At 44.0% G+C, this 71,581-nt stretch overlaps 2 protein-coding genes across 2 annotated transcripts in view; both read right to left on the bottom strand.

Moving 5' to 3' along the window:
• The window catches only part of CPB2 (carboxypeptidase B2), a 19,004-nt gene extending 7,694 nt beyond the window's left edge, over positions 1 to 11,310 (bottom strand). The window contains exons 1-7 of the mRNA XM_050909202.1: positions 11,240 to 11,310; positions 7,006 to 7,081; positions 4,126 to 4,250; positions 3,922 to 4,030; positions 3,291 to 3,392; positions 2,639 to 2,743; positions 1 to 54 (exon numbers count right to left, since the gene is read on the bottom strand). The exon at positions 1 to 54 is cut by the window's left edge and continues 63 nt beyond it. Of these exons, the coding sequence (XP_050765159.1) occupies positions 1 to 54; positions 2,639 to 2,743; positions 3,291 to 3,392; positions 3,922 to 4,030; positions 4,126 to 4,250; positions 7,006 to 7,081; positions 11,240 to 11,310 (642 nt within the window). The remainder of the gene's footprint in view (positions 55 to 2,638; positions 2,744 to 3,290; positions 3,393 to 3,921; positions 4,031 to 4,125; positions 4,251 to 7,005; positions 7,082 to 11,239) is intronic.
• A 12,830-nt stretch (positions 11,311 to 24,140) lies between these two features.
• On the bottom strand, positions 24,141 to 58,369 carry LCP1 (lymphocyte cytosolic protein 1). The gene is made up of 16 exons (XM_050896663.1): positions 58,333 to 58,369; positions 48,045 to 48,135; positions 45,467 to 45,618; positions 44,566 to 44,695; positions 43,134 to 43,266; positions 42,480 to 42,561; positions 39,745 to 39,910; positions 36,415 to 36,557; positions 34,244 to 34,339; positions 33,520 to 33,715; positions 30,508 to 30,586; positions 30,195 to 30,309; positions 29,219 to 29,352; positions 28,079 to 28,202; positions 27,059 to 27,183; positions 24,141 to 25,613 (listed from the first exon to the last, which is right to left on the bottom strand). The coding sequence occupies exons 2-16, from the start codon at positions 48,109 to 48,111 to the stop codon at positions 25,481 to 25,483; spliced, it is 1,875 nt and encodes a 624-aa protein (XP_050752620.1). The 5' UTR covers positions 48,112 to 48,135; positions 58,333 to 58,369; the 3' UTR covers positions 24,141 to 25,480.
• Between the last annotated feature and the right edge of the window lie 13,212 nt (positions 58,370 to 71,581).

Here is a 71,581-nt window from a genome sequence, read left to right as displayed (position 1 = left end):
AAAGTGCTCCAGAAGCGTTGTCATGGCCTGATCTCTCTCACGCACATGGATTGCCTATAAAGCACAGGGGAAAGTTATTAAAAGCATTCTTAATAGTGGCTTTCTTACCTCCCTAGAAAGGCACCCGATGGCGTATATAAAATAATTGTGCAATTATCAGACCAGTCTACCTCCTGATAGAGGCGCATCACATCACAGAAATTGCTAAATAGCAAAGTAGCTCTTTGGTTAGAAGTGCCAGGAAGACGGTAGGAGTCGAACTGATAGATACACTGCAGTGCTTTAATGTTAATGGGTGGTCATGAGATAGAGTTGAAGCCTATTAATAGAAAAGTTTGAGCTTTTGCTGCTTGTGTAAATGATGGGAACCCTCCCTCCCACCCAAAATACCACAAAGGTAGCATAAAATAAAGCAAGCCCAAAAATACCAAGTAACATTTCAAATGGCTGCTGTACATAACGTTATTTCTTCTGGTTGCATTGTGAGTTCAATGCACTTGTATGCCAAGAGCCAGTAAGATCTACATTGCTAATTTTGCCTCACAGCCTATTTTGAAGGCTTTAGTGATACCTAACCTGGTTGTTGGTCCACGACACAGGGATAAATTTTAACCTAGATAAGTGGTTTTGTTACTATTAGAATAGACTAAGTCCTTAATCATATCTTTTTTTTCTTTATGCCTTACTTAAACCACTTTCTTTCATTTTAAATCCTTCCTAGTTTTCCTCAGGCAATGGACTTTCTCTGACTAAATGAGAAATGTCAATCTTTCTACAATCTTAACGACAAAATTAAATGATAAAGAGTGGACCCATTATAAAGAACACCTAGGATTTGCTAGAGAGAGCTAGTGATTTTAATGTGAGTGTGCAGATGTGTATTAATGTCAGATTTTAAAATGTTACTTCGTGAAGTGATATAGAAATAAAATTGGAATTTAAAACACGTAAATTAGATCAAGGGGATGGAGAACCTAAATTTTCAGCTTGTTACTTATGAAAAATGCTGCAGGGACATGTCACTGGCAAAGTGACAGCACAGCTGGTAATTATTTGGAGCAGCATGAAAAGGGCAAATGCATTTCTCTCCAAGGGAACCTTGAAGGCTGGGATTATCAGTGGGTCACAAGGTACATTTAGCTCTATCTGTCCCTAACTCCTGCAATCTCCTTTCAAATGTTATAGTCATTGAGGTTTTATAGTTGTGATTGAGGACAGAAATAAACATGTCTTATTATTATCATCGTTGTTATTTAGTTCCATCACAGCCAAACCATAATTCGTGTTTCAAGGACTCATCTATGTTGTTTCTCTGGCTACAGTACTGGTGATTGTGAAGTCTCAATCTCATCTAGCTTATTTTTACTGTGAACTTTGCTTTTGTGAAAAGGTAACAATAAATAATATCTCATTATTATTTAACTGAGGACATTAATTGAGCAAGCTGGGTAACATTGTCTGGGCCAGAAAGGTCTTAGGAGCCTTTTCCTGGTCCATACGAAGGATTGGGCCAGCAGCGCAGCTTAATGAATGGAGCAGAGATGCCTTAAATTCAAAAAGACCAAGACAACATATGTTAAGATCCAGGTGCAAACCATGGATGTTGTATCTTTTGGTGTACCTTTGTTCACTATCCTGAGCAGTGTAGATATTAAAGATATTAAAGATCTAAAGATCGGATGTGACCATTGGTTTGCGGCTGCACATCGAGACTGGTGGGGCTAAGCCCATACCACAGTCTCATCCCATCAGTGATTTACTGGTTTCCATAAACTGGTACTATGTGTGTTGCTGGCAGTTGTTGCTCATGTTCTGTAGGTCTGAAATGAGGGTGTCTCTAGCAGGGATGGTACCTTCAGAAGAAGGTGGCTTGTGTGGCCTCATTCTCTGAATGAGGCAGATCCAAAAAGAAGCAGGAGAACAATTAGAAAATGCAGAGGCAGGAGGCGGAGGAGCAGTAGCAGCAGACACAGCAGCAGGTGACACAACACAGTAAGTGCTAAGTAGAGATTGCTGGTGTGCATGCTGGTGTGGAGCTATGCCATGCCTGGAGCAGGCAAGTGTGGGGTACCTATTGCTCTAGAAGGCATGTCGGGAAGAGCCAAGGGTTGTAGGACAGCTTGAACTCACTCTGGGTGTCCTCTGATCTACTCCAGGCAGTGCCAGCTGGAGTAGTATGGGCATGAGCCACCATGTGCCTCATGACCCAGAGCCAAGATCATTCCTTGGATCCATGTGGCGCTGTAGACATAGCCCTAGATTAGCAGATACTTGCTTTTCCTGGCATGCCTTCTCCATCCCTGACCATTCGTAATTGTAAACATCTGTGTCGAATTTGCTGCACATACTTTGAAGTTTCTTTCATACTTGAGAATACATCTGAGCTCTTTTGCATTTGATCCATATGACTTTCTGTCTCCCTCACACACCCCCCCTCTATCTAATGACACACACATACATGCACACACACTCACTGGTACGTATGCAGCTTAGACACAAATCTCATGTGTTGGTGTTGTGGAAGTAAATGCATTAAGACTTCATGGAGCTTAGAGCGCAATTGGACAGAGAAGGTAAATGGCATCAAGATTTTTTGCTTTGCTTTGAAAACGGTAATGAGATGTGATTATCTACTCACATGGCCTATGAACCACAGGCAAAAAGCAGGAGAAATCCATTCTCTAGCGTGGATACCGCAGTCAATCCATATGGCACTTTTGGATTTTTCCTGGCTTTTAGAAAGCTGCCAAAAGAGAAATTGTATTAAAATGTCACCGTTGTAAAGTGTACCACATAAAAGTGGCAGTGAAAAGGGTAACCAAGATGGAAGAAGAAGCATCTGTCTTGTAGGGAGAGCTTAGACTGATCCTGGGCCAGGATACGGCTGTCAGTTACATTTGCATACAGTCAGAGAGCCATATGAAGGCTGCTTGGAGCAAGCTTCTAACATAGACACCAAGGCTACAGCAAGACCTGAAGTCAAGTGAGTGGATCACCAGCTATGTAGGGCAACAAACTAGGCTGGCTTCATAGTCAACAGAGGAGGGTATCCACCATGCCAGTATTTCATGCCTTTGGATGATGGCCTAGATGTGATAACTTCTTTGTGACCCAACAATGTGGTCAAATGCCTTTGCAAAGGTAATGTACCTTACTAGAAGAACTTAGCAAACTTCTAAAAAACACAAAAATATGCATATAAATACAGATTTAAGAGAGTGTTCTGGCCAAATCCCATCACTTGCTTACATTAGTACTTGGAAAGTTTTTGCAGTAAGTCACAGCTGTACCTTCAGAACATAAAGTGGTCGTTTTTCATATGATGATCCAATATATATTTTCTGGAGGAGGTCAGAATGGACTTTCACTACTTCTTCCATCCAGTGATATATCTGCAAGGATGAAGTTGGTAAACAGATCTTCTCCCTATTGTTTTCCTTCATCCCTGAAAGTGGTCTAGACTTAAATTCAGTCTTCCTCCCAAAATCCTGCCTCTTTAGCTGAGGGGCAAGAAAAACTAGCAATTCAGCCCACTTGCCTGACTCTAATTTCTCTTAAAACAAACAGTAAGATACAGTCACAACACAGTCCAAGTATAGCCCTGAAATTCCTCTTTAGTTTGATTTGGTTAAATTATTATTAATTTCATGTTTTAAATATTTATATGTTGTTTTGTGACTTCATTTTGCTTCTGTGTTGACTGCATTTGAATGGCAGTTTGAGGCCATACATGTATGAGAGATTTTGTCTAGTGCTGCTTTCTTTCTCTATGAAGCATTACAGTAAATACAACTCTCAGTGGTTGAGCAATACAACGGTGATTATTTACCTGTGGATGATTTCTTTCCCTATCTCCGTTCTCAACCATGAGACAAATTTCGCCCGTTGAATCTACAGAGGATTACAACGAAAATATCTTACTTCTTTCATCGAATGGTAGTTTTCATAATATGGTGAAGACCTGCGTGGGTTGACTGTGTCATTGATAGTCTGTTTTTCAATAAGTCCTTGAACATCTGCCATCAAGATTCTGAATAATAAAGAAAGAACACAACCTCCTGTTAAATAAATGACAAACAAATGACTTTACAGAAAAGTTCGTGACAACAAATAAAAGATACATACTTGTGTTGGATGGTCAGTTGCCTTAACTGAGCTTTTATGCTATTTATCCTGGATGCCCTGACATAGAAATGGACTTCTCTGTCCTTCCTGATGTTTTCAACCACAACAGGTTGCCAAAGAATGACCTGCAAAGTTTCCAAAAACATTTTATTTTTTTCACTGAGGAGAGAAAAAATATTCTTACTAACATTTAATAAGTATTTTGAAAATAATCAAAGCATATGTTTTCAATTTAAGAGACCACTTGTAACAAGCAGTTTAATGTTCCCTGTGTTGTGTCATAGCATTCTGCTACTGCTGGAAATGAAACGTGTGTATTTAAGAAATGTTTATAATGACTTCTGCACATAAATTCATAAATCAAGAGCAAAGACAGGAACATAACCTTTTCTGAGATAGTATTTCTAGTATAATAGATATGTTTAGCTGGTTATTATGTTACATGTTTTCAAGTCTGCTAAGTTATTTTCCCTGAGGGTATTTGGAGAATTAATGAAGATCAGACCAGTCTTTGTAGTTATTGTATTTGCTGATGACTTTGATCAGGGAGGAAATAAATGCCAGAAGGGGTTTGAATATAAGTCAAGTTGAAGCAGCAATACAGAGATTAGAAATGGGAGGAAAATAAGAAAATTAGATTCTTCTTGGTAAAATTAAATCTTTTACAATAATAAAATCAGAAGCCAACATACTCAATAAAAGACTGAAACTTTAGAAGAAATAATACCAAAAGATCTAGGAGTGACAGTAAGCAGAAAATTAGGCATGAATTTACAATGTGAAAAAGGTCAACATAATTCTTGGATGCATTTTTTAAGACATACAGCATGGAGTTGCCAAACAATAGGGTTTATTTTTTTCCTTTCTGGTGCAGTTGCACCAGGAATATTATATTCAGCTTAGGGCGCCGTGTTTCCAGGCATGTATCAGCTGTCAACTGTTTACCTCACTCATTTCTCAGAGAGAATGTGTCTGCAAAATCGTACAGAAAACTCATCCATGCTTTTAGTCAAGATTTTGGAACAATAAATGGTAAAACATTTGGCCCCTGGATATATTACTGCAGTGTGCTATACAAATGGCTGAGCTAGTCTCAGTGTAGCCATGTCAGACATTATTGGCAGGGTAGCGACAGCATCACATGGCTCAGCATTGTTTGGAAAACCCATCCAAGAAGCAAACGGGATGCTTAGCTCCCCAGCACCGATTTCCCTGTTACCCTGGCTAGCCTGTTGTCTGCGCTGATGTGCACCAGTTCAGATTTAGTTTCCCTTTGGTGGAGGCATTCTTTGAATCGAGCGTAAGGAAAACTAAGGAACTCTGGATTGACACAGCTGAGGTGGCAGAGGAGCAGTGAATGGGGGTAAATGGGAAACTTTGATAATGCATATGATTATTGGTCTCTTTACCCGTCATCAGCAATGGTCAATACTGCCCCGGGGCAGCTACAAAAGACTCTGTTGTAGGTGCTCCTGCATCTGGGTCTTCTGATGGATGCAACATGCAATGTGTGTGCTGTAAGAGCAAAGCATTTCCTTTGTTTTAGGTTTTTGCTTTCCAACTTTTGCAGGAGTAGCACCTGCAATTAGCCTGATAATTATTCTTGTAAGATACTAATTTTCAGTTGCTTCTTTTTTGCTAGATTGTAACCATTAAAATTTGTTGTGAGGTACTGTTTGTGTCTTCCCTTTCCCTTTCCCTTTCCCTTTCCCTTCTCCTTTCTCTTTCCCTTTCCCTTTCCCTTTCCCTTTCCTTTTACTTTTCCCTTGTCCTTTCCCTTTCCCTTTCCTATTGCCTTTCCTTCTCCTATTCCCTTTCCCTTTTCTTCTTATAACTTGCCCAATTTATAGCCATGGAAAAAAAATGGCCAGTTTATAACCGTTGAAAAATGTTTAGTTTGCATTTTCACATAAGTGACTTGGTAGAAATCACCTCCTGCTCTCTCTGCACTGAATGTACTGCAGTTGTTCTTCATGACTTCTTGGGGCTCCTGTGTACAAGAAAGTGAAGAATGACAGTGGTGAGGAAAAGACAGAGGAGGGGGGATTTATTTTGGTACCGCAAAGGAGATGGATATGTGAGTTGACTTGTGGAGGTGGAAAAGAGCAAGGAAGGTTATCAAGGTCTGTGAGAACTGAAGGGGAGGATCAGAAGATGCTAGTAGGGACAGCAGAAGACTAGTAGGATTTTGGGGTGGACATAAAATGAATAGGAGCCAAGAAAGATGGAAAGACTGGGCATAGGCACCATTAAAAGCTCTCAGTCATCTGAGACACAGATGTGTCATCCTGTAAATTATGTTGGTTGAGGGAATGGTTACACCTTTGTTGCAGAGTGTTGGCTTCAAACTGGGAGGGTATGGTTGGGCAAATGCTTTTGAAAGGAAGAGATGCCTCATTTTAATTAAATATTCTTTAATGAAAGATAGAAGTAATTTAAAAAAAAGTATTGCTTAAGAGATTTTTATCTTCTAAGTGCTGCTTTAAGGAAAATACCACAAAAATCCAGTCCTGATCTTCAAAGCTGTGCAAGTCATATAGGTCAAGATTGCATTGGTCTAAAGTGCTGAGGTTCCCTAGCAAATGTGTTTCAACTTACTGTGTGTTGGTACTTTGCCAATTTTACAGTGTCTTAATACACAAAATCAATTGCAGAAATCTAAGCTCTGATATAATGCACTACTATAACATTATGAAGGAAGGGTCTTCTCATGTAAATGAGAAGGTAGCTGAGCAATGAAAACCAAGCATTTGCCGAGTTGCTGTATAAGAACAAATGAAGGAAAGTGGGCTAAATCTTTCTCGGGGGGGAGAAGCAGTATTAGTGCACTTGGGGGAAGAATTTGGCCTAGAGACCAGAGAGACAGAGGGATCTGTTTACCTCGGTGGTGTTCAGTAAATCCTGAAGGGCTTCAACCTGTTTGTCTGTTTGTGGTAGAGCCCACAAAACTTCATCCCTGAAAAACAAGGGTATTTAGGTAAAGCACAAGTACTTGCAACTACTCTAGGTCACGCAAAAGTAGAGAAGCAGGCTTGGCCTTTCTTGTCTTCCATGGCTTGGCTGCCATGAACTCAAAGAAGATTCAATAGTGAAGATACTGAGCCCCATTCCAGCCTCTGCTTCTGCCAATCAGTAAAATCCATGAAAGAAGTGGTGCAGGGCTTTCGTAGCCAATATCTGCTGCTGGACTCTGAGATTGCTCCTGGGAGCTGGCATCAGCACAACAGCAACCAGCCCCAGCTAATCTGGAGTGCAGCAGCAGCAGTGGAAAACTAGCTTAGTCCAGGAAGACAGTTCTCCTGTTCTCCCCAGAGTTTCTTGGTCTCAGTCACTGTTCAGCAGAGACATGAGCCCTCCCAGCCTGGCAAAAGCCCTCCCAGTTTGGCAAAAGCCAAAAATGATGTTTTGTAGATGCGCAGAGGCTACTACCATCCTCATTCCTACTCCAGTCCAGTTTTTCTGATCTCGTCATTTCTGTCCCTCTGCCAGGTATAGTTTCAGTTGGTCTATACCACTGTCCTTGTCATTTCTGTCCCTCTGACAGGTATGGTTTCAGTTGGTCTATACCACTGTCCTTGTCATTTCTGTCCCTCTGCCAGGTATGGTTTCAGTTGGTCTATACCACTGTCCTCCCCCTCTTTGCCCAGTAACTTATATTTCCCTCTGCTTGAAACCCATGGTCCGGACACGCTGTACACGAGATGGCGCTTCCCAGCTACTCCATGCCTGACCCCACCATCGGTGACAGAAGTGAAATTCACTTTCTGGAAAGAAAAAGTACCACTTTGCATTGTAAATCCAGCCCTGATCTTCAGTGCCCTGCAAGCCATGTAGTTCAAAATTGCATTGGATAGATAATTAAAATAATTTGTGTGTGTAGGAGGAGACTCAGGGGAATGTCAGACCCCTATTTCCATTTTCTGGGCTGGGGTGTCTCTCGGCCCTCTAATCGTGTGGAGTTGGTGGCAGTGCATAAACCAGGCACTGTGGAAGTCCCTGCCAGGCCTGTCTGCAAAGACTGTTCTGAAAAGAAAACAGGCAGGGCTCTCAAAACTAGTGTTTGCAGGCTGCATAACATGATTGTCACAGCTCATTGTTGTGACTGATTTCAAGCAGAGACCTGACAGCATCTGGCAACCAGGTGATTCATCTTTTCTACCTTTAGCCAGGCTCCAAGCAATCACTGTTGTTTCTCATGCAGAACCAACAACATGCCAGTCCTGTTTTTGCCTCCACCATCATTTGACAGAGCATCAAAAAGCAATCAGGGATAGGCAGGGTTGGCAGTTTGCCTATTTCTTTAGGCAAGTGCACTCTAAAGCGTGTGTTTGGGGCTACTTGAAAAGTGAATTTGTCTTCTTGTATCTGAGGAAGTCTTTTCACAGGGGAGACCAGAAAAGGGCAGCTGCATCTGGTTTCATCCTATGGTTCCCACAGCCTGAGAGTACCATAATGAGGAAGCTGGTATGTACTTGTACTGCACCATTTGTTACACGAATATTTCAGCTGAGTGTGGTAAGTACTGGACAGGTGGTAGCTAGCAGCAATTCCCCTATAGCTCTCGTTGGTAGGACCTGAATACACTGAACAAGCTGATCCAAGTTCTGCCCTTGCTCATGTAGTCATGTTTAACATGGGAAGTATTAACAGCTGAAGTTGTGGTTGTTGGGCTTCTCAGTTCCTCTGCTTCAATATGGCATTATACCCTCTTTCATCTGTCTTCTGCCCCACTCCTGGTAGAAAACACCCGGACAAAAGCTCTAATTATTGCCTTTATACCAATCTCAGAAATAACCCTCCACCCCCAGCTTCCTTGCCCTGCCTGCTGCCCTGGTATGGCTGGACATGTTCATCTTGAACACACCTCTTTTCTTCCACTTTCTGTCCTCATGCCCTGCTTCCCTGGTTGCTCTTTGAGTTTGTCCTTAAGAGGATCCCTCTCATTCCCCTCCTCCAACTTTCTGCCAGGGTCCCACTGAACTCTATCACTGTTCCCCATCTCGTTTTCCTCTCCCTTTTATTTCTGGGTAAATAGAGGTCCAGCTGCCATCCCCACACTACAATGCTCAGGTCTTATCCGGTAGCTACGACAGAGTGAGTGGGATGCATTACAGTTCATTTTAGATGGTTTTGGTATCTTCGTCTGAGCTAGTCACTCTCTTAATAAAGAAACAGGCACCTTCAGGATCCGATTAATCTGAGCTAATTTAGATGTGTGTGCTAAACTGGAATGAATTATAACCTAAATACACATAATTTTCTCCACTAGCTGTACAGGAAGATGAAGGGGACTTGTTCCTATGCAGAACTGTGCAGAAAGCCTGTATAGTCAGATGAATCCCATCCAGGTGCCCTGGCCACCATCTCACAGATAGACATAAATCAGTGCCAGTTCTCTGCAGGCATCTCAGTCTCTTCACCTCTCCTCTCCATTGCATTTCTCATTCACTAGGAAGGCCATCAGCATCACATATCACAGAGGCCCACAAAAACAAGGCATCAGCGTGGATGTGCCTCCCCATCCTCATAGCCTGGCTTCATTTAAACCTTGCATGTTCTTTCTGACTAACATCTCCAGAAGAGAGGCCTCCCTACTTGTCTCCAGCTGAACGTCTTACCCTGGCTCTCAGCAGGTAGTGTCACTAGAAGAGTGCTGCCAGCACCTTCTCCTGTCCTCCTGGACCATGTAAACTGTTCATCTGCCTGGAGCACAGATGTCTGCCTGTGGGCTCGCTTTTCTCCCACCTTGCTGGTTCTCCAACAGCCTCCAGCCTTGCCCTTTCCCTACAAGTGAGCTAGGTGTCTTTCCAGTGTCATCAGCTCTTTCACAAGTCTCACAATGTTCGCTATTTTTTTTAGAAGTCCAGATGCAGTAATCATGCTATAACCTTGCAAAGGGAAGCTTTAATACATGACCATGAAATCCTCCAACACTAGCGCTCAAATAAAAGTAAAAAGTCAGATATATCCCCTTTAAAATCTCATTATTTTAGCCATGTTCGTAACCAGGGCTGGGAGGGTTAGACTCGTGCTTTCCAGTGGGAAACACCATATTGTTCTGTAAGGGTCAGATATTCAGTGTTTTATTTAAACATGAAATAAATGAACCTTCAAGTAGCACAGAGCAATATTGCTCCACTGAATTCACCTAAAAACTTGTTGAACAGTCCCCCTACTGTAACCCTCACACCTCTGTAGCAATCCACAACAAAATATGATTGCAACACAAACGGAGATGAAAGATTCTCTTTTTAAGGCATGAATTCATTGGTGTTCACCTGTCACAGGTCTGCCACTGGCGTGTGGTGCGGAGTCGCAGAAGGGCTGTGAGACAGAATTCACTATTATTTGTGTAGGTATTTCAGTCCTGGGAGCAGGTTGTGTCTAATTGTGATTCCTGTAGGTTGCTCAGCTTGCTTAATATCACCACATGAGGGGCTTATCCTTTTAGTTCTACCTATTAAAACATTTCAGGTTTTTAAACCAGCTGTACATGTAGAAAATAAAAGCACTTTGCCTGTCTTCATCTCTGACATATGTTCTCATGTTTTAAGAAAGCATTTGGTTTCAGGGCATTTCTGAAGTTTATCGATAGGTAACAATAAAGCTGCTTCTGAAACATTGTACAAATACCAAATGGTTATTCGAAAATGATTTATGACTGGAAAAACAATCATAAAAGCTGCTTTAGAAAGAAAACAGATTGTTAGCACTTTCTGAAATGGTTTCTCTTTCTACCTCAAGAAGTAATTCATTTAAGATCTTGTTTTAAGGCAAATGAAGCAAATTATTTTTTCCCATTAAGTTTCAGAATGCCCTTTATTGGCATTCAAAAGCACTGAATGAACAGAATTGATTTGCACTTAGACCGAAAAGAATAGTTTTAATATGATTAAAAACATAGGATTTATGGATACAAAGAAGACTTAGAATAATTTCATTTCCTCCACCATCTATATGTTAAATTGAACCACATATCCAATTACAAGAGCAATAAATAAATGTCAGCCTTTACCAAATGTTTTCTTATGCAACTTGGAGTTATTTTGCCTCAATACTTTCCCTGTCCCACTCACCACACACTAAAAGCCCAGTAGCACCAGCAGATATTTACCTTGGAAGAGTGAAGACATGCTTCTCTTGAATCCAGATAAATAGGGTAAAAAAGAGCAGGTAAAACTTCATCTTCACGGCATTCATAATGAAACCAAATGCAATTGGAAAGCCGAGGGTTCAGGACCCACATTATTGATTTCAAAAATATTATTTAAAGAGTGGTTAAAATTTAATACTGTCTCTCACCTCAACCCCAAGCTCCTGGTGGCTAAGTCAATATGACAGATCTCCCTGGGGAGGTCCTGCTCATATTGATGTCGTCCATCTACAAAAGGATAAAGTACATTTTGGACATTTTCATATTGACAAGTCACTTTGTCATCTCAGCCTTTGTGTCATTTCATTGCGGCTACGAACCACAGACATAGGAAAGAACACCAAGTGCAAAGTTTTTGTGATCCTCTAATATTTACGGAGATTCAGCAGCGTGCTCTGCATTCAGCACTGCTATAGCACATCACAGCCAAGCGTGAAGCTGGGTGAGAGGAGTGGGAGTGAGGTTATTAAGTCCAAATGGCAAAATCCTGAGCAGGAAAGCTGCTTTTGCTGGCATTTGCTAGCAGACAAAACAAGGAGCAAGTGGGACGTGATACCTACTTGCTATTGAGGGCTGTTCCTCTAGTTCAGGATGGAGCACATCAACTGGGTGTCCATCTTCCGCAGCTGGCCTCTACCTCTTTGGTTAATATCCAGTCCATCCAAGGATTTCAGATTGCTTGTGCTGCTCCATGTCCTCTTTTCTGTGATGTTCTGACATCCATGTATTTTCCATATGTGCTACTGGGTTAGTTTTTCAAGAAAAAGTGCCGGTGACTCTTCATCTCATTGTTATTAATTTTGCATGCCCCAAGATTTGCCTCCCATATTTCTATCCGCAGTTATCCACACAGGACCTGCTGAAAAGCTGAATGAATTTGGCATGTCCAGAATAGATGATCTCCATCTATGTTTTGTGCTTGAACAGTAAATCCAACTTGGCTAGGACACAGCTTATTATCATGGTCCAAGTCCTCTTCTTCCACGCACCAACATAACAGTTCCAGGCATGGCACTGGTTAAAGAACACCCCAATGGCAGACTTATGCGGAGGAGGACTGCTCATTTATACCTCCAGCATCAGATCCACCCGAATGTTAGCTCTTGGCTGAGCATGCCATATAGGTGCAGAATGAGGGAACCAAACCTGCTGTCTGATATAAAAGGTTTTTCAGGTTTGTGGTCCCCAGAAATACAACATGGTTTTCTTCCAGAGGGAATTACATTTCAGAAGATGACCGTGGAGTGAATCAAGGTACATGCAATGGGGACGCCAGGGAGCCAAGACCTGAGCATGAATGGGGGAACTAAATTATTTGATGCTGTAGAAGTAGCTTAGGGTTATAGCTACACAACTGGGTGAAAAATGCCTGGGAGCAAGCCCTGGAGCTAAGATTAGGTAACATGGACTAGATTGCATCCACCAGCCTCCTCTAAAACAGCTCTGGAGTGGTCTGGATCAGAGCCAGCGCTCCAGTGAGGCAGGCAATCAGGGCTTTGGAGCTCCAATTCAGTCCTGGCGCTTTTTTATTTAGGAGGGCAGACCTGCCCTAGGAAGCCAGAGAGCTAAGTTTTAGATGGCTGAAGTCAGCAGAGGTGAATCACGCTCCTCAGTGAGTGCCCTGGGGTTAATGTCCCTGTGAAAATACACCAACACTGAAAATCCCCAAACTGGAGTTGAGCACAAACTGGTCACCAAAGGGAAAGAAAAAAAAAAGGCTCACGGGAGGCTAAACTGCTGACACCTTACCTAGATTTTGCAGTTCCTATTTTATCTTTTCTAGATGTTGTTCAAACAAATAGGAAGTTCTGGTAAGGTACAGAGGCCGTTCCCGGCAAGGGCAGTGGGCAGCGCTCTGCCACAGGGGTTGATTTTTAAACCAATGGTTCAGATGCTCTTCCCTCACGTAGGCAAAAGGAAGCTGCCAACAGAGGATAAAATCCAGGAGACTAAACTTGGTCATCCAGGCACACTTTCATCTGGAAATGTCTGATGCAGAGATATGAATTTAAAGAAAAATTGGATCTACTGAGCTAGGTGTAACAGAGGAGATACTGAAAAGCAGACGGAGTGGGGTTGCTGGTAACAAAGGAAAGGAAAGGATCATATTTCTCTATGTCTTAAAGTGTTAATTTAGTGGGAAAAGGGAACACTTTCTGCTGTCTACCTGAGAAGAAAGTTTTGGACAAATGGTAGGTGTCAGACATTTTTGTATGTTGGTTGCTTTTCCTGTGGGTTCTCCCACTTGTTGCAAAGAGATGGTTCACACGCTGTTTGAAAGCTGCTGTTTTCCTACTTACTTTTTGGTTTCTGGTATGCATTGGAAATATTTCACACACAAAAAAGGAAAAAAATGGGTGTTTGAGAAAACTAAAGGCACTAGAGGAAATTCTGAGGGAAGGACAAACCAGAGTCTTGTGGTAGTTAAGGCACTGCACAGATTAAAATACAATAAACAGAAAAATAAATGTAGGATGAAAGATCAAAAAATAAACAAAAAATAAAATGGAAGATGTGACTGACCAGGAGGCAAAAATGTATATCCCCATGCCTCTTGCTTGTCTGAAAGCCTCAGAGATCTTGCGACTCAAGGTAGGACACAAACCCATTGCATCTCAAGCGTGTGCTGGACATTGCTTATTTGCATCAATTGTCTTTCTGCTTTTTTTCCCCTTCCATTAATTAGTATTTAAACAATACAGACAACATCCTCCTCACCATCTTTGGTCACCATCCTTGGGTGACTAAATGCCAGCTTCACACCCACTACAGCCCCTAGCTCCATCCCAGCACCACCGCCCCACCAGCAGCAGCCAAACTGTTTGAATCTGGGTGCCTAAAATGAAGTCCCTGGTCAGTAAGCACCTCCTTAAAGTGGGCTGATTTTCAAAAGCATGGAGGTTCCCATTGCAAAGATATTTGTGCTGTGACACACGTCACACACAAAGACAATTTCTGTGACAGTTCAGTCTCCAAGCAGGTCAGATTTTCTTTCCCGTTATGATCTATTTATACTGTGTTGCTGCAGTTTGCTCTAATGAGCAACCAGCTATACGCTGATTACCCCCAAAGCCTTGTGAGCTGCTGAGGAGGGCTCTAGCCATGCCCAGGCAGAACATCAGTAAAAAAACCTGCTGACATAATAGAAAGGGATGGGAATGTATTTAGACATCAAACTTAAGCATTAACTTCCCTGCTTCCACCCAGCTGTTAGGGGTTATCATTTGTCCTTTGACTTATGTTGACATTCCCCCTATCCACTCATCTCATCTGCTTAGGAAGACAGAATCATCTCCTGTAACATCAGCCCTTCCCAGTGCAGACCGCTATACCTGAGCGAGCCGTCTCGTGCTGCTTGCATAGGCACTGCAGAGAAGTGGGCACTTTTCGGGAGCAATTCATCTGTGACCTCCTATAGACATCTCAGAGGGTGATGAAACAGCTGGTCCTACTCATGGCCACTGGAGCTGGGGTGACTCGCTTGGAGGTAGCAGGCTGCGTTTGTTCTAGTGAATCCCATGGATTCTGTCTATCTCCCTCCCTCAGCTTGGACACTTCAGGTCCTTGTCATGGTCAGAAGCAATATGCGGTGTTCCGGGCTACAAAAGTCATAAATTAAGATATACTTGCTCTACCTACAACAGTAAATTGTTTATTAGCCTTCAAGAATTTCTGAGAACCTGGAAAGTATTTCCCAGATAAGCTGGGAAGAAAAATACAATCTTAAAAAGCACTGTGAAGGGCAACTATAAAAACAAATGAGTTAATAAAAACATTTCATTTTGATAATCTCAACCATTGTTTCATTTTTACTCAATTTCAAGGGTTTTTCATAATTTTATTGAAAATTAACTCATATTTCTATGCTCTTTTTTTTAAGACCTGAAGAAAATAAGATTGAATTTAGGAACTGTTGCAAGCTGAGATTTCAGCCATTTGAAAGCTTCCTTTCTTGAACAAATGTATTTTTCTCTAATTGGGAAATTCATCAAAACTGATCCTTTCCAGCAACCCTTTTTGCTTCTGATGAATCAGCATTCCCTGATGAAGAGCTGCTTGGTTGAAAATTCTCGCTGAGTTCAAAGGTTTTGCTGCACCTGGATTAATTATTCCTTCTGCACTGGGTAGACCGTGGGCTATGCTGAACTGTGACCAGAAGCCTTGCAGTAATGGGGGACAGTTTGATCTGTGTTGGTTTCTGTTAACTTTTAGAGTAGCTTTGGGACATGCACAGGCTTTTATTTAAAAAGTGATGATCAGGTCCTAGTTTTCAGAGCAGATAATTAACAAAGTAGTCTCTTGATTTTTGTTGAAAACTACATGTGTGGGAATTAGGAATGGCTGTATATAAAGCCTCCTGGTGCCATTACTATATTGCTTTCTTAAGTATAGTCACACTTTAAAGGCAATTCTAAAGAGATATTTCCACTCTTTTGGCTGAGTCTGCTGTCTCTCCCCTCCCTCTCCACATTCACATGTAGTAACACCAGTGTCCTCTGGATGCTGCATAGGTGTTGTACCTCACCCAGACAAGGCTCTGGCACATCTTTGTGTGGTGGTTTAAGATGTCAGTGCCCAAAAAGGTGGCAGCAGAAGAGGCCAGGCACCCGTGTCCCAGCTAAGTCAGGGTATCCATCATCGCTCAAACACCCTCTGTGTCAGCATACGCTGAGATGCTGGGCTGTGGCTGGCCATCGTGCCGGGCTCCTGCAGCTGCTCTTGCTGGTGAAGGAGAGCCAGACCCCAGAAAGTGGTCAGATAAAACAAGTCAAAGGAAGAACTGCTTGAACTGCTGCAGCCAGATGGTCTCGAGCAGTTGTGGCAGTGCCACTGAGTAATCTCCCGTGACTCCCATCAGTGGGACCTTTGGCTTTCAGCAACCGAGCATCATGAGATTTCCTAAGCTCAACCAGGACCTAAGTGTGGCTATCCTTTTTGATACCGGGGCTTGCACGGTATCCAGCAGCAAGATTTTAAATAACAAGTCTCATCCTGCACTGAGGCTCTCAGATCTGAGCCTGTATTTCAGCATGTGCCAGAGCCCGTGCTAGGTTGGTACTGTCTGTTTGTAACAGTAAACCTGTTAACAAGCACACAGAAGGGGCAGGAGGAGGGAAGGTCAGCTGTTATCAGCAGCCACATCCCTCAGATCCTTTCCCCTGTTTGGGATTAGCATATTCTGCTATTGTTTTGATCCTCCAGAATCCTCTTGTTTCCAGTTAATCAGCAACGAGTCCCTCCAGGGGTAGGTAATCACGCCAATGGATCCATGTGACTGAAGCAGAACACAAAAGCCAAGTGAGTCTGTGCTGTCCTTCTGGGTTCTTTAAATTCAGATTCAAATGCAAAATTAATCTCCTGAAAAATATTTACAGGCTTTTGCCCTTTTTTTTGTGCGTTATCACTACTGATGAGGCCAAAGGTAACCGGTTAGCATCCTTCCTACATGAGGCAAAGAACGACTAAAATCTAACTAAACGCTGATCTCTGTTGCTTGCCGTGCGATGCAGCTGAGTGCCATTGCTCATGAACCACACAAAGATGCAATTAGTTTAACAGCTCTTTATTATGAATGCGGCAGAACAGAATTAGAACTCAATTTACAAGTCTCCCTTTCAAACCCATTCAGCCGTTAAGGCCGCATCATCTTTCAGTTTTCCTAGGCATATAATTGATAAATGATTTCTCCCTGCACACCTCAGCTCCTCATCTTTATTCATGAACCAATTAATCTCCGTAGGACACTGTGATCATTTACATACATGGCCAATGTCACCAACCTCTGTCATTTCATTCTGGAAACAATTTTGCAGCCCATGAAACCACCAGGAGGAGAAAATCTGGACTATGTCTAAATTTCTGTGGTTCTGGCATTTCTCCCTCACATCATTCCCAAATATAAAAATCAGATGCTACCTGTGCTAGAAAATGATGGGTTCACCTGGGAGGAAACAGACTTCTCGTCCCCAGGTGAGTGCTGTACAGGCAGTATGTTTCAATCGTGGCTGATAGGTATGAGCAGAGGCTGAAAATACCTGTTCACTTTGCGTTTTTGAGTACTCGGTTATGCCAACCTACTTTATTCATTTTTTATTCTACTCTCCTTGCTGTTTAGCTTTCCAGGGTCAGCAGAGAGAAAGATGCTGTAGTGTATGTGCTGTTTTGGGGAGGTGAGGAGGTGTCTGTACTGGTTAAACACTTTCCTCATGACCTCTGTTTCCTGAAGGTCTATTATCAACTCCCACCCAAACAACACGTTGTCCAAGTGACTCATGTTTTCTTATTGCCAGTAGATATTGATTTATTTGCCAGTATCTTAATAAGGAGCACTTGCAAAGCAAGTTTAACTTTATTAAACAAAGGATATCAAAGGGAGCCACAGGAGCGCTCCAGGAAGAGCTACTGAGCACTTGAGAAAGGTGCTCCAAGAACCACCTACAGAGAGCACACTTCAGCTAAGGTGCAAGGGAATGGATGCACACCTGTCCCTCTCTCTATGTACGTAGGTATGTATGTACATATCAGGAATGCAATTAGCCCTGGAGTACTTATGCGTTCTGCCTGTCTCTGACCGCATCAACAGTATTTGCTGCTCTTCTCTGCACTGCTTGCACTTGCTCATGTTGCTTGCATGACATCTGACAGAGGTTAGAAGAGTGGGCCCTTCCTTTGGGCTTTTGGAGGATGCTGGGACCTGTTTGGAGGATGCCAGGATCTGTTTGAGGATGCTGGTGAAGAGAAGCTCCATGGAGCAAAGCTCCTGCCCGCTTTTGTTCACCCCTCTCGGCTGGTGTGGTCCCCACCTTGGAGAGGCACGTCTCACTCTCAGCCCATGCTGACCATCGGTCTGTGCAAGCAGATCCACACTGCAGAGACTCATCACTGTCCCAGTGGAACAACTCCTGTACAAATGCATCCAAACAGGCACTTGACTCTTCTTCTGTCCATCCAGGGATGGGGAAGGGGAGAGGTAAGCTTTCCTACAGTGCACTCTCAGTGTTGCATCTGCAGACCCCCAGCAAAGCAGTGACACTGTTGTATGGCTGCTCCAGCCCAGCATGGTGCGACTGCTCTGGCAGCTGAGGGCATCTGTGCTGAAAGCTTCTGCAATCTGCATCCAAGGACCATGCTCTGAAAGCCCCGTGATTCCTGTTTGGAGTGTCATTTCCAAACCTTTAGGAGATCACTGTAGGCTAGAGAGGGATTTCTGTCACGGTGCTGGGTATCCCCCTGTCCAGAGCTTGTATGAGAAGCGCAGAGTGAAACGACCTTAGGAGAATTTGTTCCTCTACTAAGCTCAAAGCCTCCAGGCGCTCCTGAATGGATGCCACCAGGTCAGCAGAGGCTGAACCTGTATTAGTAGGTTGTTCCCACATGTTGTAAAGCTTGGCAAGTCAAGGAGGTTTCTGACAGTACAGGTCCCATTGGCACAGTTCACAACCTCTAAAATTAGCAGAACCTATATTCCTAGAATTTGGCCCCAACAGCAAATTTGGGAAGTTTCTGGAAGCATTTGAGTGTTCTGCAAGGTCTGATCACTACATGGGCAGCATCGCCCCATGTTGGTCTGAGAAAGATTGTGACTGAAGCATTATGGGGCACTGCGGCCACATTTCCTTAACATGAAATGTAATTTGACGGTGCAGCAAGCAGTGGAGGTAGGGCTGGTGCTGAGGGCCTGCATGCCTCCTCAGAGATCTCTATTACTTTTCACTGATGTGGCTCATTGAGCCTTTCACTGGCGTGTTACTTAACCACAGGACTCTTTTGCTAGCACCCAAGCAGACGCAGGTCTCGAGGAGAAGGCATGGAGAGGTTGATGCACCTAAGGATTATCCACCACCTCTGAGACGTGCAGGGTGTTCTGCTCCAGGGCTGCAAAATCAAGGGAGGTCATGTTACGGAGAGGCTGGTCAGAAGACATCTCTCCACCTCAGTGACAAACCGATGCATGCTCTGAGGTGTCCGGTTTGCTTAACTGCAGTGAAGAGCCAGGACAACTTCATAGACTGCCGGAGGTGCCTGGCAATGGGACATTGCTTTTCTGCCTGTGTGAATCAAAGCAGCACCGTGCATGCCAATCACTTGCTAGGAGATTTCCCAAGTGGATGTGTGGGGTTCCTCTCCATGCTTTGTGTGTTTACAGATATTCATTGCTGTATTCCTTTAGATCCTTAACAAGTGCACTAAATGAGCGCCTGCCCTGAGGGAGTTCAGTGCTTCTGTGCATGATCAGTTATGTAGCTTTTTGCTCTTTTCACAAATTTCAGACATATCATTACCTGTGAGCACATGCCCTGTGGGAATTCTGGTCCTTCTTGGCTTTGGACAATTTATCATGGATCTATAACACCAATAGTAGCTCGCACCCTGGGAGCAAATCAGGTTTTCTGTAAGACACTCTTGCCTTTAAGAAGTGATCAGGGCACAAAAAGTAAATAAGGTGCAATGATGAAAAACAATGCTTTAAAAATGTAGTCATTTTACTTAATGAGAACTAAGACTCAGAGCTGTGTGTTACTTTCAGAGCAGCAAAGGAACTGTCAGGGTAACGACACAGTTTTCCTGGTGGCAGAAGAGAACCACCACCGAGCACTGATTGACATAAAAAATACGAACAAAATGAGAACATTATCAAGTGATTTTGGTCCTAATTCAGAGTTTGCCCACAGTAAGCTATATAAAGTCCACAGATATCACCTTACCAGTACACAGAGCTCCTCTATTTACTGTCTTGCTTAATGAACGGCTTCTTAGGTTTGTGAATAAATTTTAACTTTGACGTTGCTCACCACACAGCAGGCAATGAGGCTCAGGCATTCAGTGGTGCTAATCTCTGCTGCTCGCCTTGTCTGCTAGCCTGAAAAGTACTGGACTTAAAGTGGCTGAGCAGCCTGGAGGAAAACGCTCCCAAATTCTTGACAAGTCCGTTCTCCAGATGGTGGAGGAGGCTGCCAGAAGCCACAGAAGATGGAGAGCTGGAGAGTCACAGCAGCAACTCAACACATGGGTTTGCGAGATCAGAGGCACCAGGATCCATTTCTCCATCAAACTGAAAACAGCAGTAGCTGAGTACTTGCTGTAGGACCAGTGCTGCTCACGTGCTTTTTGCAGCCATCTGCCGGAGACAGGGTCCTGTTTTCCAAGTGGGAGCCAGATCAAAGCTGCTGCTCAGTTAGGCAGCAATGGACACCAAGACCTGAAGTTTGTGATCAGACTCACAGCAGAATTAAGCTGCACTTGGAAGGAGGAGTGATGTCAGGTTGGGGTTTTGGTTCAATTCCATCTCTGGAGGAGGTAGAAACATTACTTTATCTGTACAAGAGCACAGCAGCCAGCCATACTGCTTGCTATCCTCTTTCTAAGGCCAGAATAGATGATTTCTAGCCAGGATAGATGATTTACAAGAAGGTGTAAAATCCTCATCATGCACCTAATTATGCTTTACTACCCCATGGGGGAATATTTCCTTCTGAGTCCATCTGGTGATCAGACTGTACCCTGAAGCATGTGGATTGATTGCCCTCATGGTTTTTTCTCCTAGTTAGTCTAACTGCTGATGCTTTATTTTTATTCATATGAATATCTAAGCCTTTTTGAAGCACTGAAAATTATGATTAATTGTGCAATGAAAATCAATAATGGAAGTGCTTACAAAGCCAGCTTGATTTGGGAGTGAATCCCAAAGACAGCTGCTTTCTCTAAGAGTGATGGATAAAGTTGGAGACAAGCAACAGCAAAAAATTCCAGATCTTGGTTTTTTGTGATGTTTGTCATGGGTTTAACCCCTTCAGCATCTGCTGGGAAGTTTATTACAGGCTCCTGTTACCAGTTCATGAAAGCAAAACCTCAAGTCCATCAAATAAACAAGAATACCCAATTAATCAGAGGTGCATTGAAAAGTGAAAATGTTTATACTCCTGTATCAGAATGCAGCTATTCCCACACCTTCGGGTCCGTGACAGTTTTATTTTTCGAGGGAGATTATAGAGATAGGGATGAAGATCTGGTAAGGCATTTACTATAGTATCCCTGCCAACAACACTTATTCCCTTCTGCACACTGGCAGGTGCTAGCGTTTTGCTTAGGGTTAAATATCCCAATTTTTCTCCATTTCCCAGAGGAGAGCATTTTCCGAGCTCGTGCATACCAGTCTTTAAAACTCCAGATAGAGTGACTGCCATCTCGTGGTTAGCTCTCCCTGCTGCACTGGTGCCAGGGCTGGTACCAGGGCTCACCGCTGGTGCAGACCTGCAGGTTGGGGCTCAGAGATAGTGTCCCAAAACGCAGCCTGGGTGCTGGGGACTAGCAACGGGGAGGGCTGAACGGCAGGGTGCCTGGCTCCAGTGCCGGGATGCTGAGGAGGAGGAAAAGCAGCCCCCTTGACAAAACATGCTTCGCATAACAGCGTACATCACCTGGCCCCTCTCCAGAGCCTGAGCTAGAGGCAGGTTTTGATCTCCAGGGCCCCTGAAGTCCTACATCTTGCCTATGGGACATGCATGATGTGTGAAAGCCTCCTCTCCCTGCCTCTCTCAGCAGGCTTCTTTAAAAATCCTACCCCTGTGCAAAAAACTGAGTTGCTAAGGGCTGGTGAATGGGAAATGCCTGAAAATCCCTTCTTCTTTCTGGGAATAGCAAGTGCCTGCGTTCATTTGGGACCAAGGGAAAAGCCCCCCCACACACACACCCTGGTGCTGCTACCATCTCCCATCCATCATCTCCTTCATGCCTCACGTCAGCCCCTGAGTCTGGGGTGAGGGCATCTCCCTGAGATGGGGAACCCGGAGTAGGGCTGTCTTCAGGCAGGATTACCTGGCCCTTTCAGATCTACACTGTCTGTCCAGCTGAAAATGGCCCCTGTGGTTTGCGAACATACACACAGGCATGCAACACACACAAAATACATGGTCATCCCACCCGAGAGAAATGCTGTGGTCACAGTTTCTGCCTGCAGTTTCCTCTCTCTGGTTTACCTCTGCAGGACTCCCAAGTCAAACAACATAAGGGAAGAGCAGCCGCCTTTTCAGTGCTACCCCTTTTGTATGGCAACAGCAGGTCCTACACCTGAAAAGAGGAGGAGCAGCATAGGGGCCATGCTCTGGTAACTCCCCCTTGCTGGGCAATAAGCTGGGGTGATGTCTCCGTCGTATAACACTCGAGAAGTTCTGCTCCTCTGCCAGCACTGGGAAATATTGTGACCAGACAGAATGGGTCTTAGGACGCTGTACCTTTCCCACTCTGTATTAAAAACATAGGTTCATGAGAGGAACAGGGCGGCCAGATCTGATCAGTAACAGGATCTGACCATTTGTACAGAAACCAAGTAGCATGTTTGCATTGCAGAATGCTTAAAGAAGCAAAGTTTATGGGTGTATGAGCAAAGGAAGAGGATGACAGGTTGTATTGGGTTTGCGTGGCAAGGTTTTGGTAGCAGGGGGGCTATAGGGGTGGCTTCTGTGAGAAGCTGCTAGAAGCTTCCCCTATGGCCGATAAAGTTAATGCCAGCAGGTTCCAAGACGGACCCGCCGCTGGCCAAGGCCGAGCCCATCAGCAACAGTGGTAGCGCCTCTGGGATAACATATTTAAGAAAGGGAAAAGAAGTTACAGGGGAGTAGCAGTTGCAGCCAGAGAGAGCGGAGTGAGAAGATGTGAGAGGAACAACTCTGCAGACACCAAGGTCAGTGAAGAAGGAGGGGGAGGAGGTGCTCCAGGCGCCGGAGCAGAGATTCCCCTGCAGCCCGTGGTGAAGACCATGGGGAGGCAGGCTGTCCCCCTGCAGCCCATGGAGGTCCACGGTGGAGCAGATATCCACCTGCAGCCCATGGAGGACCCCATGCCGGAGCAGGTGGATGCCCAAAGGAGGCTGTGACCCCATGGGAAGCCCGCGCTGGAGCAGGCTCCTGGCAGGACCTACGGACCCGTGGCCCCGTGGAGAGAGGAGCCCATGCTGAAGCAGGTTTGCTGGCAGGACTTGTGACCCCGCGGGGTACCCATGCTGGAGCAGTCTGTTCCTGAAGGACTGCACCCTGTGGATGAGACCCATGCTGGAGCAGTTCGTGAAGAACTGTAGCCCGTGGGAAGGACTCAATGTTGGAGAAGTTCGTGAAGGACTGTCTCCCATGGGAGGGAACCCCACGCTGGAGCAGGGGAAGAGTGTGAGGAGTCCTCCCCCTGAGGAGGAAGGAGCGGCAGAAACAACGTGTGATGAACTGACCCAAACCCCCATTCCCCGTCCCCCTGTGCCGCTCGGGGAGGAGGAGGTGGCAAAAATAAGGAGTAAAGTTAAGCCTGGCAAGAAGGGAGGGGTGGGGGGAAGGTGTTTTAAGATTTGGTTTTATTTCTCATTATCCTGCTCTGATTTGACTAGCAATAAATTAAACTAATTTTTCCCCAAGTCGAGTCTGTTTTGCCCGTGACGGTAATTGCTGAGTGATCTCCCTGTCCTTATCTCGACCCACGAGCCTTTCGTTTTATTTTCTCCCCTGTCCAGCTGAGGAGGGGGAGTGATAGAGCGGCTTTGGTGGGCACCTGGCATCCAGCCAGGGTCAACCCGCCACACAGGTATCGCGTCAAATGGGGAAAATCATACTGGGTCAGGCTGCAGGTCCAGCCAGCACAGTGTCCCATCTTTGGCAGTGTCTCAGAGTGGTATGTTCAGAAATGACCTAGGAAATAATTCTTCCTGCTTTCTGCAATCTGTGGTTTCAGTAACAATATGGAAGACACATCCTTAGCGAGCCCACAGTTGTTTTTTTTAAATCTGTCCCTATTTCAGCTATATGATACATACTTCCCCATTAGCACATGCATTACTAAAAGCAAAGACTACACATTTGGCTTTATAGAACATTTTATTTGGAGAGACTTCTCATGTCATTGAATATTGGTTCTTTATTAAGGCAATTCTGAAGGGGCTGGGGGGAGGGAGAGGGAGAGGGAGGGAACTGAGACTGTGTCAACGGGATTGCATTAAGGCAAAATTCCCTCCTTCTGCATTTCACCACAGTAAAATCCACGTAAAGGCCAGAACAGTAAATGACTCATGCCAAGGAAGAGATTCAGTGCAAATATATTCTACTGACTATCTGTAGACAGGGCTAGGTCCTCGACTGAGGCAAACTGGCAGTGCCTTGTTAGCTGCAAAGCTATGCTGATCTAGCTCTTGTTGAGGATCCCAGCCTGGGTTCAGGGAAGCATTTCAGTGTGTGTTTCATATGCAAGCACAGATTTAAATGCTCTCCTGAATCAGAGCCACAGCCCTTTGAGTGCAAGTCTGTGAAGTTAGCAGAGTTTAATTTTTATTCGCTACATAAATATGTCATTTTGCGTCCCTTTGGTTCACTTCTTATCGTATTGCTACTAACTGAGTATATCCCCTTAGTTTCTTTAACATGGTTTTCATTTCTATCATGCTTTGCAATCCGCTTATGTTTTAAGTGTATTATGGCATAAAAATGAATTATCCTTTGGAGAGCATTTCTTGCAAAGGTTCCAGAGTTTGGGTGTTCTTGGAGGACCAGGCCACAGTATGGTTTTTTCAGTGAGTAGTAATGACTCTGTGAGTAATGCCACTGATGGCAGAGGCATAACTTGCAGGGAAAAGTACTGCTCAATTCACATACCAGCAACACATCGCAGACCCCAAACAATTCTCTCTTTCCACAAGAATTTCCTAAGAGGATCCTACTGTTCCAAAAGTATAGTCACTAATACTTGCATTGGCTTGGGGAAACCCTTTTTGTTATCCCAGGTGCAAACCGAAGGAAAGTATGGCAGAAATGCTACCAAAAGCACGAAGACATTTTCAGGCAGAAGCAGTATATAACATTTCATAATCCTAAAAGCTGTCTGTACCTCCCAAGACAAAGATCTCCAGGTAACCTCTGACAGAAAACCCTGGTATCCATTAATGAAAGGATATGTAGAGGCCTTGCTATTGAAAACTTATTCAGGAATATGAAATGGTTATATCTAGCAAAGTGGAAAATAAGGCAAAGAAATCAAGCACATATTACTGTTCAAAACAAAACATTTCCTGGATACAGATGGATACACAACTTTTGTATGATCTGGAACCGTGTATAACATTCATGCCTTAAAAGCATGAGCAACCTGCATATTTCCTTGATACGGAGAAGAGCATCCAGTTTGAGGGAATCAAAGGGTGAATACCAGGCATCAGTACAAGTCTTTTGTGCTTTAAACTTTCTTCATGCCTTTTCCCATAAGGCAAGCAAACACTGTCATGACCATTTTCGGTTTTACTTCAACCAGGTCTTCTGGAAGGGCATAGACTCTTGCTCCAATTTTTCTCGCCATAGAGATGGCATATCTGCATTGCAGGGGTGAAAAAAAACCCAAAGAAATAAATTAGTGCAGTAGCATTAATTTTCCCTCTGTTAAGAAGTTTTTTACATGATCGATACCAGAGTGGGTTAGGAATTTTCTGACTGACTCATCCAAATTAAACTTTTCTATAGGAATGTATGAGAGGTTCATAGAGAACTACATTTCTAGTGAAAGGTAGAGTGTTTTCCCTGATGGTTAGAGCACTGATTACCTGCAGCATGGGAGACTGCAGGTCAGACTCTGGTATAAAACATTTAGTCTCCCATTCACTGAAAGATTATCCTCACAACCAGCGATTCTGGTCTTGCTCCCCCTCAATCTCTGCGACTCAGTCTTTGCACATAAACAAATTCACAAGGATGGAAAGCAGAAGGCTGATGTCAGTGGAGATCAGTGTTGTTGGAAATCAACATTCAGGGACTTCTCTTCTGCTTGAGTCATACCCAGAATTTGCAAGCTGACCTTCCCATCTCCCTGCTCAGAGTGCACTGTTGCACGGCTAGTGGCTGTTCTCCAGTGGGTATGTCTCTTCTGTCCTTTTTTTTCATGAAAAAAGCTAGAAAATCCCAGGTTCTTCCCACTGCAGAGCACATACATTTGTGAAATTCTTCCCCAAATGCAGAGAAACATGTTGGGGGCGGGGGGGGAGGGGGAGAAAGGGAGGGGAAAAGAGGAAAACGTCAGCAGAGGGATGAAGAAATTAAGTATGGAGAGAAGCACACGTAGGATTGCAAGGAAAGAAAGAGAACAGATGGTAGGAAATGGAAGGGAAAAAGAACAGTGGGAAAAGTCTTTATAAAAATGATGGCAGCTCTGATTGCCTTACAGTCATCCTTTTCTCTTTTGTAGTTGCCACATAGCAAAGGAGAAGCTAAACTGATGGTTGGACCGGGAGGTGATCTCTATAACTCTGAAAGGAAAGGGAGATGCCCCCAGGATTGGCTCTCTGCTAGGAAATGGTTTGCACTCAGGAAAAAAAAAATCAATATCCATATCCATAAAACCAGTTTTTCAGGCATGAATCCTGTCCTCCCCCTTCTTTCTTAAATATGCCCTTGTTCCACCTGTATGTGACTGAAGAGGTATCATGACCTCTAATCACTGGTTTCCATGGCTCACTATTATTGGCACTGTTCCCTGATCTCTGAAAGAATTTTAAATTTAATAAGAGAAAATAGGAGCTTGTGAAGCCAAGTGATTTTGATCCCTTCAAGGGAATTATAAAGCAGGAACTATAACATTACACACTTCATTTCCATTGATAGTCTTTTTTACTGCCTAACTCCTAGCCTTCATGCTTCTAACTCTGGAGGTATTTCTCAGTTGAGGTTGTGCCAGATGAGAATGATAGCAGAGCAGTTTTCAAAGACAGAGTCAGGCAAGCCTGAGCACGTAACTCGTGTTAAGTGTCACTTGGCATGAACGTACTTAGCATTATTTAGTTTCTCCTCATCATTCAGGTCCTCTGTTTTCAAGAGGTCATATTTGATTGATCCTGGTTGAATGGCATCAATAAGATCCAGGACTGGCATGCTGGTGCTGATTTTGCTATCCTGCATAGATGAAAAATACAATTACATGCAAGAACAGGATGACAGATCTCCCACAAAGCCAGAGTCTAGGCTCAAGAGCAATGGACAGCTCAGTCAAATACCATTTAGATCTTCACAAAGGGCTGCTTAGCATCATTTTTCATCTAAGGCAGGCTAAGAACCCTTTCAAGGATTTTTTTTTCCCCAATGGATGAGACATAATGAAAGCAAAAGATGGGATGCTGGGCTAGTGAATTTGCTTCCTGTGGGGAGATGACACTGATACACGTCTACTGATGGGAGGTGCAAGGGGGACCACCTGTGTGACTCCTGAGCTCATTACGTGAAGTCTGATGTATCTGTCCTCACCTGGTGCAAACTGCTGATTTACATCCACTGAGTGTTCCCCAGCTTGGGAAGTGTCACAGATGCATTAGCAAAATTGGAAGCTCTCTGGAATTGGTCCGTCTCTGTGTTTATATGGTACCTTGCAAAATAGGGCAAGGTACCCCTGAATGGTACTACCAGATTATAAACGTATTTCTATTGTTCTTTTTAATACTGTCATTTGTAATTGCTGTTGTTTAATAATCAACAGCACAGCAGTTCTTTCTTAATTCCAGTCATCAGTCCTGGCTCCATACTTTGATTTCCTATGTCAAATTGGCATTCAAGGTGTTTCCTGTTATGTTTCTGTTACCTTTTGATAATAAAGCCCCTTGAATAAAATCTGTATATCTGAACATGCCTTCAAAAGGGAACGAAAAATAATCAAACTATGTAGTTAATTATATCATAATGTGGGGTGTGCATGTATATGCATATGTACGTCTATATACAGGCAACGTATATAACATACACACAAACACACTGAATAAGAGATTGTTAAGCAGGAACTTCTAACAAAAAACTATACCTTGAAACTGGAAATGGTTGAATCCTTCCCAGCTGCCGTCAGTGTTTCATTGACCCAGCTGACAATGATTTCATCATTGACCTTCTCTCCACCACCAATGTCTTCAAGGATATTCAGGGTGTACCTTAAGAGGGAAGCCAGGATACCTGCATTTGCTCAAAGTCTACTGTAACCTCAGAACCATCCTGTACATGCGCAACTTGACTGAGATCACCCCAACAGTCCTCTTAGACCTGATATTCCCCTGCTTTCCACACACTCACAGTGTATATGAATTATATTATAACATGATAATTAATCTAATGGGTCTAATTCATCCCCAATTCCCTAATCACTGTTTTGGAAGTGTCAAAAGTTTTTGATACTCAAAATTCCTAAAAGGTCCCTCTTGGTGGATCTCAGTGTAAATGACTCATTCTCATAGTGCTTAAAAAAATAATCACTGACTTTAAGGCCAGAAGGGAATTGTTATGCTCATCTAAGACTGACCTTCTGCATAAACACAAGCCTTGAATATTTTGCTTATATGTCAGCATACACCTTGGAAAGACATCCCAAATTGGTGGCAAGTAATCACCACATCCCTAGATTAATTACCTGCCTGATAAACCTATACCTTGCTTTATAGACTGAATTTAGTCTGTATTTGGTTCCTAACCACTGGGTCTTTTTACACCCAATTATGGAGCTCTTAATCAAACACACAAACACACACAGACAGAGAATTACATTAAAGCGGGGAGAGCTACTGAGTTGCATCCGCTTCAGGTAGCAGATTACAAAACTTCTGCATCGATTCCTCGTTTCCAGTACATTCTCCCCATTCCCTGATACAGAGACCTTTCAACTCCTTTTTCTCTCTTCCATGCAATGAACATTTATTCATGCTATACAGATAGTGACAATAGTAATCTTCTGCATGAGCTGACTGTAATGGCCTTGCCCACAAGATAATATGCTTCCTGATCGCATTCCTAAAGAGGAGTGAGCAAAAGGTTACTCTGTCTTTGCATATAAGTGCAAACAGACGAGTGAGAAAACTGTAGGCTGTAGAGCCTTCTCAGTGATAGCATCAGGAAGCTATTACAATGCAAACTGAGTATACCAAAACACTCTGAAGTTTGTGTCTGACTGCCATACCTTCTCATCAACTGCCAGATTAAGGCCAGCGTGAGCGTACGGTTTCCTTCATTCAGATCTTGCCCAGCGATGCCAACAAGAGAAAATTTGGCTTGATTCTTTCCCAGTTCCACTGCATAGTTGCAGTTTTCAAGCTGTTAATGACAGGGTCAATTAGTGCAGTTCAAAAATATAGAAAAAAAGAATACAAGACACTGTTACTTTAAATTCTTTGGATCGCTTAGCGCAGATCCTCCTGGGCAAACAGAAGCTTTGGGGCTCTGTGATAATACAGCTGTTTGACTACCAGCAGCCAGTTCCATCCCAAAAATACCATGGTAAACAGTTAACATAGAAGGAAATCTTATACTTCATCATCAGGGCCTGAAAAACAGATTACCCTGGAAAACACAAATCTGTGGCTCATGGGTACCTCCAGCATCATGGCATTGCACTGAGACAAAGGATTGGTGTCCCAGTCAATATTTTAGGTCAGTTAAACACTCTGGCCTAACTGGATGGAATTACTCATCCAGATAGCTGAGAGAAAGCTTTGTATTTAGCAGCAACTCTGTGATCGGTTCTTGAGGCATCTCGTCAAGAATGCTTATCATCATTGTCTTCATTTGATGTTGAGGGCAGTGATCCAGACAGCTGCAATTAAGCTGGTGCCATATGACTCATGGTGAAGATGCATTATAATTGGTGACTAAGACAGTAACAAAAGTGGTCTGCAAATACAGTTTTTAAGTATTGACACAAAAGGTGTCAAGTCTTTTTACTTTACAAATATTGTTCACCTGTCAACAGTGTCAGTGAATCAAATGTATGTTTCTTTTTCAGGATGAAAAATTATTCACTGACTAGACAAAAAATCATTTAATGTGCTGTACTTGGGACTTGAGAGCAACACGAGTGCCCACATTGCTGTTCGAAATGATATAGACAACCTTTGAGGATAAGGCATTGATACTGGAGCTATTCCAGCTTTTTGTACCTTCTTCATGTTGCCACCCAGTTTAGGATATGGTGGTTTGTTCACTCTGTTCCAGTCTACTGGCACTTTGATCTTTTCATAGAGCTGGAAGATAACCAAGGCATCTGACAGGTCACTGAAAACAATAAAAAAGATATATCATTGTCCAAAGAACAGAGGAAAGGAACCCAACTAAACTATTAGTAGAGGTAACTTAGTTTCCTAAAAAAAAAAAGAAGCATATATTCTTAAAGGGTCCAAAAGTTTTTATGTTTTTGTAAACAATTTGCTGGCTTTATTTATCATCTGAAGCAAGTGTAATACCCCCTCTTACCTATATAAGTGATTTACACGTGGATTAACACCCAGGGAGTTCATCCAGTTCCTGAACGTCCTCTCTTCCCTCGTCTCACCTAAAACAACACATACATCAATCAACAGGCCTGCAAAATGCAATACTCCAGTAAAATAAGTGTCTTGTGATGAAACCATAACTCAGAATTTACAGTGCACTGAACCATAAACAGAAGGAGACACTGGTTGACATGTGAAGTAAGAAAGCACGGTGCAGCACGTAATATTTTTTCAAGCCCTATATATTATAGTATTTAGGCAGATTGGCCTTGAAATCATAGAATCATAGAATCATAGAATCATAGAATGGTTTGGGTTGGAAGGGGCCTTAAAGATCATCTAGTTCCAACCCCCCTGCCATGGGCAGGGACACTGTCCACTAGACCAGGTTGCTCAAAGCCCCATCCAGCCTGGCCTTGAACACTTCCAGGGATGGGGCATCCACAACCTCTCTGGGCAACCTGTGCCAGTGTCTCACCACCCTCGTAGTAAAGAATTTCTTGATATCTAATCTAAATCTACCCTCTTTCAGTTTAAAGCCATCACCCCTTGTCCTATCACTACATGCCCTTGTAAAAAGTCCCTCTCCAGCTTTCTTGTAGGCCCCTTTAGGTACTGGAAGGCTGCTAGAAGGTCTCCCTGGAGCCTTCTCTTCTCCAGGTTGAACAACCTCAAGTCTCTCAGCCTGTCTTCATAGGAGAGGTTCTCCAGCCCTCTGATCATCTTCGTGGCCTTCCTCTGGACCCACTCCAACACGTCCATGTCCTTCTTATGTTGGGGGCCCCAGAGCTGGATGCAGTACTCCAGGTGGGGTCTCATGAGAGCAGAGTAGAGGGGGAGAATCACCTCCCTTGACCTGCTGGTCGAGCTTCTTTTGATGCAGCCCAGGATACGGTTGGCTTTCTGGGCTGCAAGCACACATTGCCGGGTTGTGTTGAGCTTCTCATCAACCAACACCCCCAAGTCCTTCTCCTCAGGGCTGCTCTCAATCCATTCTCCGCCCAGTCTGTATTTGTGCTTGGGATTGCACCGACCCATGTGCAGGACCTTGCACTTGGCCTTGTTGAACTTCATGCTGTTCACACGGGCCCACTGCTCAAGCCTGTCAAGGTCCCTCTGGATGGCATCCCTTCCCTCCAGCATGTTGACCGCACCACACAGCTTGCTGTCATCGGCAAACTTGCTGAGGGTGCACTCACTGTCCATGTCACCGACAAAGATGTTAAACAGCACTGGTCCCAATATCGACCCCTGAGGAATGCCACTTGTCACTGCTTTCCACTTGGACGTCGAGCCATTGACTGCAACCCTTTGAGTGCGACCATCCAGCCAATTCCTTATCCACCAAGTGGTCCATCCATCAAATCCATGCCTCTCCAATTTAGAGACAAGGATGTTGTGCAGGACAGTGTCAAATGCTTTGCACATGTCCAGGTAGATGACGTCAGTTGCTCTTCCCTTGTCCACCAACGCTGTAACCTTGTCGTAGAAGGCCACCAAATTTGTCAGGCATGATTTGCCCTTAGTGAAGCCATGTTGGCTGTCACCAGTCACCTCCTTATGTTCCATGTGCCTTAGCATAGTTTCCAGGAGGATCCGCTCCATGACTCCAGCTGGTTATTGACATAGAGAGTGACACCCCCTCCACGTCTCCCCTGCTTGTCCTTCCTAAAGAGCCTGTATCCTTTCATGCCAACACTCCAGTCATAGGCGCCATCCCACCACGTCTCCGTGGTGCCAATAAGATCATAGCCCTGCAGGCGTGCGCATTCCTCTAACTCCTCTTGTTTATTCCCCATGCTACATGTGTTTGCATAGAGGCATTTAAGTTAGGCCCCCAATGAAGCTGACTTAGTGGCTGGAGTCCAGGCTCTCCAGGCTCCGGGCATCTATTGCTGGCATTGGCATCAAACTGATAGGAGTGGGATGGATTGAGGTTCCCATCCCCTGGCAACTTTAGTTTAAAGCCCTCTTCACCAGCTTGGCAAACCTACGATTGAAGATGCTCATCCCCTTCTCTGACAGATGGACCCCATCAGCCCCCAGTAGACCAGGTTTCTCAAAGCGAGTCCCATGGTCTAAGTAGCCAAACCCCTGGCTGTGGCACCAGTCCCGTAACCATTTGTTGATTCACCAGATTCGACTGGCCCTGCCAAACCCCTTTCCTTTGACTGGTAGGATTGGGGAAAAAACTACCTGCGCTCCAGAGTCCCTTACCACTGCTCCCAGGGCTCTGTAATCCTTCTTGATACTCCTCAGACTGCTCCTGGCTGTATCACTGGTGCCCAAGTGACACAACAGCAGCGGATAATAGTCAGTGGACTGTACGAGGCTTGGTAGTCTCTCGGTGACATCCCTGATACGAGCCCCCGGTAAGCAGCACACCTCTCTACAGAGTACGTCAGGTCAGCAGATGGGTGCTGCCGTGCCTCTCAGAAGAGAGTCGCCTACTACCATCACCTGTCGCCTTTTCTTAGTTGCGCTGGTTGTTACAGGGAGCAGATCGGGCTGCCTTCAAGAATTCAAGAACAGCCTGAGCCCTAGCATGAACAGTTTCCCTATGAGGCTGAGAAAGAAGGACCTGAAGCTCAGCAAATGATCCATACAACGGTGGTCCTGACCCCAACCCAGAGCAAGCAGGCAACAGGTTTATGCAAGATCTGATTTTTAAATTATATTCTCAATTAAGGGAATGCCAGATCAACTCTAATTTCAACTAACAAGCATGCTCAATAGTCCGTACTGGTTCAGACATCCCACAAACATTTTTGTCTTTTAACATGTGCTATCCACAAAACAGACCCCCAAAATACCAGAAGCTACATGCAGGTAAAGAGCAGCCTCCCTTTCTCAAGGCTGCCTGTGTTAATGGTGCAGTGAATATATGTCTAAAGGACATAAGGTTAGGTTAACATATCATCAACTCAGAGCTGGAGACACTGTGGAGTCACTGTGTGAGACCAGAAACATCCTTTATTTGCATTTTCCTTACCTTCAATAGAGCTCCAGTCAATGTCCTGGTTCTCTGGCTTATGCAGGGCAGGGTATTTGTTGAACAAGTTGGCGATGAAGGCCAAATTTAGCTTTGGGTTCCCCCGGACGACGTCGGTGGCCGTGACGAACTGCCGGCAGCCCAGCCGCTCTGCCTGCTGCAGCATGCACTCTGCTCGCTGGACATCGTCCTTCTCCTGCGCCGGCAGAAAACGGGGCCATCAGCCTCAGCCCACCGCCTGGCACTGCACGCAATACCCACTCAAGGTCTCCGCATGTGGAGCTAGGTGTGGGACTGTTAAAGCAGGTCTTTGTTGGATTTATAGCTGTTTCCTTTCCCACTTCTACTAACAGCAGGTCTGTGTTTTCAAAGGGGCTTTAGCTACAATCCAGCCATCTCACTATACTGCTTTTACAGTTATATTCCGTATAAAAGGGGATGATTTGATGAAATTCCCAAATAAATGTATTTAAATATACTTGTTACATGTTAGTTGTTTATCAGTGTGGTTCAATGGTTGTTGAACTTTCAGCGATAACATCCAATGAAAGGCAAAACACATCATTTAATTCTTTGAAAGCTTTGATTTCTGAAATACAAGATCATGTTGCAATGCTAAAAAGAGTTTGCTTGTTCTGGCATTCCAGTGCAACTCTGTGTTGGCCAGCAATGCAAGTAACAGCCAGAAAATATTGGCATTTACTCTAAACTTGTCTCATCTTACCCTTAATCCTGACATGTCAATAGTAATAGCCGGAATGCCTTCTTCATCTCCCTTGGGGGCAACTTGGTTCAGCAAATGGTAATAAGCTCTTGAGTCCTGTGACAGACAGAGAAATTAAAGGGAGGAAAAATTACATCTAAAGCTCAGGTTTTGCATGCCAGTGCTCCTGTGAACAACGTGCCTGCATGCTTCGTTTTTATTACATCAGTCGTTGGGCTACGTTATTAAATTAATTAAGCTGGAAGCACTTAGCAATTCCTACTTTATGCTGTATTTGCCAGATCTATTTCTTCCCTAAGCCAATATATATATGCTGGAGAATGCTCAACACACGAGACAAAATGCTGTGTGTTGCACTTAGAAAAAGGACAGCAACAACAAAGAGATACTAGAATTGACTTAATCTGAACATTAAATTAGAGATAAGAAAATGCATACCTTTATAATGCTGTAGAAGTCAGGCTGCGGAGCATTTAATAAAAGAAAATGCAGAAGGAGAAAGCAGATGTTTAAAGCAGATTTCAAAGCAACGCTGGAACAGTTATGGAAGAGAAAGCATAGTTTTCAAGGACAAAAGTTAAAACCGGCAACAGTATCAGCATTTTTCAGGCAAAAGGGCAGGAACAAGACAAAGATTTAACATGTTGTGTCTTTAATCTTTTGTGAAATGTAATGTTGCTTCCATGTGTGTAAAATATTAATCGCACTTCAGAAATAACTCAAAGAACTGAAAATAAAGCTACATGTTAGTGTCTAGGGACTTGACTAACTAACCCAGCTAATACTCTTCAAAATATAAAGCTGATTACCTGAATTATTTTAAATCTTATACATCTGCATTGCTACCCACCATATCTAGAAAGTGGTTATTTATAACAGAAGTGAGGTGGGGAGACACACTTAATTAGAGAATGGCTGTAAAGGCTGAAGTCTTGGCCTCTGAGAGGTAAACGTGCGCCTTATTTTCCAACTGTAAATACGGTAAGTGTGATTTATCTTTCAACTGCAGATAGGATTTAATCAGTTGCATTATAGTCCTCTCAGCCAGCCTACAGAAGGATGGGAAAGACTCCACTCCCCTCCCTTTCCATGTATATTCTCCAGTCACCTCCTCCAGTGAACCAAAAATCTGTTACAATAAAAATTGTATTGTTGAATGTGACTCTCAGACTCTCCTGTTGCCTTCCCTGGTGTTTTTTTCTGTATGTATGTCAAGTAGGTCACGGTAAAAGACTTCTCATGCTTCAGTCCCTGGTGAAGCCTACAACCAGGCATCTCTGGAGCAAGGCTTTTCCCATGCTATGCGGGGAGCGGGCAGGTCAGGTCGTGGCTCGTGAGGTCAGTGTGCCGGCCAGCCCCTGGCTTTCCTGGAAGCCAGCTCAGACACCCTCCCTGATATACCCCCTATAGCCCTGGGACGGTGGCTGAGCCTCACACTGTAGTAGTGTCTGAAACTCATCAGTGTGCACCACTGAGGTTCAAATACATGTGTCTAGGATGAATGAAGGTCCTACAGAGAAAGCTCTGCTGAAATCTGCACCCACAAGCCCATGAAGTCCCAAGTATGTGAAATATGCTGCACGGACTAGAGACTCATCCTTGCAAGTACCTCTGCATCTAGCTATATTATTTTGAATAGTCTCACTGAATTAAAACTTGCAGGTAAGTGCATGCAGGGTTATAGCAAAGTTGGGACAGAGGAGAACATAACCGAGGTGCTGTACTGAAGGAAAGATCAAGTGGGGGAATTGGAAGAGCCCCATCCTCTTCCCTTACACCTAGTTACATGTCTGGGTAAGGTCCAGCCTTTTCCAAACCAAAGCCAGGTCAAGAGGCATTTAAGGACATTTAAGAAGGAGGACAGCAATAGAGGCAGGGAACTGAAAATGCAGCAGTAGAGTCCGTATGCCGTGTCCAGAGCCAGCAGTCATTCCTTTCGCAGACATTTGGTGTGCTGGGGCTGGCAGTGATGACTGGGAGGTCGGGAGGAGGAGGAATACTACTGAGCGGAAAGGTAAACCCCACTAAAATGATTTTATGTACCCAGCTCCATGTGTTCGGCAGAGCAGTCTCAGCTGCTTGGATTGTTTCAGTGCACAATCCCTGTTTGGAGGACAGGGATTTGGGTGTGGAGCTGCTGTTTTGCTGTTGTTGGTCAGTGTTTCTCATACCTTGATGTCTGAGCTGAAGTTATTGACTTTGTTGCATCCTGCATTCTCCAGGTGATAGTTTGCCCACCTCAGCAGCAGTTCCTCTGGAGACAACTTCATCAGATCCTCCAGGCTCTCTCCTTCTCTCAGAAGAGCGATCAAGGCTAAGCAGGGAAAAAAGAAAAAAATAATGAAGTTGTGAATACTTGTAGAGGAGAATGTATAACTATTTTCTCTCTTACACATTTTGCTACCCTAGTTTCTAACAGTGAGTGATGAAAGTGTTGCCAAAATTCAAGCTGGGTTAGCATGACACAGGACATAAACTGAAAAAGGATCTCTTCAATAAAATGAGGACAAGGCTGTTTGTTAGTTGTGGATCTAGTAGTGGGTCATTTGGAAATGCAAGACAATTTCAGTGTGGTCTAAGAACTACCTGATTTCCTTGCCTCAGATCTTAATGAAAAGATGATCATAGAATCATAGAATCATAGAATAGTTTGGGTTGGAAGGGACCTTTAAAGGTCATCTAGTCCAACCCCCCCTGCAGTGAGCAGGGATATCTTCAACTAGATCAGGTTGCTCAGAGCCCTGTCCAACCTGGCCTTGAATGTTTCCAGGGATGGGGCATCTACCACCTCTCTGGGCAACCTGTTCCAGTGTTTCACAACCCTCATTGTAAAAAATTTTTTCCTTATACCTAGTCGAAATCTACCCTCTTTCAGTTTAAAACCATTACCCCTTGTCCTATCGCAACAGGCCCTGCTCAAAAGTTTGTCCCCATCTTTCTTATATGCCCCCTTTAAGTACTGAAAGGCTGCAATAAGGTCTCCCTGGAGCCTTCTCTTCTGCAGGCTGAACAACCCCAACTCTCTCAGCCTTTCTCCATAGGAGAGGTGCTCTAGCCCTCTGATCATTTTTGTGGCCCTCCTCTGGGCCCGCTCCAACAGGTCCATGTCTTTCTTGTGCTGAGGGCTCCAGAGCTGGACGCAGTGATGTTGAGCACAGGGGCAAGATGGGAATGAAAAAATGAACACAGACTTTCTGCAGCTTAGATGAAAGAAATCTCAGTGACCTTCACACTGAAACTGGATCCATACAGGTATTCTGAAGAACTTGCACATGACTTCATGGGCTCATGGGCCAGTAGGGTTAACTCATCTGTTAATTGGAGAAGATAGATACCCTATTTATGAAGAAAAATTAACATAGTAGTTATGCTCATAAAAGGAAGAAGAGGCAGGAGAGAAGGATCGATCCTTGCAACTGCAGGATGTTCAGCTGACCTCTGGAGCATGAAAGGCTTTAGAGCACGTTTTGAAAAGAACAACTGATAACATGGAAACTAATTGTTAATGTGATAAAAAGGGAGAGTGTGTCACACTACTGTGATCTCCTTCTGATATCTTTTGTCATTCCTTGAAAGAAATATGGATTTGCTACATAAAGGAGACAGTGGAGACCTACTATATCTGGAGTTCCATAGATAATTTGATATAGGGTGCTATGGGGTTAAACTGAACCAGAAGGGGATAACAGAAGCATTTGAAAGTAGACAGTGGATTTTATGAAGAGAACAATGTTAACACTGAGAGAAGCAGGCTGGAAGAAGGATTCTTGTGGAGTTAATCATGGATTGATTTTTGGATTAATGTTTTCATTTTTTTTGCATCAATTATCTTGGCACAAATACTAGCAATCTGCTAAAAATTTGATGATGATATTCACTAGGTGACATAGTCAATACAGAGGACGATCAGGAAATCAGAAAGAACTAGATGACAGTAATAAAAATGGAATGTAATTTAATAGTGCCATGTTCAAAGACATTCACTAGGGAATTAATATGAATAAATGCTATTAGCTAAAAGCTTATACGAACAGAGGATGAGAACAACTTGAGTGTATTAGATGTCTTCTGAGCTACTCTGAGCCACCATGTGATATGACCAGGGGAAAACCAAACATGATTTTAGTGCATCCCAGGTATTTCCCATAGAGGTTGTATTACTGCCTTGATACCATGTGCTCATGAGAGCTCATTGGAAATACAGTGTCCCATATTCAAGAAAGGGGAATTTCACCTGGAACAGCTGCAGAGAAGGGCTATCAGGGAAAGAGAGAACCTGAAAAGAAATCAAAATTATCTTAGCTTGTCTACCCTGACAAACTGAAGTCTGAGATGAGAAGTGAAGGAGAAAATACCAGAAAGGGAAAAATAGCTATTAAGCAGGGTAAGGCTACCTACAAAGGAACGGGAACTGGGAACTCTGGAAATTGGTGGCTCTGGCTATGAAAGGGATAGAAATGTGCAAGGGGTGAAGCAATGAAAGTAACACTTGCATGGTAACTGGAGGAAAGAAGTGTTACTGGTGGTTGAGCGGACTATCCAGAGGTGCAGGGAACAAAGCAGCAAGATGAGGTGCCATGTGGGCTGCATGTACACACCCACAGCCTCACATTGAGGCTATTTCACGGAGAATTTTGGCATTGGTGAGACACATTTGGAGTGCTGTGTCCAGTTTGGAGCTCCCCAGTACAAGAGAGACATTGACAAACTGCAGCGAGTTTTAGTAGAGGGAGATCAAGATGGTTGGGCTAGAGTACGTGATATATGAGAAGAGGATGAGAAAACTGGTTTTGTTTAGCCTGGAAGGAGGTGTGAGAGGGGAACAAGTATTGTCTTCAACAATTATAGAGGGGCCAGAGCTGTATTTTCCCAGTATGCACAGCAAAAGGATGAGAAGTTAGAGTCACAAGGTGCAGGATGGGAAATTCCAACTAGATATAAGAAAAAAAAATTCACAGCAAGAGTGGTTGGGCTCTGGAACAGGCTGCCCAGAGAGCACTGGGAAAGGCCTTGCACAACCTCATCTAACCTTGAGACTGCTGCTGCTGTAAGTGGGTAGTTGGATGGCTGAGCCAGATGATGACCTCCAGGGTGGACCTCCAGAGGTTGCTTCCAGCCTAAATTATTCTGTGATTCTATAATTCTGATTTCACAAAGAAAGAGATGTTTGGCAATCAAAAGCAAGAAAAGAGCAAAGCTTCCTGAATGCAGTGTAGCATTTCCTTATCCCAGATTTAGTGCCAAAGCACCAATATATCTGGGTGTAGACCATCATTCCTGACCCAATGAGCATGAAATTGGCTCTGCACATGCAAGCCTACACACAGCCTTGGACTTTGGAGTGCTGGAACTTGTGAAGAGCAAGGGAAATTAGAGCAGTCAAGAAGACAGGCAACAAATACTTGAAGAAAAAATTGAATTAAGATTTTTTTTTTAAAAGAGCTTTATCCTAAAGACTGTTCAGTGATAACAGTAGAGCACTGAAACAGAGCCATACATACCTTCGTTCCTGCTGATCTCTATGTCAGCAAAGAGTCCAATTTTGATGACTTGCCATAAAAGACCCAAAACCAGGTAAGGTTTCCCTTCTTTTAAGTCTTCAGCTCCAATGTTAACAACATGGCACCCAATGGCTGAAGCAGAGTTCAGGGCCAGGTTCAGATTTTCCTAGGGAAAGAAGAGAACTTCCGAATGATGCAGTAACTGGAGAGCTGAGGATACAGGAAGGGAGCACAGCCAAAACTAGTGAAATCTGTGAGCAGCTTCACTGTGAATGCATTTACGTACATAGAATCATAGAATAGTTTCGGCTGGAAGGGACCTTTAAAGGTCATCTAGTCCAACCCCCCCTGCAGTGAGCAGGGATATCTTCAACTAGACCAGGTTGCTCAGAGCCCTGTCCAACCTGACCTTGAATGTTTCCAGGGATGGGGCATCTACCACCTCTCTGGGCAACCTGTTCCAGTGTTTCACCACCCTCATTCTAAAAAATGTCTTCCTTATATCTAGTCGAAATCTACCCTCTTTCAGTTTAAACTGTTACCCTCTCCTTGTCCTATCGCAACAGGCCCTGCTAAAAAGTTTGTCCCCATCTTTCTTATAGCTCCTTTATGTATTGAAAGGCTGCAATAAGGTCTCCCTGGAGCCTTCTCTTCTCCAGGCTGAACAACCCCAACTCTCTCAGCCTTTCTCCATAGGAGAGGTGCTCCAGCCCTCTGATCGTTTTTGTGGCCCTCCTCTGGACCCGCTCCAACAGGTCCATGTCTTTCTTGTGCTGAGGGCTCCAGAGCTGGACACAGCACTCCAGGTGGGGTCTCATGAGAGCGGAGTAGAGGGGAAGAATCACCTCCCTCGACATGCTGGCCATGCTTCTTTTGATGCAGCCCAGGATACATGTCTGACCACAGGGAGCAAGGGAACGCAGAATCTCCTGGGATTACAGGTAAATTCTGGGTCCCAACATGAACATGGAAAGGACCTCTTTGGCAAAGGTGAAAGACACCATGTCACAAGGCATTGGAGCTCAGAGCATACGCCTGCATTCACAGTGATGTCCTGGCTCAATCCTGGTTATCAAAGCCAAGCTCTCCCAATAGCTAATACACAAGCACATGTTCAAGTGCAGACTTAGCTTCAGCATGGGGCAAGCTCTCCTCCGCGCAGTCTTGCACACATGGAGGAACGAGGGAGCTACAACCCAATCGACCCGCAGATATTCCAGGCTCGGCTCTCCCTAAGTACTATGCAAAAGCTGTAACACCTAAGATGATACAAATAAGTTGCTAGCTGGCAACGTATACAAAAAGCACACGGTCATAGGAATCAGTATGAATAAACCTGTTGAGTTTTTAACCTTGCAGTTCGGCGAAGGTCAGAACTGGTCAAGCCTGGGTATTTTCTTTTTGAACTTTGGAGGACGGACTCCTGGTTTGGGAGTGTTCAGTGGAAGCAGAGGGATTCTGTGATTCACAGTGAGGACCAGAAAGAAACTGATGTTTCAGGAATGTTATGTTCCTTCGCCACTTCCTTCCCATTTAAAACAAAGGGTATAAGAAAATCTGACCCACAGGTCTGCACTATTCGAAAAGGTGGCTTTGTAAACAGAGGGCAAGTAAAGCAGGCAAAGAAGCCTGGAAAATAGAATTTATCACACAGACTCGCAATTTTTCACATGAATTTCATCACTGCTGGCATGACAGAGAGATTTGATTAGATACAAAATGCAGAGAGAGATATAGTGTAAATTCTCATAAGCTAGAAAAATTGGAGCATTTCAAATTAATTACCTTTTCTCCACCAGACAGCTGTAAAAGGGTTAAGTTAAAGTGGAAGCTATATTGATCAAACCATGTCTATGTGTGACAGGGATTGATCTGAGCTGCATCACTAAGCTATGCTGCTGACCAAAGCGATTAGAACTGAAAAATGTGGTATACAGCATAAAAATCCAATTTAATGGCTTCTGAGCTTACTTGAGCCTAGCTAATGTTCCATCAAATCAGAGTAGCTGAGGGCTAAACTGGGTTAGGTTCATATCTATTCCATATATCTATTTATATTCTGTAGCCAGATACATAGATGCTGTTCATATAAAAATATCTCTCTACATACTGCTGTGTGAGAAACACAATAAACTTTAAATAGGTGAAAAATAGCTTTTTTGTCCAATTTTTAATTCATATACATGTGCACATAATAGAAATAAAGAAGGGATTCAATATTCAAGGTGAAATAGCACGGATTGTAAAAGGCAGGCAAAGGCTATGGCCCCATCTCAGGCATGTTGCACACCATGGTACTTCCTGGATCACAGTTAGTATTTTGGTGAGGACATCAAACTGCAACAGTTCAAGTCCATGGCCATGCCTGTGTGACCTTGGATGTGGAGTTCAGCCTTCTGAGAGCTACTCCAACTGGAACTGGTCACCGTATTACCTAGTTGCTCTTGCATTTGTATGGCATCTACCACAAAGGTATCTAAAGCTTTGAACTGGTAAACATTATACACTGGGTTAAGTGCAAATACAAACACAGTTTGTTTAGTCAGATTGCTCATATGTTTGGAAAGAAACAGAAATATAACTCTTTATGTTTTTATGACATGGACCTGAGCATCTCACTTTGCCACAAACAACTTTGCCTGATTGTGTTGGGCAGGACCATGGTATCTCCAGCCTTTGCTGTAGGTGATTATATCAAAGCATCCTAAGGGGAAAAACAAAGAATCTTGTTGTACCTGTATTGTGAAGGGCGTGAGTTTCTTTTTGTTGATTGTTCTCTCATCAATGGTATCTGGCACTGAAAAGTTGATCATCTTACTGGAAATAAAAGAAAAAACAAGAAATACACTACTAGCTATGTGTGCACAAAATACAGATATTGCTTTTGTCACTATGCTGTAGGAGAGTTACTGAACAAATATAGATACTCAGCCTCTGTTTTTACACGTACACACACAGGCACACATGCAATACTCGAGCAATTCTTTTGGGTCACATGCAGATTGTACTACAGGTGGGAGACCAAGAATGCCACAAGGTGAAGTTGTGCGAGAAGTTTATTGGGCAGAAAATTTCTGTGAAAGCACTGACTATCTTGTGCTGCTTCGTGTGAACCCCAAAAGTCCTTGGACAAAAATAAAACCAAGTAACTCCTCAAATTTCACTGACTCTTATTGCAAGGGTCCAGAGGCAAGGAAAAACTCTCATTTAACATGAAAGAAGCTTTATATTTTTAAAGATAAAAGAAGCAAAAAACCTAGCATTATTAAGGCCCTGAATCTGCAAAGATTCATGAGCTTAATGTAAAGTCAGCAGCTTCCATTTAAGCAGAGACATGAGTTTCTGCAGACTCATGGTTCCCATTTGTGAGAAAGATAGGTATTATTTACCAAAGCACTATGCCATCACCGACCGCCTGGAAGAGGTCATCTGTTTCTGGATTCATTGGGACCACGTGCTTACAGTCAGGGTCCTTCTCAAGGGCTTTATTAATCCAGTTGACAAAGGCATACTTTTCTTCCTCTGTGGACACAACATCAAATCCATCAGTTTGCTGTGCAATACCTCTGCCGTCATTTTACTTACAAAGGCAGAACTCCTGGGGGAGAAGACTCTCCCACCAGTGTGACTCATCAACAAACCCCTACAAGGGAAGAAGGCTCTGAGGAGACAGGCAAATGAGCTGAAGACAGCAATGGGCTTGAGCTGGTTAATACTCCTTCCATACTCCTTCCCACTGACTGGGGTTGCCCGGTGTCATGAGGGCAGGCATATTATAGAGACTGGTAATGAAGTTCACGTGATTGTACTGTATGCTGCAGTTGCTATGCTCTGCTAAGCATAATTGGTACTTGCACCATAATTTGAATGCATTGCTGTACCACTCTGCTAAATCGAAATCCCACGTAACATCAAATAAGTTCAAATAACTGAATTCTGTATGGTACATTACACTCTCCACATGTGGAATATCTAGAAGAGCCTGGCCAGGATTGGACTCTGACAAGGAGCATTCAGAGGGTAATGGGCAAATGTTCCCTATAGTCCAACAGGGCTGTAACATAGCTATCCTGTAGCAGCAGCAGCTCACACTGCCCCCAGTAGCTCAGAGAAGGTGTCCTCTGTGCTCAGGTGGGTGGAGACCTTGGAAGCATCCTCCGCTCTCCTGGAGAGAGTCAATTCCCCACCCTTGCCCTTGGAGAAGACAGCCAAGGGTAGGACCTCCTCCCTGTGGAGCTGCTTCAGAGTGGGCTGTGCCCAGGAGGCAGCAGAAGCAACCATGGCTGCCCCAAACTTTCAGCTTGGAGAAACAGGCTGGGAGAAGAGGCCTGACGGGGTCATCCCCTCTTCAGAAAAAGGTCAGGAACCATTTGGTTACAGGTGAGTTTACAGAGAGACTACCAGACTAGTGGTAAAACGTACAAGGAAGTGGGTTAGCAACAGCGGGGAACCCGTGCCTTGCCTCACTGGTGAGCAGGGACAGCAATGGGCCGGTCTTTGTGCTGCTGCAGCCATGCTGGGAGGCTGCTCTCCAGCAGAGCTGCAATGCATTTAAGGTAAGGGAAGCTAAGCCGCCTGGAGCTTCCTCCCGTAGCCACAGCTCTGTCTGTCCCAGTAAACCGGCTCACACTATTTTTGACAAAGACCCTGTTCCAGTGCTTTGTCACCTTCACAACTCTTTGCCTTGCACCAGCCTCACCTGAACAGCCGCCAAAGCTCACCGAGGCCAGAGCACCTGGGTTTGCACTGAGATAACGTGCAGAAGATCTCCAAGGGCACGCTTGTTCCTAGTTGCTATCGGTGTAGGACAGCTGTACCTACCTGAGTAAGAGTGTTGTGTGCCAGCACTGGACTGCTCGGACGTCCCACCGATAGCACAGATCCCCTCCTTTTTGTTGATTTGTTTTCGGAATGACTTAGCAACATCATCACTCTTCAGGTTTTGGAAAATCTTTCAAGCACAAGAGATAATTTTAAGATTTTGGAGAATTAAACCAAGCTAAAACAGTGAGCTCTTGGGCCAGGAGACACATCCTCTCTGCTTCATACATAGGGAAGCACAGCTTGTGTATTATTCAGTGGATTTCTGTGTAAAATCTGCGTATTTGCTGTGGTAGAACAGGATCATACACAACTTTTATGTTTTCAAAGCAGAGAACAAAGATCAGCTAAGTAACAGAAATGTATATGGTATGAAACCACGGAGCTAAACTGTGCAGGAGGAGGGCCTTTAACAGTTTTGGTTTGAAAAAAGGACAAGTAAAAATCTGTTTCTCCATCCCAAAGGAAATTCCACTATTTTAGCATTTGCTTTTCTCCCAGTTCAGACCAGAAAAAGAAGCAGCTTTTTTAATAGAAAAAAATGTCCCATAAAGTTTTCAGTTTCAATCTGCTGAAATTTTTCATAACCATCTAGCCAGAACAGTGAACTGGTGAACATCTTTTTGCAACTTATAACTGAAAAACTTTATCCCGTCGCATCAACCAAACTGAAAGATATTAAGTCTATTCAATACGCAGCTACATTCATGTAACTTGTCCCAGTTAATTGCAGGATTTCTAGTTCGGTTACCTCCTGCTCTCATCTTTTCCAGCGAGGGGACTCCTTGGATTAACTAGGTGCCCATGAGACCCTGTGCTTGTGCCTCTGCTGTGCCCTGGGGATCACCTTGAGCATCCCGCCTGGCATCTTACTTACTGAAATAAATAACATCTTACTTACTGAAATAAATTCATCAAAACTGATCCTGCCATCCCCCGTGGTTGTCAAACTCTGAATGAGTTCTCTGGCTTTGTATCCTGGGAGAGGAAGATTGGCTGCCTTCAACACGTCTGTTAAATCATTGGCGTGGATGAAGCCGTTCCCACTGATATCTGCAAAGATTAAAGCAAACATTTAGATTCTACATCAGCCCAATGAAATTTTATGCACACAAAGGCTGTTGTTTTTATTTTACCTGGGGAAGGGTACATTATATATAAAGATTTGTTATCCTGAAATCCAATATTTTCAACCACTGTGGTGTCATTAAAACCCAAGAAAAAATTACAATCACCATTTAACAAACAAAAACTCACAGTGATGAATTTATATGTTTTAGACATATAGTAATAACTTAACAAAGCTAGATTTAGATGGATATAATTGACTTTCCAAGGTTTACATGTAGACGAACATGTGATTTATAGAAGGAGTATCCTGGCTACAGAACAGCTAAAGAAAATGGAGTTGATGCAATACAGAGTTACACCTTACACGTGCATATATTCACAGACATAACTTGTGATTTTGGCCTGTTTTCTGTATCTAGTATCATCAGAAGTCATGAGTTTAGAGGCTTGGAACTGCATATGGTCATCCTTAAAATAAAAACTTGGGTGTTTCTCTGCGATGGCACTAACATGGATAGTCCTGCTGAGCCTGTTGAAAGATCCAGGGTAGGATTTTATAAGAAGATGTCCTGGTTTCGGCTGGGACAGAGTTAACTTTCTTTTTAGTAGCTGGTACAGTGCTGTGTTTTGGATTTAGTGTGAGAATGATGTTGATAACACTCCGATGTTTTAGTTGTTGCTAAGCAGCGCTTATCTTAAGCCAAGGACTTTTTAGTTTCCCATGCTCTGCCAGCAAGCAGGTGTGCAAGAAGCTGGGAGGGAGCACAGCCGGGGCAGCTGACCTGAACTAGCCAAAGCGGTATTCCATACCATGGAACGTCATGCCCAGTATATAAACAGGGGGGAGTTGGCCGGGCGGGGCGGATCGTGGCTCGGGAACTAACTGGGCATCGGTCGGCAGGTGGTGAGCAATTGCATTGTGCATCACTGGTGGGGTTTTTTTGTTTGTTTGGTTTTTTCCCTTCCTCCCCCTCCTTTTTTGTTATATTCCTTTTCATTACTATTATTATTATTATATTTCATTATTACTATTGTTAGTATTATATTTTACTTTAGTTATTAAACTGTTCTTATCTCAACCCATGAGTTTTACTTTTTTTTTTCCCCTCTTTCCTCCTCCTCACCCCACTGGGAGGGGGAAGGGGGAAGCGGCTGCGTGGTGCTTAGTTGCTGACTGGGGTTAAACCACGACAGAAGATCATCAATACAGGTTAAATAGTCCTTTCTTGTCCACCAGTTTGTGAAAATCTCCACAGATAAAAAAGGAAACTGAATCTATTGTCTGGAGAGTTTCTGTTAAAACACTATGGTTATGTACATGGTTATATATATATATAGTTATATATGGTTGTATATTTATATTTGTTTTTTATATATCTGTGTGTTTCTTGTTCTGCAGGGTCTTTTACCCCAGCCCAGAGGCCAAGGTGACTTCAAAGAAGCGTGTGCCGATTTCCTGCGTGGTAAGTTGCAATGTGAGTCACTTGTTGCATGCTGCAAAAAGGCACTCAGCTCTCAGCATCAGTAGCACAGATTAATACAGATTGCAAAGAGCATCCTATCCATTTCTGAAGTCATACAACAAAAGGATCTGGACTTGGAGAGGGAAATGTCTGGGAGAGGAACGAGAGCTTCCTTCCAGCACTTGCCTTGTCAGCGCATCAGGTGTACGGGGCACACACAGTGACCAGATGTTTAAGATTGCCAGCCTGGACTACTGTGTGCTCAGAAATCAAACAACGATCACCTGAAGCAGCAAGGACAACTGATTAACACATAATCCAGAGAGGCTGACAGATCTGCTAATAAAAGTTAAGTGAGCTGTGAGAAGCACAAGGACCTTTTCTTAGAATTCGGGTAGACAGTGATGGGTGTGCATGACTTTAAAGGAGACAAATCAGATGAGACCTTTAAAGGCTTGGAAAGGAAACACACACTTTAAAAATATACAGGGCTTGAAAGGTCATAGTAAAGGGATTACAAATTTTGTAGCCATTTGCACATTTGTCCTCTCCATACTCTTCCTCCCCAGAGGGAGTACTCAATTTAACTTAAAATAAAAACTTTTTGCCTTCCAAATAATTTGTCAGGAATAAACAATATTCTTAGGAAACCACTTGGGAGTATTTCCAACATGGTTGTCTGTACAGCTTTTGAGGTTATTTCATAAACCCTGCTGCTCATTGCCCTGCCATCTCTCTCCGATAAGAGGCCATTGCTCTGCACCATGCTAATGTGGTTTCATCTAGGAGGCCTGCAGTGGCAGGAAAAGGACTTTCTGTGCTTTCCGTGACACAGCAGATCAGCGCTGGAGTAAGCTCCATTTCCTCACGGCTGGTCAGTACATGAGAAAAGAGCTTGCTGCGGCTTCACACTTCTGCAGCGTATTTCCTGTTTGCTGTACTCACCGACTTTGCCAAAAGCCTCTCGTAGCTCTGCCACCTCCTCCTCCGAGAAGTGTGCTGTTGCTGCCATTTCTTATTTCTCCAAGTGGCAGGTCTGCAAGAAGAAAGCACTTGTTTTTATTTGGTGACTTTTGGGGTTTGTAATCATGATGAAAAAGAGGAGTTTTCACTTGAATTTTCAAAGTCTTGGAGCAGCTCCCCATAGCTGAAAACCCAGTTCTTCTCTGCATCCCGAAATCAAGTGAAGGGGTAAAATCCTGCGTACATGAGACACAAATCCGTGTCCCTCCTGTTGTTTTGCCAGGCCCTGCTCAAAATCCCAACAGTTTTACTTATACTAATTTCATTGGAATGAAATCCTATCTCTGCTAACTTTTGTTTCTCATGGAGAAAGCGGACAAAATTGTGCTGGTTCTTGTTATTTCCCCTTTGGAAACACAATTCACCACGTGCTTCTTCAGCATCGCTGGCAGAGAAGCGGCAGCCCTGTCGGCTCCCGGGGCTCTGGGTTGGAGCCAGAGCCCCGGGGGACATTTGCACCGCCTACCTTTGGGTACCTAATGAGGAGGCTGGTCACCCTTACGGGGTGGATGGATGGAGAGAAGCTCCTTCACAAGGTGTTCAGAGCACCAGGTCGGGCTTCCCAGAGGGCTACTTCTCTTCCTGGCTATGGGGAGAGTTTACGGACTTCCCCTGCAAGGTACCTAAGTTAGTGCCTGAGGCTGGGTGGCACTTTAGGAATGGGTGGCTGGAAGGAGTTTTCCTGCCCTTCCTCTCATCAAAGATATAAACCAGGAGGAAGGATTAGACTTTCCCTTTTTAGGCACCTTTCTTAATAATCAGAAAGAGAAAGTTTACTTCCGTTTGTCACATCATTTAATACACTGCCAGAAGATGCACATTATACCCCTCTGCTTTTTCATGCACCTACTGTCCCTTGCATCTATTCATGAGGCAACTGTTCAGGAGACAGACTATCTATTATTCTATATTTGTGAGAATGACTCTAGTGTCGTATGTCTCTTTAAGTATTAATTAACGAAGCAACTATTTAAATAGAATAGAATGGAAACCTGAGCTGATCCTGGAAAGTGGTTGCTGTAGCTACAGTGTTCAAATGAGGAAAAAAAAAAATCTGAAATATCTCATTCCCAGACTAAAACCAACAGTGCATCCTGGAGGCTTGGATTCCAAACTTTATGGAAAGATATACAGGGATAATTTTAAAAATTACAGATTTGCTGTAGCCCTCTACAAACACACAGAGTTGTGTACAGCCTATCTGGGCTTCAGATTTAATGCTTTCCTGAACTCACGCATTGATTCCTTGTATCTGTGAGAACCACTATTGACATGGCTTTGAAATAGCCCAACGGCAATCTCATGTGCTTGGCTTTTTGTCTGCTGTCTCCCTGTAGTATCATGCACCCTTTATTTGCCTCATCACTGTGATTTTAGGGTGAGGAAAGCTTCCAGAGAAAAATCTGTTCATTCACTCCAATCTTCATAAGTAGAGAAATGCAGCATAATCCATAATGCAGTCACTCTTGGAGTAGGAGAACCCATGTGCAGTTTTCAGCACAACAGAGCTGGTGATTGCTACTGAAATACTAGTATAATATTAAAAGTGGTTCTAACCACCATACTTTCAAGGATTACCTGTAAAAATCCCTGTGATCCACTAGCAATGATGTGGGTTATGTATACTAGGGTGAAATTAGATCCATAGCCTTCCTCCTTCATCCTGGTATCTTTCCTGCCTCTGATTCCTCACTACCAGTCTTTTTCTGTTGCATGCTGTGTGTTTTTGCAACATGTGGATTACCTAAAATGCACCTGGACACATGAAAATCTTACACTATCAGCAAGAAAATCCATGTTCCACTGCAAGATCATCCCTTCCAGTCCAGTCACTTGATCAAGCGATATAGTTTGTGAAACAACTTTTAATAGCATTAAGACTGTTCTAGAGCTTAACAGATAAGAAACACCACAGGTTGTTGCCTATAACATTACTTTTGCAAAGAGTTTTACAACCTTGAGAAAAAATTATCACCAACATAAAATGGACTTTTCTTGATTGCATAAGAAGTTGTGGCCTCTGATCAGTAACTAACTGATCTGTTAAAAACAGAGAATCCTATTAATAGCACATATGTTTACATTTGTGGGCATTTATACTAATAATACATAATAGGATGAAGGGCTTTGCTGTAATGAACCCTTCTGACATCTTTTTTAGGTCAATATTATCCGCTCTGTTGTAAAGGTGGCTACACTTAGCTGAGAAATCAGATGAATCTCTGCACTGAGCGCGAGAACTGGTCCTCGATCACCCAAGGAGTAGTTGTACTCGGGCGATAGAGGTATTGTCACTGCCAGCTCCAACACACAACTGAGTTTCTTCTGCATTTTCATCCCCTTAGTATCTCTTGATTTCAGCTCCAGCATCTAACATCACCTGGTATCGCTGACTAAAAACCCGCTCTCTGTTTCAGCAGTGGTGAAATTCGGACAGGCACCCTCTGTCAGCCAGCCCTATGTTGCCATCTGCACAGCTCTTTTGGCAGGTGAAATGCATCGTAACCCATCATCTCTCTGACGAGTTGACACTGGTGCCCATTGCAGTACATCTGCCATCCATACCAGCAAGAAAATCCCTTTATAGCCACCACCTCTACACAGTTTCAGGGTTACCTCTAGTCCTGGTTTTGGCAAGGGACTGCAATAAAGGCAGGGAAAGAGTTGAAAGTCTTTGCTGCAGGTCTTCTAGGCTCACCTGCAGCCAGAAGACCTCTGCAAAGTGCATGAAAGCCCTCAAATTTACACTCAATTAATCAAATCAGAATTTTCAGATTGAAGGTTTCAGAGTTATTAAAAATTAAAAATCGCTGTCATTTTTTAAATTGTTCAAGTAGTAAAAACAAAACATAGGGAAATCAAGAGAGTAAAAGTCCACAGCTCTAGCAACACACAGCAAAAAGGAGCAAATCCACTTTCAAAAAGCTACTTTTCAGTATATAAACTGCTTATTTTGCTTAGATCATTGAAAGTAAATGATGGTATTTAGGTACACAGAAATGTAAAATGCTTCTGGAAATGGTGGGGGAGGTCAGGCCCAATATTTTCTTTCTGATTTTATCAGCCAAGAGCAGAGTCATTTGCTTCTAGGGGTCAAACACTTCCAGCACTTCACCATCCTCAATGCAAACTGAAAATACCTTGGGCATCCCATCAAGAGGGCATCCAACAACCCTGGGTGAATGGTCCACTTACTGATAATCCACAAGGCATTGTAAGCATACGGTGCACTGCTCTGCTCCAAACCATTTGCAAAATCAGTATGACAAGACAGATGCAGAGAAAAAAATGCAGAGGATGGTATAACAGCAAAGGAGAATACGTGGAGATGATGGGCAATATGAACAAGTTGAAACAGCTTCTTTGAAGGGAATAACTGTTGAGGAGTCGAGGAAGGAGCAAAGGGAAAATCAGCTGATGAGAACCAGGTGATGGCTTTGAGCACAGAGATGTACGGCAAGAAGCAAAGAGAAAAGCTGGGCAGGGGGGAGGCATGGCAAGAGGGAGGGCAGTTTGAGAAGGAACGAATGCAAACAGCTTAGCTATCAGCACAAATGAGATTTTGAACGTCAGCAGCAGCTGGGAGGAAGGATTTTGAACTTGGCATGATCGAAGATCAGTGAAAGAACTGAAGTTCCTTAGAGAGAACAAGATGAAAGTCAGCACATGCTCGGATGTGGAGGCAGGACGCTGAGGAGGGGAAGACAGCTCCACGGGTCAGAGCAAGAAAGACAGTGGAACTGCCAACAAGAAAGAAATGGAAGGTAATAAAAATTCAGAAGGAAAATAAAACACTCCTTGAGACAGACTGAGCTTCAGATGGCATCAGGACATCCGGATTACACATTGCCTGGAAGTGACACTTCGTTCTTGTTTGCCAAACAGCATAAACCCGCTATTGCAAAAGCAAAAATAAAGTTGTGCAAATACACTCCTTCTTCCCCAGAAGACTGCTGAGTTACAGGTTAATGTAAAAAAGGGAAAATGGTCTCACCTAAGCTGCTGAGAATCGTAAAAAACTGATATCAAAAGAGCCTCTACTAAGCGCTCCCTTTCCTGCCGTCATTTCCAAACCAATACATTACAGCCATGCTGTAAAGCCTCCTTTTATTTGACCTTATACTCAGAAGAACCTGCTATCACACTGATGTTTTAAGAGATCTAATAACAAACTATTTTCAGTCTGGAATATAAAGGAAGAACTAAAATAATCTCAAACCTGAATGTTACTGCTAAATTGAAATACAGTGATATTGATGTTCTTTCATCTCTTTCGATTTTGAAGCCATAGTCTGAGAAGCTGCCTGGTTATGTATTACTTGGCAAAGTACGCACCCACCATGCAATATAAATAATAAATGGCAAAGCCATTAAAACATAAAGGTTTCCAAGACTTGTATTAAATGGTTACCTTGTTTCGTATTTTCCTCCACTTCTCTGCTGTTTAAGCTTTATTGCAAGCAAGGCAATGAAAACCTTGAAGATGTGAAACCGCACTTTAGAGCCAGACATAAAGTTGCACCTTTCCCCAAAGCAAAAAAGGAAATTTCATGGGGCAACATTACATTTCACAAATGCATATTTAAGTCGTCAGGAATGACTTAACTGTGAATTTGGTGCCAAGAAAGTTGAATAAATTACTAATATTTACTCACTTTCTGCCATCAGGGCTTTATTTTGTTAATGCACTAGTACTTTGCTAATAATACGATAACCCCTCTAGCTGTTGGAGAGTGATCAGATAAAGGATTGCATGTGTGTTCCCTGTCATATATAAATTTCGCTATTTCTTCTGCTATCTTCTCTTCAAACTTGTTTATTTTTTCTGAAAGTGATGAAACAAGAGGCACTCGCTGTTGCAAAACATAGCTGTTAGAGTTGCATGGGGCAGCGTAAGACTGTGTCCCCCTCCGCACACAAAACCCTGCCTTTTACTTTATCAGAGCTCCAGTTCCTTTTCTTTTCTCTTTCTTGTCTCATCCACAAATTCAATTTCCAAATGTCCGGCTTTCCGTAAGGGTTGGGGAATACTTCCCCAGCTCTTTTCTGCATTAGCCTTTCCTTCCTAGCTAATATCAAAAAGGCACCACCAGCAGTCCTCCCCCAACGCACAGCCCACCCTGGACAATGCCACCAGCAGGCAGGAATAAGAGAAGTGGCCTCAGAATTGTGCAGAAACTCTTGTGATAGATCTGAAGCGTCTCGCAGGCCAGAAAAATACATGGGAAAAGGGAGTGTCTTGAGCATATTCGATCTTTGTCCCATACTTCTTGCACCTTTGGGGCCCTCCTCATTCCTGGTCACTCATCAGAATATCCCTGATAGGATATTCCTCCCCAGAAATATTTCCCTCTACCTTTCTCTCATAAGGTCCCACACATAAGTCCATATATCCATATGCATTTCTGTTCAAATTATGTGTCTCAGTCAGCTGATTTCTTACAGTATGGAAGGGCTGAGGAGGAGACAAGAAAAGAGAAGATTTATGAGTTAGACTCTGATAAATATTTTCCTTCTGGAGACAAGTTTTTGTCATTTTCCTTCTCACTAAGGGGTGAGAATAAGAGAAATTATTCAGTGGATCTCATGTTGAAAGAAGAATCAATGCTATAACCACAACAGTGTGGCCTAGAAGTTCCTCAATTTTAAAGTTTCATCTTGTGCTCATCGGCAAAAAACTTCAACTAAAATGCAACAGGCAAAGCCATCTTGTTGGCAGTCAGCCAAACATACTGTTTTGCATAATCCAGAATAGTTTATCTCCCAACTAAACTTCATATTCTCAGCATACTTGTTATTAGCACGCTTCTCTCTCATATATTTATTATTATCTGTTGTTATTCTTACAGTTCTGATCAAAATAATGTGCTTGTATCCCTGCACTAGCAGGGTGATCCATAGTGCACCCACAGCAAAGTAGGATAGTAGCATTAATGCTAAATTTCCCCAGCCTTACTGCCAGTTTGGAGCAGTGATAATTTGCAGCGATGGCTCTAGGGTATCCAGCCATCTTTTAGACAAACAAACAATCTCATCCATGCCCTTTATTCTTGTTTGGCATCATAGCTTCCAGGCAGATTGCATGGACATTTTTTTGTGATAGGTTTTTTTCTGCTAATGATGTAAGATAAAAACTAGAATCCATATGCCTCTTCCTCGCTGGTGAGTTATTCAGCTAGCCAGCTACTCACCATGACTGACAGCATCAGCAAATACCATCAGGTTTTGAATCACGTGTCAATTAGATGCATTTCTTACACAACAACTTTGAAAATCATTTAAGAAGCACAAATTGCAATATCTTTGAACACGTGAGGTGATTCATAAAGAAACGGTCACTTTTCAAGTTGTGCACTTAGTGGTATGACTATTTCCCTACTTAAATAGCTATAGATATACACATGGATAAGAGGTTTTTCTAATTTCCTCAAAGATGCTGAGCTAAATTTTAAATCTTAAAGTAGACAGAAACATACTTGGCTCTATTAGCAATGCGTAACTTGGATTACAGTACCTTCAGTCGGGGTGGGATCTTGCTGTTTAAATCAGCGTACAAAACAGAGAGGAGTCTTTCTGAAGTTATGGCAAATAGTTCCTCCCTGGTACATGATGAAGATTCACAGTTTAGCCCACAATAAATGACAATCTTTGCCTCAAAGGCATTTTAAAAGACTGGTGCCTGCAACAGCAAAATCTCACCGTGTATGCAGGCACTGGAATTACTAAGCTGTTGCACTTCACATCTTTTATTTCATACACAATTTGAAGAAACACAGAGAAAAGACATTTATCACTGTTCAGAAAGCAACATGGTGATGCCTATGAGTTATTTTCTTAATGTTCCATTTTATAAAGGACCTTATTTGTCAATGCAATGCCTGAGTCCTAAATCAAATACGAGTCAACAGGGCTACGAAGGGAAAATCCACAGGCTTTGCAGAGAAATGGAGATCTGTTTCCAATATACCACTCAGTGGCAGGGAGTGCTAATCCTTCAATGAAATTAAGACACTGAAGAAGCAGAGCTGTGAACCCATAAATACTCTCCTTATGTGTCTTTTATCTGTCAGATACACCCTACCAGGGAGACAGCATATATGTACTTATTATTTTTCAATCAGAGTCTGTAGAATTTTTCTTAAAAAAGAAAAAATGTATCCAGTACACTACATTTTTTGTTGGGTCACTTATCTTTTCTATCCCTTTACCAACACAAGCTAGCTAGCTTTAAAGTGAAAACATGTTTCTACAGAAAAAGAAACATTTTGATACTCAAATGCTTTCCAGTGATTTTTTTGTTGTTGTTTTTGTTTTTTTGGCCAAAGCTGGTTTTCAAACCAAGCCAAATTGGCAAACAGCTTCAGTCATTCAGCAGATGTCCTATTTGGCAAGGAAAGTCCTGCCCCACCCAGTTCCACCTTCGCTAACTAAGGTGGGGGAAGAGGAGAGCATCTACAGGGCTGCTTTGGATACGGGTTTGAGGAGCTACCCCACCTCTGCCCCATCACAACTGGGGTGGCAGACGGGACACAAAACCCTGGGCAGACAGAAGAAAGCCTCTCTTCCTATTCCCGTGAGGTAGTCATCGTACTGCAGCCCGATGGCAGAAGGTCGGGTTATGAAGTAGTGACTCAGTCCCAAATGTCCTGTGAAAGCCTGGTATCTCATACAAAAAAAGGAGAACATGGCCTGTGTTTCCAGCTTGTTAGCAGGAAAACAGTTCCTCTGTGCATGGAAAATATTAAAAACATCTTCCAGCTGTAAAAAGGAGGCGGATATATTATTTTTAGATACAAATATATATTTGCATTTGAGTGATTCCACTTGGATTTACGAATCTGTTGCTCTTGCTCCCATGCTAGGAGTTGTATTCTGTCCTCAGTTTTGCAGGACTCCTCACTGATTCCAGCAGGGATTCACAGGGGCTTAGCAAGCCCCTGAGTGATCAGGCCCTTCCACCCACCAAACCAGACCAGAAAACAGAGAGCACATCTGAACACAGGCCTCCTTACTGGCTGTCCTGCTGCTTGGGACCCTCTCCTGCAGTGGTGCCACGCAGGGAGCTGTGGGGTCTCTGAGTGTGCAATAGGGAACCAAAGCAGGAACTGGAGCAGCAGGAGGCACAGTCCTCCTGTGCCCCTTTCCTCTGAAGAATAATTTGGCTTTATGGCGTTGTCCCTGAGCCCCCTCCGCCGGGCACCCCTCGTGGCTCGCATGCCACTCTCCTCCCCGTGGGCGCTGCCTCCATGTCCGGGACGCCCCACTTGTCTCACCCGGGGGCGGCAATTTATTTCCCGTCCTACAGCTTTCCCCTTTGATAACCGCGAAGGTGCACAGAGCGACCAATGCAGAGCCCCCTACTCCGTCTTGCAGCACAGCTGGTTTCAGTATCCTAAATACCATTACATTTTTTTCCATAAATATTTTTCATTTGATAAATATTTTACGTTTTGTATCAGCATTTCACTGGAGTCTGCTGTTTTGCATGAAAGAGCTAAGAGTATGAAAATCAGCTACATTTCTGAATGCACTGTACTCTCCTGATCTCCCCCATCTCCTTCCTTCCCCTTTACTCAACCTCTTTCTAAAGTTCTTTCATACTTTAGAAAAAACATGGTGATGACTTTTACTGTAGGATTTCTATCAAGATAGCTCTGCTCCATGCTACACAGCTGCGTTTTAAGCTGCTCATGACTGAAATCAGAAGGAAACAGGATAAAAAAAAAAAATGGTAGCATAATACAACATGATGGAGTGCGTGGTAGGTTCTGTGAGCAGGGAGAGAGAAGCAACACCACTAGACTTGTTTAAGTACAATGAGTTTCATATAGACTCTCAAACGTTTTGTAACCATAACAGTATTCAGTCCGAACCCTTACTTGGTTTTAATATAAAAACAACCTTTTTTTGACCTATTGTGTGAGCACTGTCTTCAGCTTCTGAGCTAAGTAAATCTGGACCTCATCGTCAGGATTAAAGCAGAAATCCCCGCTCTTGCTACCAGCAGGCAGGCAGGTACTTCCCAGTCCCTCCTGGCTCTAGCACCCCTCCTCGATGGAGTTTCCCACCACAGAGGGGGTTTCCACATCTCCTGTCTGCTCAGGAGAGCTTCCCCAGCCCCATCCCTGACCCCCCACAGACCCTCTGGCCCCATCTTGGGAGGACAAACTGCTCCTGCATGACAAGCAAGAGGGGAGGAAGGTGATACATGCTGGAGTTCCTCTACATGAGAGGTTTCAGGGTGGGATCTGCTTTTATCAAGACAATCAAACAGCCATCTGCTGAGCACCCATCTGCACTTCTGTCGCCTGCCATTTGCTAGAGATCATCTTCACTTGATATCTGCAGCAGTGAGGGGTCAGCCGGCCAACGTTGTATGCTAACAAAGACCTGAGGTCCCATTTGCTTGAAAAGTTGCTCATGAGCTTAAGGGTCAGTTGTACAGACAGTGTTCAAACCAAATCCACGTGCTGAGGAAACCACTATTGACAAAAACAGCAAGTCTACTGCTGTTACAGAGCAAAAAGTTAAGCCGAAAGGCTCCTGTTCACAATACTACCACCTAAAATGTCTGTAGATGTTTGCAAGTCACAGTTCATCTACAGCCTGAGCTGAAATCCCAAAGCAGACAAGGGGCAAGCCTGACCAGATTCAACAGTGAAGATCTTAAAACGCAAATATAATGTTAGGACCACCCCATCTCACTGTTTTTAAAGCAGAAGTCCCTACTACAATCAGGCTCCATGATTAATCAGTTTTATTTATTCTCTAGAGAGTAAAATTACATTTATAAAAGCCTAGTATAAATGTCCTAACAGTCAGCAGAGTATATGGTAAACGCTATGGGCCAAAATACATTAGCTTTATGAATCAGTGTTTTTCATCACTGGAATTATAATTACCTTCTTACAGGCATCCACTCTATAATCTAAATAATGGCTTCTTACTTTATCACACCCTGCCAAACTAAAGCAAATTCAAATACTACCAACTCTACTCAGTCAAAGACCACTCTGCCCAATTAAATCCATCAAACACTTTCCTGAAGGTCAGTAGAAATGCTGCGCACAAGACAATTGGAAAATGCTTCACGCTAATACAGAACCTGCACTGCTTTTTCATGGCGACCACAATTTCCTGTGCAGTTAAACTGCTCGTACGCTCAGTGAGGGCAGCTTGCTACAAAAAACAGCAGGTGCTGTGATCTTACCTCCCGGGCTCAAGTGGTGGGTCCAAACTGACGGAACAACAGCTCAACAGCTGCAAATCCAACAGAAGGCGGAGAACTTCTTAAAAAACCCCAAACTTTTTGTAGGTTGGGGAACTGCAAAGTAGTATGTCAAAACAGGTTGCTGCGTGACTAGGAAAATCTTCCTTTTCTGCAGAGCAACTAGTTAAGCCCAAGACTGTGAGCCCAAGACTGAGCCCAGAGGGGGAAGTGACTGGTGACAAAACGTCATAGTGAAATAGATTTTGTCTTTATAAGGAAATCTAGTATTCTCTGGTCTCCCTCTTCACCTCGTTACTCCTACAGTAGGTCCACTGGTGTGTATCACTTCCTCTCAGTTATACCCCTCTTCAGTTCTGTTCTCTCTCACTAAGCGCATGCACGCACGCACGCACGCACAAAATGTCTTCTCTCTTTGGCGATAAAAGCAGCCGTGTTTTAAACTTGCATAACAACAAGGTCTGCAGTCCTACCCTGGGCTCAACGCAGGGCTGGCTGCAAAGTCAGGCTGGGGCGCTTGGGGTGGTGTCTCCAGGGATGGAGCCTCCTCAGCATCTCTGGGCAACCTCTGCCAACGTTTGACTGCCCTCACTGTGAAAACTTTTTTTCCTTGCGTGTGGTTGGAATTTCCCTTGTTGCAAGTTGTGACCTTTTTATTCTCAGCGCGCACCTCTGACAAAAGGCTGGCTCCATCTTCTCTATAAGCTCCGATTAGGTAGGTGTAGACACCAAGAAGATCCCTCTCAGCCCTCTCCTCTCCAGGCTGAACAAGGCCAGCCCTCTCTGCCTCTTCTCAGATCTCATGTGCTTCAGCCCGTCACCATCCTGGTGGCTCTCTACAGTTTGTCAAAGCCTTTCTTGTACATGGGAGCCTCAAACAGGACACAGTGCTCCTCATGCCGCCTCACAACTGACACTGATTTCAAGGACATGTTTCCCAGCTACACTGAGGGTCAAGCATAAAAGCGCTTGATGGATGCAAACATTAGCTGTCTTTCAACCCTGATGATGCAGCGTTGCAGAAGCCTTAACAAAACCGAAAACACAACATCAATAGATGAAAGTGATTCATCAGCCCCATGGGGATTTAAAGAAAAGTCCTGCCTTAACAGCAAAATTCCCACCATTTTCCACAGGCTGAAGAATCATCCTTCAGCTTTTTTAACAACTTCTGTTCTGACTTCTACCTCTGAAAACAGGCAGCTGAAAATATAACCAAACTGAATGGCTCTAATGAAAAAGCTGTCATTCACGATTCATCAGACCAGCTGGACCATCAGCTACATGCTGATGTAGAGAGCTTCAGGAAAACCTTCTCATGAACAAATCCCCATAGTTAAGATCCATCCTTGAAGCACATGTACATTTGCTGTATTCAGAATTACATTGAAACATGTTCCAGGCATTTTGATTTCCTTCTATTAGAAAAATACCTCCCCTATGGTATTTCATTATTTGATAGACTGTGCCACGGCTCCTCTTCATTGTTTTCTAGGATATTTAACACCAGCCTGATGGTTTGCCCCAACTTTTTTCTTACAGACCTTTTTCAAATCCTTAATTATTTCTGTTGCTCTCCACGACACCTCCTTGAATGCTGCAATACCTTTTCTGAGATAGGGAAAAGGGCACCAAATGGATGCATGCCTTAAATCTAACATCTTACTTGCACAGGAAAACTAGGGGTGGGTGTTTCCTTATCAGAGATGTTTGCTAAGCACTCTTAACGTCCTCTCTTGAGTTATTATAGCTTATGCAGAAGGTAGGTGAGGGACTCAGATTTTCCACCCTAGTGTATGATATTTTATATTCATCTCACTTAGACTGAGCTCAATACTGTGTCATCAGTACACAGCACTGATTCATACCAGTACATACCAGTAGGCACCAGCTGTGCTAAAACAGTGCTCGAACAAGCTTAGAAATACAAAGACAGCGGGGATGAGATTCAAAGTATGATGGATTTATAAGGCAAGTATAAACAAAAGATTTTGATATATTTGCCACGTAGACCATGAATCCCTTTCCCTTTTTCTGCCTTAGTTCAAGACCTACTGGAATGTTGCTGTGTATACCTAATAATGTTGTCTCACGAAACGTTATTAAACTTAAGTAGTCTTTACACACAACCCCAGCTGAAGTCCTGTCATGACAACGCACTATTTAAATTCTGCACTGTGCATCCTTGAAGCATCACACAAATAACAATTTTATTGGGCAGCATTGAAATACATTTAACTGGTACGGTGCAATAGTTAACTCCTACCGGTTCCTGGTTAACTTGTACCTGTGTGATGTTCATTTGTGGTATTGCTGACAATGTATGATTATATGACAATGATCTCTCTAATGTAATTTCTTACATGGGGCAGGATACTGCAGGCAATCATTATAGTATCGATTTCCTAGAAGTGTGTTGAATCGTAACTCTTCAATATAAATAGCTTGTACTTTGCAATAAGGTACGCTTATGGTTAGCAACAGGCTAGCTGGTGTTACGATAGGATGTACTGTGATACTGAGTTAAATGTCCACTACTGTCCTGCATTAGAAAAATAATACACTTGACCTACAGCTGCTGTCTTAGGGCCAAAAACCCAATGCAGCTACTTTGAGATTTACTTGCATGAAAGGCAGAAGAGTTAGAGGGGTGTTCCTCCAGTTAAGGCAAAGACATTAGGAAACAGGTAAGATGATTGTCTACAAATTAAGTACCATAAATTAACATGCACTGTGTCTAATCACTCACAGAGGGAGGACTATAATTATAAACAGACCATGCCCCTGAGCCACAGCTGAACAAGTCAAAACCAATCCTTTCCCCTCTGTTGTTGCCACTAAAACACTTCAAAAGCCTTGCCCCTTATTGTCCCTGTGCCTGAAGGACCTTTCTTTCCACGTACCTTTTGCAACGCTGACACTCTCATCCTGCTGCCCGTGCAACGCAGCCACGCTTCACTGCAGGTCAGCCAGACCGTGTCACCGCAGGCTTCAAACCCTTCCACAGCTTTTCTCCTCCTCTCCCGCAGCCTCGGCTCTCCTCTGCCTCTGCGTCAGCCCCGCAGCTCTGAGCGGCAGCGCGCGTTCACTCCCGCCTCCTCGCCTGCCGACGGGCTCTCACCTTCCTCCCCTTCACCCCCAGGTGCCTTGGGGAGCCTTAGGAAGGGTGGCGACTGCCCACTTTCTCCCATCATCAAGCTCGGATATTTCTTAGCAAGGTAAGCGGCAACCCAAAAAGCCTGCAGGAACCATTGATCCTGTTTCCGCCAATGAATGGGAATTATATTCGAAGGAACTGGGTCATCTGCCTAAGAAGAGGTACAGCAGCTTCATCTTACTTGGCAGCATTGTGTTCTGGCAGCCCGGAGGGGCTGGTTGCAGGGATGCCCAACTGAGGAGGGAGTTGGGGTCTGCTGCAGGTGAACAGTTTCCTTGCGGGAACTAGGGAAGGGTATTCCTGCGGTGGCCTTTTCTGGCATGACCACCTCTTGGCTCTTGCATTTGTAACTGCCCACTGCAGTCTCCCAAGACCTTGGCCTTCCTGCAGGCTGCTTCTGCTTCAGGGAATGAGTTTCTCCAAAAGCCATTATTTTGCAAAATCAAATTCTTATAATGTGACACCTTCCTTGCCACTGCTGATACAGTCACGGGTTGTGGATATGTCCTCCATCCAAGAACATACACAGGATGGGAAGGGTGTGGTGGGGAGCAGAGCGGGGACAGCAGCACAGATCTTCCAAGCTGACAGTGGAAGCTTCCTGCAGACCTTGCAAAGTATCTTTGTTTTAATGACAGCACAATTTTAAATGAACCCTTTGAGGGGAACCTCCTGGTCCATGAAAAACTAGGGCAAATCAAAATTAATGGAAATTATTTAAAAGTGACTCATTTAAACAAATAATATCTTGGTCTTATATAAGTACTGAGGACTCGATCTAATTCCCACTACAGTTTGATGCGATCTGAATCACACCTTTATTCCATGTGACCCTGTTCTTGTTCCTATTAAAGTCAGTGACACTTCCTGTAGGCGCTAGGGATTTAGGTACTGAAATGCCTGCCTTGCTTCTGAAAATGGACCCTGAGAACTTAAATGCTGTTGAAAGGTAAATGAGTTCTTGTGAAGCAGGAGTCATTACTCTGATGGCATGTGCTCAGGTGGGGGGAGGTAATTTGACCGGCTGCTGGGACTGTCTATGTTAGCAATGTATTCTGAAATGCCATGTGTGATCTCTGCAGGAGAGAGAATACTAAAGACTGCTTTGCAGAATGCATGTGAAAATAATACCTTTTACGCTGTATTCTTCCTGCATTACATCTGCCAGAAAAAGCCTTGAGAATGCAAAGCAATGGTGGGTGATCCCATTGAACCTGTCACAACATGGATACTGGGGTCTTTTGGGGGTGGGATCACGATTTCATGAAATATCTGTTGGTGCAACAAGAGCATTTCACTTTTTGTCTCAATCTGTTCATGCAGGAAGGAATGGGGCAGACCTACCCCTACAGGGCTTCACCTCCAGCTGGAGTCTGCCACCGTGCTCTCCCTCCCTGAGACATGGGATCTCCAACCCCCATGCAACCACTGCCCTTCATGCCAGGACCCACCGACCCTCATGGACCTCTTGTATCAGCATTCCCAGCGGGCACGCTGCACAGCTGCTACGTGGAGGCAGAGGAGGAAGGAAAAGGTAGCGTGGAGGGTGACGGCCCATGCCTACACAGGTGTGAAGAAAATGAAGGGAAACCTCTGCCGCACAGCAGAGCTGGCAGCCTTGAGTGTGAATCAGCAACAAGGCATTTACACTCGGACAGGGAGGGACATCTAGGCTTGTATACTGGCACGTCTGGAGACAGAAGAATGTAGAAAGAAGTCTTCGCATACTGAAAAGCATAGTTTTGGTGGGGTCATTCTCAGCAGTGGCTCTCCAAACCTCACCCTTTCCCCTGGAGCTGGGCACAGGAACGACCAGAAGGATAATGTCCTGTTAAACCTAGGCTGGGAGACCGGTTTATGATTTTACATGCTTGTGCAGCTTTCGGTTTCCAAACCCTTAACTCTGAAAACCTGTCTTAGAGCCTTCTAAGGAAATCTTTATTTCAGTTTCACTGCCAAGCTGTCTTATTTAGGAATCAAGATAAGCCACAAAGATCAAATAAGCTATGCGTAAACTGTTTCCAGAAAGCAAAGCAAAAGATCGCTCCTAAGCAGGGCGTACAACCTACAACCAACCTGGAAAGATTTACACTCCCCAAAACATATGTGCAGGGGCCTAGGAGAGAACAGTGCCTGCTGGCAGAGGCGGAGATGGGGCACTGATCAATCGCTGGTCTTGGAGCAGGTTGTTCCCTCAGCAGAAGTAGCCAAACATCCCTGCGAAACAAAAAGCAAGATAGCTCTGAGGGCATGGATGAACTTTGGGCTGTGACACTTGGTACCAAATTCCCAAAGTCATTTCCTTAAAGAGATCTTCTGCACTGAAGTGACTGAGTACGTCTGAAAGTTTTCCTTATGGCCCAGTCCCAGGCCTTTGGAGTAAGAGCTTAGCCTTACTTAAAAGGCGTACGGAAACAAGATTAATTTCCTGCAAGCAGTCTGAACTTTGAAGGAGAGGCATTTAAGCAAGTGAAAAATGAAATAGCAGGGGGAAAAAAACCTGTAAAATTAAAGCAATGATAAATAAATAATAGGAAAGTGTACACCACACTACAAATTTAATAGGCTACGCCCAGCCATGAATTATTGAGCAGAACCATCCATTTGGTGCAACGGGGAGTACTAGTGAAATATTAATAATGCTGCATGAACTAATCTTAGGTTTTGCTTGGTGGGGGAGAGAGAAGAAGAGGTTGGAAAAGCCTGGTCACTGTTAACTGACCGAGTGGCCATGGCCCGCAGCCAGCCCACAGGTCTGACTGCAGCAGGAGGAGGGTGCACGCCCCGGCTCTCCGGGAAAGCGGCCGAATCCCGCCTCTCGAACAGAGACCGGCAGTGACTCCCCCAGCTGATAAACCCGTTTCCAGAAGGATATGGGTCTAGAAGTGTCATTTGCGGAGGCTGTTGCAACAATACTGGCTCTCGTGGGTTTTTTTTTTTTTTTGCACTCCTATGAAAACCAGAGTCTTGGTTAGACCCTGACTCGGCCCAAAATCCGTTTCCTAGCTGTTCTGGTGTTCTTTCGGGAAATATTTCAGCTTTGTGATGGAGGGAAAAGTATGAAAACGTGACCTCAGTGGCTCAGCTGGCCAGAGGCTTACAGGAGTAAAAAGCATGGAGAAACAGATGGAAAAAAAATGTTTTATGTTTAATTATAATTATTATGACAGTTGCTTTTGCAAAGCTGGGAGGAAACAAAGTCATGATTTTTGAGAATCTGGATCTGGCAAAAGCTGTCTCATAGTTAACCAGCCTTCTCATTTATCTGTTACACTTACAGCCTCAATCTCACTCAGTTTCTGGTGAGTGAACTGTAGGTGGCTTTCACACGGTAGCAAAATGGGCTTCCCCAGGCCCCCTCCCCTGCCCACTACGTGGGCACAGGGCTCTGCTGCACACCCGGGGCGGCTGTCACGGCAAGGATAAAGCACTTCTGCTGGGAACCCAGGCACCGCCATCCCACCGCCAGAATTTCAAGTACCTGTCTTCTGCTGCAAACTGGTGCAACGGCAGGAAAAAAACCCCACGATTATAAATGAAGCTGCTCTCCCAAACAAGTTCTCCACAGGCAGCTTTTTGCCAAGAAAAGAGTAATTCAATTATTTCCTTTGGATCCAAATGGAAATCTGCACACAAACACCTGTAGGACTGCACAAAATGTCATGTGCACACAGGCTCACTCGCATACGTACCTTCTTGAATGCTCTATCATTATGTTTTGATTTTATGTTTTTAAATGTTGAAAATTTTAACCTCCTAGGCTGTTTGCTTTGCTTTTAGCTTATTTTTCATTTTTTTCACTCAGCTTCTTTAAAAGCTATATTCCTGTATCTCTTCCTCTTTTTTTGGCATGTTTCCCTTTATTCTCTCATTTTCCCCTTGCGCATTTTCTCTATTTTTTTCCCTTGTCCCTCTACCTCTTGCCATTTCCTCTCTCCCTGACTCCTACCCTAGCAGTTTCTGCTCGCTTGCTCTCATGCGGTGCTCTTCTGCCAGCGTTCTTCCTAATATTTCCATGGGTATTCAGCTCAGAAGCCCCACTTCTTTTTGCAGCCTCTCGCCTGCATTTACCAAGCCGGGGGGGTCAACGGCCCGAAATTCTGCACAGAAACTGCTGCTCAGAAACCCATACAAGCAGTTATTAGTTCCCTGTCGGGAGGGGAAGTTTGCCTCCCCCAGGAGGAACTTGCTGTGTTTCTACAGCGCATCCAAAAAAAAAAAAAAAAAAACCAATCTCAGTACAGAATCTGGAGATCAAATGCCGGAACCGAAGGGGTTTCGTGTCCAGCCTTGCCGCGGTTGTGTTTGCAGAGCCAGCCCTGCTTCTGGCTCTGCATTCGGGGGGACTTGCCACCCTCCTGCGGGTGAAGGATGAAAGCCAGCGCTAGGCTGACCGTGTGCTGCGCCGGGTGACAGCCTTTCGCTCAGAAGGAACACGTCCTGCATCGACTGAAGCTGCAGGAAGACAAAAAAAGATTGGGTGGGGTTTTTTTTGGTGGAGGCATTAGTATGGAAATTAAACACAGGAGGTATCTGAGGGCAGGCTTTCCGCAAAGGTCCTGAATCCAACAAACTCTTACCTGGTGCATCTCTGGTTTTGGAAAAGGAATGCGTACAAGGCCACTCTCTTTCCCAACAAATCTAGTCCCAGTAATGTTTTTACATGGTGATTAAGAAAACCTCCGAGTCAGGGCTTGTATTTGGGATTAATCCCTTCTATGACATACGTAAACTAATAAAAATGAGAGGAAAAAGCTTGGGAAGGGGAAGACATTTCTGCCCCTCTCTGCCTGCTAGCAATCGTGAACACCAATTACAGCTGGTCTTAGCTGTAATTCTGCTTCAGCCCAAGCCCCACAAAACCCCAGTTATGATTCCTTCATGTTTTCAGTATCAGCTTTGCTTATCTCAAATAAGCAAAACCAAGCTTTTCCTTGCATTTTTTTTTTTTTCATCTTACTGGTCAAACACCTTCCTGTCCTAGTGGTTGGCACTGATACCTCTTGGAAGCTCAGCTGAGATAAGGCTGGAAGCTCAGCTCAGATAAGGCTGAAGAGATGTGGATATGCTCTGCAAGGCAATTGAAGGGTATTCATCCAAAGACACATTCCTATTCTAGAAGAAGTCCTATATAGAGCAGTGGCCGGGCTTTGACAGTAACGGTGGCCAAGATTGCGAGGCTTTGCACACCTAAGCAAAAGTTTGAGGCAGCCTGGACAAGTTGTAGCAAACAATGTATTTAGCACCAGACTAAAATATGGTCAGGAAGACTCTCTATATTGGGACAGTAGTTAAGTCAGCAATCATACAGAACATACATACATGTTGTAAAAGAGAAAACTAGACTTTAATTTTGCTGACTGCTTAAAGTGAAAGACCTTTGAGGGAACACAGCGAGATGGAAGATCCACCACTCGAAAGCAAGTACCAATTGTGAAGTGTCAGATGCATATCAGGTGGCATGAGTTTGCTCACACAGATGCTGCTTGTGTTGCTACCAGTGGGTATCACACAGGAGCTGCCTGCACTGCTAGGAAATGGGCAGAGCACATCCTCAGACAAGCAGAGGAATTTCTTGTCTCTGCATCCTCACTTAGCTGCTCCATTTTCTGTGCTGCTGTGGCCAATGCATACCGAAGGCTAACGAGGCAAAGTCATCAGGTGTGTTTTCAAAGTCAGAAGACTCAAAAGAGCCCCTAAACAACTGTTCATGAAAAGGAGCACGAAACATTAGCTCGAGTGTTAATCTAAAAGACAGATAAACTTGAAACAAACATTAATTGCTCTTTTGACACAGCATTCAAGAGGCACAGGGGAAACTGAAACGTTAAACAATTCGGTAGCAAATGAAAACTCCACAACTGTACTTATCTTATGTGTGTGTTTGTTGGTGGTGTCAGGAATTTAGAAACCGAGGCCTTCTGCGGGGCAGAGCCAGGAGACAAGCCCTGTGCTATCCAAGTGGCACACACCAGTAATCGCAGCAAGTGCCCTCTTCGCTCTCACAGATCATGGAAAAAGAACAAACTCTTGCAGGCAGCTGCCCAGAAATCCCCTGCATAAACAGCCCAAGGAGCAATAGTGTTTGGCCATATTCAGCTCTGCATCCCACTAAATAAATGCACAGACTACAGCATCCTTGCAGGTCACCCCCAAATCAACAGCAAGGTCCATTTTCCCAAGCACTCACTGACCTGTAGGGAGCAAAAGCACAAAACCCATCCCCTAAACTGAAACCCCAAAAGGGACAGTGCTCCCAGCAAAGTCCTTGACAGCCTTGCTCCTGGCCGGCTTTGCTGCCCAGTTTCCATCCCTCATCGTACAGCTGAGCCGATGAGTGGGACAGCTTTGGAGATGATCTCAGGCAGATCTGTTTAGCCCCTTCTCAGATATTTATTGGTGCCTCATGCAATAAATGGCGAAATCCATCACTTCTGAGCTCAGCTGTTGCCAAACAGTGGGGACATAGACCCCTGAACACATTCAAAATTAAGGAAACCTCTGCAGATGATACCACTGGCCAGCTTATGTTATGACCTGGAAGCAGGCAGCTGGCCGGTATGGACAACCGAGGCATGGCCAGCAGCCCCACCGTCACTCCCCCTGGCCAGGCAGCTGAAGCTGTCCCAAGGACAAGACACGGGCACGCAGGGAGCCTGGGGCTGGGATCACCCTGGTGAGCTGGTGCCTGCCCTATGGCAGCAGGAGGGAAGGGGGAAAGCGGGTGGTCCATGGACAGGGGGAGGATGGAGCCAGACCAGCTTCCCAAATAGCTGAGGGCCATTCGTGGAAGCTTATTCTCTGCCTTGGTCTCCTCTGCACACCCCACACGGGTTAACTGAGGGCGCACAGAATGCTGGCGGTGTTTTGCATGCTCCATGGGCGTGAGGACCGAGCCAAAGAGGCTGCAACGTAAGTCCTCTGCAGATCTCCACAGGCAGGAGTATCTACACATCCACCCTGGGGCTACCAGTCCCGTTCTGCCGGGCATGTCCCACCGGTGACAAAGACGTGCCTGACAAGCGCTGCCATGGGCAATATGTACAGACTGGCCATGGAGTCCACTCCAAAACTCAGGACGAGGTACAATGGGCCACATGGCTGCTCAAAGATGAAAATGGCCTCAGTCACTGTGAAGTGCTGGCCAGAAACCATCCTCCCTGACACCTCAAGTTTTCATAGAGGAATGGGTAATGCAGCTGGGAATTTTTCTTCCAGAATGCTCCTGGGTGCTCAGCTTTTTTTCCCTTCACATCTTTGTGTCTTCTTTGTTCCTAGGGCTCGTTTCTACAAGAGCTCCTGGAGCCTCCGGGCACTGCGGTTCCAGGAATAAAGACAGACAGAGGATAAGAAAGCAAGCTTCCCCAAAGGCCTTGCACTCTCCCAGATGAGACAGACAGGGAGGTAAGAGAAACCAGATATAACAGACAGACAGAAGGATGGTTTGCTCTACCACCATCATTCAGAGAGCTGCAAGGCGGTGGGGCAGAAGAAAGCAGGAGCACCTTCAGTTTTTACTTCAATCCCCTTTGCTAGCCAGGGCTGAAGGACAGGCACACAGGAGAGGTAGAATGAGACTGAGATAAAAGATTAGCACAAACCACCAAATAGCTCAAGGGAAAGAGGGTTCAGTGTCAAGAGTGGCAGGAGCAGTCTGCCTGCTGATTAAACTTGCTTTGGCTGGTTTAATGCTCCTTCAGGCATTTCTTTGCGTTTTCCCACCTGGTGAGTTATGAGCTTCACATGAGCAGCAATGAGTTTCCTACATGACAGTAACTCTAAATCCTTTTCTAAGCATTAGTGTGGAAAGTATCTAAGTTTTAGGTATAACAAAATATGTTCTTCAGTTCTTCACAGCTTTACATATTACATGACTGATTAGTGTGTGATGAAATACCCATTTTAGCTGTCAGAAACACTGGACAGCCAAACTATAGCAGAGCCAGGCAAAGATCTCACACTGAAGAAAACCCCACCAGTTTGGCTGGTCCCTCTCCCTCCTCTGCACGTGAGCTGTTCCTGTGACTGCAACAGGAGGAGGAAGAAAAACTGGGGGGTGGCTCTGATGGCCTGCAACAATCCCCTACAAACCAGTCTTCTCCTGACTCATTTCACAGAAAAGTAAGACTCACCATGCTCCTGTGCAGCAGACTGATACTGTAAGCACATCCTTGACTGCATGCTGCAGGCTCTGACTTGCAAATCACATTTAAGCAAGAGGGTTCGCAGGTGCCTTCGCAAAGACTAGATTTAGTTCAGCCTGTTTACATTTCCTCAGTAGTTTCAGCTGTATGTTGTAATCTCTGTTTCCTCTGTGGCTGAAGAGCTGTTATCTTTCATTTTAAAAATAAGTGTATTTCCACATCCCAGTGAGATTTCAGTACTGTGGGCTTTCTCTACGTAAAGCTCAGGGACACCTTTGGCAGGTGCATTTCTGGCCACGGCCACATCAATGAGGCACCGTGAGGACAGCTGGCATGTGAACTGTGATGCTCCAGCTACTCTATGCCCAAGGGCATGTTCCAGCAATGAATGCAAGAGATGTTGACTCATGAGTGAGAGAAATTACTGTGCATTTACTAAGATCCCATGCACCAGCTGCTCTGCAGCCTCCCCACAAAGCTTTGTGGTCTCCCTTCCTTCCCAGCACACAGGTATCTGCAGCCACAAACCCCAGCTTTTACTGAAGGCCATCTTTCCAGCAGGTCTTCCTACCTGCCCTTGCAAAGTAAGTCAGCATTTAAGCAAAGGCTGTGTGCTTCTGTCCAAAATTTCTGGGACACGCCACTGCATGGGTTCTGTGTACCTGGGCCAACACAGGAGAGTCGTCAAATCCCACAAGAAAGGCTCTGAGAGGAAGGATGAGAGGATAAATACATGGCAGATATACAGTGGTCACAGCCTAAGGGGATACCTCTCTTGCAGCTACTAGGATTTCTGGTTACCATTGGCTGCACAGACCCATTTAACTCAGGGCATGTAGACACTGAAGGCCAAGTAGTGCAGAAATACCTGAGTTTGCTTAAAGAAGCTAGCTCAAATGCTGGTAGCAACCGAGCTGCTGCTGCCTAATGTATTCTACTTCTCTTATGTAAAAAAAAGACATATTTTTAATATATGTATCTGAGAGAGATCTCCCATGGTTTGAAATAGTGGTCGAACCATTGGACAGTCCTTCCTCTTCCGACTTTCTGCTTGTCTACGTGGGGCATTCTGAAAGTAGATGTTGATGAAGTCTGGACATTGGGATGCAAATGAGAACTGCAGACAAAGGGAATGCTTGGGCACTTACTTTGGGAATGCTTTGCAGCAAGAGCAGCCAGCAGGGGTTATCTGAAAATCAGTGTAAAATGCCAATCCTCACCTGAGGACTGCTTTTGAATTGGCTTGAAAAGTTTTCTCGTCTATGTGTATAGCATCCACACAAAAATACTGGGGCTTACTGGTATCTCCTAGCGTTAAGAATGCACTGCTTTTTTAACTGAATGAACACTCAAAATGAAAAGGAGGCAGGGGAAGGGTGGTATTTCTTAAAAAAAATTTGATTAATATTAACAAATATTTTGATTCCTTCTGATACTAGAAATCAGACGTAAAATGTGTCAGTTATCCTGTTACTTACAGGAGATTGAAGGTGGGTCTAAAGGATCTTTAATAAGGACATTTTCCTTCTCTGATTGTCTATAAATCCATTTCTCATTTTCTGGGAAGTATTTCTCCTTTGGTATCTCTTTTTTGACCTAGCAATCTTTCCAAGGCAAACAGACAATATAAGAACTGTGTTTGCAATATAAGAATAAAAAAACTGATTACTGCCTCATCCTGTAAAACATTTACCATCGTCAAGAAGCAAAATGTGCAAAACATTATTTTCTCTTTGCAAGACTTTTTTTTAATTTGTCCCAAATGCCCTGTGCATACTGACACCTCCAGTACTACCTAAAACCCAACAACTTTTGCAAATATCAGGCTTCCTACTGACATGCATATTCAAAGACTTTGTTTTAAAGAGTTTATGGTTGGTGTTAGTTCTGAAAAACACGCTCTCATGAGCATGGGAGACCTTCAGTGGCC

This window comes from Gymnogyps californianus, chromosome 1, assembly GCF_018139145.2.
Source record: "Gymnogyps californianus isolate 813 chromosome 1, ASM1813914v2, whole genome shotgun sequence".
NCBI classification, from domain to species: domain Eukaryota; kingdom Metazoa; phylum Chordata; class Aves; order Accipitriformes; family Cathartidae; genus Gymnogyps; species Gymnogyps californianus.
The sequence above is the reverse complement of the archived record's forward strand: the minus strand, read 5'-3'. Positions and strand labels throughout refer to the sequence as shown.

What these genes read in the sequence shown, in the direction of transcription:
- LCP1 (XM_050896663.1), bottom strand. Translation starts at nt 48,111, where the DNA reads ATGGCAGCAACAGCACACTTCTCGGAGGAGGAGGTGGCAGAGCTACGA. An exon ending in AGAGGCTTTTGGCAAAGTCG is followed by an intron (nt 45,619 to 48,044) that starts GTGAGTACAGCA and finishes TAATCTTTGCAG; the next exon opens with ATATCAGTGGGAACGGCTTC. An exon ending in CAACCATTTCCAGTTTCAAG is followed by an intron (nt 27,184 to 28,078) that starts GTATAGTTTTTT and finishes TCATCTATGCAG; the next exon opens with GATAGCAAAATCAGCACCAG.